The 64,879-nt window shown below is 38.0% G+C and overlaps 6 protein-coding genes and 1 pseudogene across 13 annotated transcripts in view; 5 read left to right on the top strand and 2 right to left on the bottom strand.

Annotated features, from left to right (window-relative positions):
* LOC137974768 (Krueppel-like factor 11) overlaps positions 1-4,354 on the top strand; it is a 6,376-nt gene extending 2,022 nt beyond the window's left edge. For 3 of the 4 annotated variants that reach the window (XM_068821742.1, XM_068821741.1, XM_068821744.1), the window contains 3 exons: positions 1,380-1,598; positions 1,732-2,215; positions 2,903-4,354. In XM_068821742.1, coding sequence (XP_068677843.1) covers positions 1,380-1,598; positions 1,732-2,215; positions 2,903-3,231 — 1,032 coding nt within the window. In that variant the 3' untranslated portion in view covers positions 3,232-4,354. Of the gene's footprint in view, positions 1-1,134; positions 1,294-1,379; positions 1,599-1,731; positions 2,216-2,902 lie in introns of those variants that run through there. The other variant, XM_068821743.1, reaches the window with a different exon arrangement.
* A 5,430-nt stretch (positions 4,355-9,784) lies between these two features.
* Positions 9,785-17,505, top strand: LOC137976796 (ornithine decarboxylase 1-like; annotated as a pseudogene).
* A 3,270-nt stretch (positions 17,506-20,775) lies between these two features.
* On the top strand, positions 20,776-40,206 carry LOC137977653 (tectonic-like complex member MKS1). The gene is made up of 23 exons (XM_068824945.1): positions 20,776-20,872; positions 20,974-21,104; positions 21,947-22,008; positions 22,096-22,178; positions 22,467-22,539; positions 23,065-23,168; positions 23,986-24,123; positions 25,302-25,347; positions 25,840-25,927; positions 26,221-26,266; positions 26,580-26,616; positions 28,023-28,082; positions 28,676-28,718; positions 29,833-29,895; positions 30,679-30,749; positions 32,593-32,662; positions 33,421-33,528; positions 34,345-34,478; positions 35,525-35,607; positions 35,791-35,850; positions 36,664-36,701; positions 38,634-38,845; positions 38,919-40,206. Exons 1-22 carry the CDS (start codon positions 20,799-20,801, stop codon positions 38,696-38,698), a joined length of 1,677 nt encoding a protein of 558 aa, XP_068681046.1. The 5' UTR covers positions 20,776-20,798; the 3' UTR covers positions 38,699-38,845; positions 38,919-40,206.
* LOC137977654 (centromere protein Q-like) lies at positions 38,766-47,401 on the bottom strand. 2 transcript variants are annotated; one of them, XM_068824946.1, is made up of 10 exons: positions 46,999-47,401; positions 45,932-45,998; positions 44,877-45,075; positions 43,461-43,535; positions 43,188-43,260; positions 42,338-42,414; positions 40,909-40,984; positions 40,404-40,520; positions 39,999-40,100; positions 38,766-39,323 (listed from the first exon to the last, which is right to left on the bottom strand). In XM_068824946.1, the coding sequence occupies exons 1-10, from the start codon at positions 47,314-47,316 to the stop codon at positions 39,186-39,188; spliced, it is 1,242 nt and encodes a 413-aa protein (XP_068681047.1). In that variant the 5' UTR covers positions 47,317-47,401; the 3' UTR covers positions 38,766-39,185. The 2 variants fall into 2 exon arrangements, with proteins under 2 accessions (XP_068681047.1, XP_068681049.1); XM_068824948.1 differs by lacking the exon at positions 40,404-40,520 and having other exon boundaries at positions 46,999-47,399.
* Positions 45,084-50,616, top strand: LOC137977652 (uncharacterized). Of its 4 annotated transcripts, XM_068824944.1 has the most exons (3): positions 47,982-48,423; positions 48,620-48,814; positions 48,923-50,616. In XM_068824944.1, the coding sequence occupies exons 2-3, from the start codon at positions 48,640-48,642 to the stop codon at positions 50,365-50,367; spliced, it is 1,620 nt and encodes a 539-aa protein (XP_068681045.1). In that variant the 5' UTR covers positions 47,982-48,423; positions 48,620-48,639; the 3' UTR covers positions 50,368-50,616. The 4 variants fall into 4 exon arrangements, with proteins under 4 accessions (XP_068681044.1, XP_068681042.1, XP_068681045.1 ...); XM_068824943.1 differs by lacking the exon at positions 47,982-48,423 and adding an exon at positions 45,084-45,213 and having other exon boundaries at positions 48,620-50,509; XM_068824941.1 differs by having other exon boundaries at positions 47,963-48,423; positions 48,620-50,616.
* A 4,860-nt stretch (positions 50,617-55,476) lies between these two features.
* LOC137975920 (WD repeat-containing protein 38-like) lies at positions 55,477-60,693 on the top strand. The gene is made up of 5 exons (XM_068823129.1): positions 55,477-56,826; positions 58,692-58,904; positions 59,396-59,597; positions 59,961-60,512; positions 60,553-60,693. Exons 1-5 carry the CDS (start codon positions 56,179-56,181, stop codon positions 60,564-60,566), a joined length of 1,629 nt encoding a protein of 542 aa, XP_068679230.1. The 5' UTR covers positions 55,477-56,178; the 3' UTR covers positions 60,567-60,693.
* Positions 60,694-61,941: 1,248 nt separating this feature from the next.
* On the bottom strand, positions 61,942-63,616 carry LOC137976798 (kelch-like protein 18). The gene is made up of 2 exons (XM_068824137.1): positions 63,388-63,616; positions 61,942-62,213 (listed from the first exon to the last, which is right to left on the bottom strand). Exons 1-2 carry the CDS (start codon positions 63,614-63,616, stop codon positions 61,942-61,944), a joined length of 501 nt encoding a protein of 166 aa, XP_068680238.1.
* Between the last annotated feature and the right edge of the window lie 1,263 nt (positions 63,617-64,879).

The following is a 64,879-nucleotide window of genomic DNA, read 5'->3' on the forward strand; positions in this document are numbered from 1 at the left end:
CTTTTGAACGTTAAAAAACAGACCCAAGAGACAGTGACTTAAGGCCTTTTGTCACTTCTCGTAAAAATTTTCCAAACTTGCGTGCGACCGTTTATATCAACCCAGACAAACATTTAATTTCTTCAATTTGTGTAGTTATGTTATTTACCACCAGTCTAAAACAACATTTTTTTGGCGACCAATGTGATAGAGAGCGCGACGCTTTCAATATTTTTAAGCTAATCCTCATTCTACTTGATCAATATGTGTTTTTTGTGATCTTTAAACATATTCAAACCCATTGTACATGAAGAATACTTTCAAGAGAATTACTCGCGCGATAGAAATGTAAATTCTTTTAAGTCAGATATTCAAACGCAGAGAGAATTCCTATGTTAATCTTATATCTTCAAAACAAGTACTTTTTTAGAGCAATCGTACAAGAATAAGATAACCACGACCTTAAACTGGCCAAGCAGTACCGAAAATGAAAGCTTCTTGGTTAAAGAGCGCAAAACAACATAGATGTAATTCTGATAACGGGGGGTGGCAGAATGTTATTAAGAAACTGAGATTTTCTTGCATGTTAATTCTTGCGAAGGGCAAAGGGTTTGCGCTCCAGTCTTCCAGCAGATGTTTTTTAAAAGTTAAAATTCGGGTGTATTTTATTTCGAATTGACTCAAACTCCCGTAAAAGCGGATGATGTAAGGGAAGGGTTTGGCGAATTTTGGGATGGGCGAAAAATAATCGTACGCCTTCTTTTGCGGGCGATTGAATTATAATCGCAGGCTGGACTTCCCGCAATCACAATCAATCGATCTTTCGTTCGAATTTCTTGAAAATCAGCCGTATAAAATGTGATATTATATTGTGCGTGACTCGGATCAAAAGACAATTGTCGTTCCTTTTATTTCAACACGACTGAGAGTGCACCTGACATCATAAATCACGTGTAATTCGTTTCTGGCCTTGGCCGAACGTAAACAAACGTCGTTCGTTTTCCCGGGACAAAGTTCGTTTTCAACTTCTGACTACACGTGAAAACAGTTTGATTCACGCACCGTTCACATGAAGGTAACGCTATGATTGGTTGATTTTTTCAGCAGTGTTTTGTAATTGGTCCAACCCCCATTTACGCCCTCTACACTGCATGATCATCATTGCTGACCTAAGTTCATCCAGCACGAAACGATAACAAAAATCTCGCAGGCTTAATGTCATGTTCATAGGTTTTGTGTGAACTTTCGTGAGTAATGTACGCTCTTCCTCTGTCTCCTCCTAGAACGCCTTTGTCGTCGTGCAAAGAAATGGATGTAAGTGAAATCGAAGGAAATCCTTAAACGCTAAAGGTCTCCAGTAATTAATTCTTTACCGTGTTTTTTGTGTTTTATTATATTAGGAGGATTCAAATGTTGCTTCGGACTGTGAAAGTTGCTCTGATGGACGGAAAGAAAGCGTTGACTTAGATGCTGTTCAGTCACTTTTGGCGATGAGTCAGTGGTCGCCTCCTCGACATGAAAGGAGTCCCAGCCCTGATTCCGGCGTTTCGTCCATAAGCAGAAATTCATCGAGCGCCTCTTTGAGCAGTACCACTTCCGTTGAGGACGAACTAGAGAAAGTAAGAGAAAACTTTTATGAACAAATTTCCGACAAACGCCAGCGAAATTCTTCCTCGCATTGATTCCTACGATAACGAACGTACTTGTTGCCTTATATAATGTTTTCTGATAATAGTTTTCTTATTTTTGCAGCCCGAAAACAATGGTCTGCGTCCTACACCAGCAGTTTTATTTCCATCACAGCGCGGGGATAACAGCGCTGGACTTTGTCCATCAATTGCGGGATCTTTGGGAGCGAATTCTACAACGACTTCCCAGACAGCTAGTGTGGCTGGTTTGCCTCTAAAAGTTTTTCCTGGTGGGGTAAATATGAATCAAGTTCTGCTAGCGAACAGTGGTGGAAATATACCAGCTGGAGCTGTAGTTGTACTTTGCCCTGTAGCTGCAAGCGGAACTGCTCCTACAACAATAGCCAACATCTCGCAGCTACAGAGAAACTTCGTCGTCACACAGGCAGGGTTCATTCCGCCAATACAAGCCCAAACTCAACAAGAATCTAGCGACAGTGGAAAGAACCAAACGAATCGAAGAAGAAACCACGTTTGTACTTTCGAAAACTGTGGCAAAACATACTTCAAAAGTTCCCATTTGAAGGCACATTTGAGAACACATACAGGTGTGTGAACTTACGTAATATCGGGAGAAAATCGTCATTTTGAGCCAGGAATAGTCGGATTATGATGATTTCTTATTAAAAAGTAAATTTCTCTTGTGATACTTAGTTTCGTTTATTTTCGTGCTGATTCAGCTAATGTCTTTTCAGTTATCGAGGGAATTTTTTTGACGTGTTGGGCAGGCCCGCCTATACGCCTGCATTACACCCACTAATCACGTGAAAACTCGGAACTGAACGTGATGTAATGTTGTAAAATATATTCGCGTTGCGATGTCATCACATTTATCATTTCGGTACTCAGAGAGACAAATTCTGCAGACATTCAAATGTTTTTTTCACAAACGAGAGAAGAGCCACTTTATTTAAAATGTTTTGTCACCTTGGAGTGTGTGTTTTTCATTCCTGTTTGTAACCGTAGACTGTGTTGGTGAATATTTGAATTTCACATTTTTGACATTTTTGTAACTCAATCTTCATGGTCTACCCCCAGAGAGCTCAAAGTACATACATTAAAGATGTATAACATGGGACTCTTGAAAAAAAAGAAAAAAAGACGAAGTTTAATAGACCTTAGCAGTTCATGGCTTTTTATTAAGTATTTAACAGGCACATTATTAGCAGTCAAAACCCAGCAATTTCATAATTTAACTTGAAAAAAAATTGCTCAATCATAATTTTTTTTTTCAGGAGAAAAACCCTTCCCATGCACTTGGGAAAATTGTGACAGGCGCTTTGCAAGGTCGGATGAGCTAGCCAGGCACAAAAGAACGCACACAGGGGAGAAACGATTTGCTTGTCCTCTTTGTGGGCGGCGTTTTATGAGATCAGATCATCTCACCAAGCATGCAAGGAGACACATGACTGCAAAAAAGGTTCCAGGCTGGCAGCTAGAAATGAACAAACTGAACCAGGTTGCCACAAGTATGCAGCCGTCATCAGTAAACTTGCCCAGCATGGTAATGCCAGTGTCTAATGGAGTGACGCTTCCCACAAGTGGCATGCCAGTGAACTCCTAGTACTACAACATCAAAAAGATACTGTGAAAAAGTCTTTGTCAGGCCATATGATAGAATGGGCTTATCATTTGGTACTGTCAACTGGAAATGGGTCCAAGAAAGCGTGTGTGTGTGTGTGTGTTGAACTTGATAACTGTATAAATAATTATTAATGCCACTCGTGCTCCCTGTCTGAAACTGAGTGATCTCTACTTTGGCAATGCTTATGTACCTTTTCAGATATTTCCTTGAACCTCCATTTCTCGTATACAAGTACTTAAGCCATTGTTCAACAAAGCTTAACTCTTAGCAATGCCAAACTGCTAAAGCCATGTCCATGCCATCCTTTACATTGATAATTCTAGAGGTTGCAGGTAAACAGTGTATAATGTTCTTTTTGTCTTGTTTCACACAAGGAAATTGGTTTATTTGCTGTGGCCTAATGTTATTACTATGCCTAAATAGATAATTTTGTTATCAGTTCGCTTCAGTTTTGTTTAAAGTCTAAAATACCTTTAATTCCTTTTAAATGACATACATTCCATATTCAGTTGTACAGTACATCTTACAAAATAATACCCTTTCACTGCTGAGAGACAAATGGCAAATATCATAGAAGCAACCATATTATTTGATCCATACTGATTTGCTGTCAGAATAAAAAAAGAAATTGGCTAAAGGGAAACTCAGTGTAAAAGAAAAAAAAAACAAACTTGCAAGATGATATATATATATATGTATATAAAAAAAACTTTTAAGGCTAAGTATAGTATAAAGTTTAAGTTGGAAAATAGGTAATGAATACTTTCCTGTGAGTAAAGGCACAGAAAGTTAAACTTTGCAGTTGTAACAAAGTTGCTTTGTAAGAATAATAATTGTTATTTTATGTAAAAAATTGTGAAAGAAGTTATGTTATAAAACTAAAGTTTCTTGAATGCTATCTCAACTCTCAGACTTTCATAGAATTAATCAGTCGTCATTTGTGCTAACATGTTGAATATAAAAGCAATGTTTCATACGTTTAAGTTATTCACAAACTGCCCGTCTTCACTGGCCCTTTTGACGGATGCAATTTTTAATTTATAAGTTTTTGAAAGGTTCTTTGTACCTTAGCAATGTTCAAAATTAAAAAGCTTTATCAGAACATGCGTTTGCATTTGGTATCTACTAGTTACCAGTTATCCAATGAGCATTTTAGGGTGGCTGCTGTTCATTGTGAAAGCAATTCTTCAATGGTGCTATAACAAAGACTATTCTCTTGTAATCCAGTAGCTTTTGATAGCAACAGAAATGCAGTCTAATAACACCCCATGCTTCACAATTAAACAATATCTCCAAAAAGAATTTGGTAATCCCCATTTCATCTTGCTGGAATTTGAAGAAGCGTAAAATAAAACTTGCCAAAGTTATAAATATACCCCGGAGCAGGTTCAGAGCTATCTTAACTACTCTAGTTGTCAAGGTAGCTCCAAATTCAAGAATTTATTTTAATTTCTGCTAAGAGTTCCAAAGTACCTTTGGAATCACTTTGCGGCAATTGAAAAATAGTGTTTAGTTTCTTTAGAGTGTTGAAAATTGGATTGAGTCACCTAAAATAGAAGTGAGGTTATCCCATCATTTACAAGGGAGATTCCAGGGCTCCTCTTACTTTTCCTTTGTAAATAGACGAATTCGGCTAACTCAATGTTGTAACCAATTCAAATCTCTCGGAGTTAAGATTCATTGTGTTTTGAATTTGCATGACAATGAAGCATTCACATTTAAATGATATGGAAATTCTCGGAACAAAACGTTTTATTCCCAGAGGATTTGAATTGGGTACAACATTGAGTTAGCCGAATTGGTCTATTGTGTATTTGGCAAGTAATAGTCACAGTATAACCAGAAAATATAGTTATTTCCTTATTCAATGTTAGCATTGAATGGTCACATCTACAAATAATTTTTGTAATACAAAAATACTAAATTAGATCTTTCGTTATTTAAGAAAGGGAAATCTGTATCAGATACGTACATTGATGAATAAAACATTTTTTTTTGTTTTCCTTCATGAGTAATTGATGAGTTGAAATTGTTTTTAAATCGACAAATTTAAAATGGTGAAATCAGATGGCAAACTGAGTCCTCCTAGAAATGCCTCTGCCGTGAAATCTCCATTTTCCCCACTCATCATCCCTTCTGCCTCCTTTTGACTGAGCAGTGAGCCCAGAATCGGGTAATTCATGAGCGTGGAGGGTGGATATTTCCAGCTATTTTGTAGGCTTCTTCTTCTCCGTACCTAAAAAAAAGTGTATTTGCTGTGTTTCTGACCGGTATACTTGCTTGGTGATAACAAAGCATTTCACAACTTATTCTTGCACGGAAAAAAGAATTGCTGAATACCGAAGGAGGGTGGATGCTAAATCAGCTTTCCGCGTTTGTGAAAGTTCTAAATTAACAAAAAAAAAGAAAAACTATAAATTAAAATAAGGGAAATATTCCGTCGTAAATAAGAGGAGGGAAAGGGATTGGTTATCCGTTTCTGCTTGGAAAAGGCAGTGCCAACACCACCGCACACCGGTGCCTCAATAGTCCATTTCCGAGTTGCTGTTTGCCTCCGTTTCAAAGCGAGTCCTGGTGCACAACCATTCAAATGGCAATTAGTTGCGTATTTTCATGCAAATCAAACTATGGTTGAGCACCAAGACTCGTTCTGAACCAGAGGCAAACAGCAACTCGGAAATGGCCTAATGGTTGTACACCGGGGTGCCATGCCGGACCAAAGTTACCTTGCGAAGGCAGGCGTATTTCCGGCGGTCGTTCCGGAAATACGTCTGCGTTCGCAGGCTAGACCAAAGTTAGTGGCTGGACCAACACTCAGGGTCTTTAGGAGAAAGTGCTGACTTTGTAATGACATCCGCAAATTGTTAGACTCACTAGTCTTCTCGGATAAGAACGATAAGCCGTCCCCATCTCACACCCTTCAATAAAAAAAAACTGTCTGCCTTCCGTGGTGTATCATGATTCGGAGGGTAACTGCTCGGAGATACTAGCTACATCAAGCTACTCTAAAATCCGAGGGTAAATAATAATGATATGGTATGATCATATGAGCATAAGGGAGCTTCCATCTATATGTATTAACCTTCCCCTCCTTTATAATAATGAGCTGACCTCTTGCTTAATATTAGGGCTTGAAGAGCGTTAAACTTGAACGTATCTTATTTGTAACGATGTTATCGTGGAAAAATAAGAAACAATGAGAGAAAACGTTGTTAGCGTGAAAAATGATTGGGTGATAAAGAAGGGATACGTTTTTTCGAACGTTGGCTGTAATTTTAATAAGTGCATGAGCAGTTCCCGCTCCTTCTGTGTGCCTATTCCCATTAACAGGAATAAAGATAGCACTTAAAATTACATTGTAATCCATAGATATCTATAAATTAGTTCTGTTATCTTTGTCTCAATTAGTATCCGAGCGTTTTTTTATAAATATGTCGGGAAAGGGAGGAGAATGCGTGACACGAGCGACCTGGACCGTCTGAGAATCAGGCTAGTCTTGATAAAACATGGATCCAGTAGTTTTCTGTTTCCAATGGCGCTGCGCAAAGTTACTGGAGAGTTTTGGTTTCTATTCCCGTTACGTTGCTGGGTTCTTTTCTCATTTCCCATTTCCTTCCGACACACGATAACTAGCTAATCAGAGGTTCACTTACTAGTATCACGTGAACACTCTTTGGTTCTCTTTCTCACCCGAGGGCTGAAGGTATTTTTTGTGTTGGAGGTTTATTCGTTGTTAGTTTTATTTCTCAACCGTTCACATTAACACAGCCACCATTCCGCGTTTAAAAGAGAGAAGAATTGTTCGCTGCGACCCGGCTGTAAAGGTAGGCTGGATTTTACCTTAAAAAGCTAGCTAATCTCACTTTGTGTCAAATATTATACTCTGAAATAATTTCTTTCGCCTTCTACGGTGGCCACACTGCAAACATTTACTCCAACTGCCCAGGGGTTCAACTTTAACGTGGATTCTGATCCAAGCTAGCATTTGCTAAGGGCGTATTTTGGTGACAAAAGTCGTGTGAGCAGCATGAAATGAGAATCGTTTATTATTGACCTATTATTTAGGCGCCCCAAGCTCAGTGTGAGCATGGCCGACAAAAATATAAGGATTTGTATGAGAATCTCGAAAAAAAGCTTAAGAAGATAATTATATGAAAAAAAAAAACTCAATTAAAAAGCCAAACCTTATTGCCATCGTGGATAGCTTCCTTCCTGTGTGGTTATTTTCCAGATCCGACGCGATTTGAGCCATTTCACAATTTCGTGGTTGTCAATGGTTACAATGAAATCCCAAGGCTGGAGACTAAATTCTCAGGTGCCACCAATTTGAGTCAAATATTTCTGGATAAAATATTCACACGGTCACAATTTCACATCAGAATCAATCGACAAAGATTGAACTTTCATTTCAACCCACTATCAACGCAATAGCAGTCCTACGAACAACATCAGGGGGTGAATATTGCAACAAAACAGCATTCAAAGGCTGTGCTTTAGCACAAAAGTGGCTACGGCTTCGACCGTTGATAACAAACTGCCCCTTACTGGGGTCGCAGACCGTAGTTTGTCAACCGCAAAATTTCTTTATTCCCCCGGGTCTACTGGCATGACTGCATTGACTCAGTCGTCCAATCACAGTCACAGATAAAAAATGGAACGACCCATCTTTATTATGTTTTATAGACACTTACAGAAATGGCAACAAGATTTTAGAGGCTTGTTTCTGAAAATGATGTCTGCACACGTCCTATTTAATTGACCTTTTCATGGTTAATGACACCATATTGGTTGGGGGTAAACATGGCTAAAATTACAGGGAGTGGTGCTGGAGCATTGTGACAAAGGCGGCAGGTTTAAAACACAGGTCAAATTCCACAGGTCATTACAGGTCATTCGTTTACGTATACTAAAGCAACGCAAAACCTTGGCCTAATGATGCCTAATGAGGCTTACATTTAGCATAGACCATTTTACAGATATGGCGACCATTTTGAAACCCATTGTTTCAAATAAATATGGGATTCTAAGGGGGCAAATATACTCCCTTAGAATGATAATAGCTATTTGAAACTATGAATTTCAAAATTACAGCCATATATGTAAAGTGGTCTATTAATAAAGGTTTTGTAACAAGTCACCTGTGAAATGTGACCTGTACTTATAACATTGCTATGAAGGGGCGTATTTCCAACATTTGCAACTGATTTCAATGATTTTATTGGCCAGCAAAGGAGGTTTGACATCGGTAAAGTGGAATTACCCTCCTAATTTAGCAGGAATTTGCATAATTTTTTTGGGAGGATTTGTATGAAATCAGTCATCCTGGTCTGAATCTGTTCCTTATACTTCAAGAAAGTAATGTCAGTACAAATGCTTTTTAAAAGAGATTTGAGCTGGCAAAATACACCTTCCATTGCATAGGTTCAAATTCAGCCAAAATCCCACACAATCGCTGTGGTTTGAACCGACATTTGGAAATTGTCCTGTCTTTGTATGATATTATATTTGGGTGCACAAATTTATTACAAGTTACTCAAGCAGTGCATGAAACCTTGTTGCATGAGAAACCACTTTGATAGAAAATCTGATAGATTAGTATAACTATTTCTGGGAGGTTTGTGCAGACAGAATCGTGAAACAGCGTGGCAGGTCAATAGGTGGTTCTGGTATAACGGTTGAGAAAAGATGAGCCCAAGTTTGGCAAGAAGAAGTATTGCAAAGTTTGCTTGACCAGAGAACAGTGCATGGGTCTTTAGTGGCATCTGCCATGAAACCAAGGCATAAAGATACACTTGTCATGTTGGCAGTTGTTTGTTAACTTTGCTGCAAGGTTTTGTTGCTGATGGAGAGCACATGATGACAAATTTCCTTTTTCCCATGGCAGCTTCAAAGGCCAGTCACTTTCTGGCCCATATAAATCGATTAACAAGCAGATGAAAATTGAAATCATTGTCTACTGTTTGATAACTTTTATATGTATAATGTGGTGTTCTTGTAGTTGATACCTGTAATCATGTGTAGTTTCCAATAATAGGGACCTTAAGATCTACGACGGCAACGTCGACGAAAACGTCACCTCAAAATAGAACTTCGCTCTAGTAAAAGTCTTTCACGATTATACCATCACGTTCACTTCGTACAACGTGGGCGAAGTATCCTAAAAATAAATTGGTGCGTGCGGTTTCAGAGTGAAAATAGAGAATGAAAGATTCTCTGTTGCATGCTCACATTGTCGTCAAAACCTAAAATTTAGTGATTTCACGTAGTCGTCACGCAGAGAACCGCAAAAATATGAGCAATAATCCGTGCTGCACGTGCAGCACGATTATTTATGCTCTTTTAACCAATTATATCATTGTTTTGTGGCGTTTTCGTTGACATCGTCGTTGTAGATCTTAAGCTCCCTAATATTGTGACACCAACTACAGGCCTGAAGAGCACATCCCGTTGCTATAACATTAAACACCCTTGTGAGATGTGCTAAGACCCTTATGATTCATTTCTTGCAGTCCCTGTATGAAAACTATTTAAGATGAAGGTTCTTGGCGAGAGTGGCATTACTTTGGACATTGTAAGGGATGACTTGTCCTGTGTGGGACACTATTGAACAAAATACTTGGTGCTGCAGTAAGGGAGGTGGTCACTCTAGTGCTGATAACCAAAATACACGGGAAAAACATAGCCAGTATACACCCCCTTCAGTTATAACTTGTGGATAGTTTGTCTCTTGTTTGGGGAGCAAGGATGGTGTAGTAGTGAGAGCACTTCCCTTCTACCAATGTTGCCTGGGTTCAATTCCCAGACTTGTGGTCAAATATGGGTTGAGTTCTCTACTCTGCCCAGAGAGGTTTTTCTCTGGGTACTCTGTTTTTCCCCCATTACTCAAAAAGCAACATGTATTTTTTTGTTTATATTATTATATTAAATATTTCTGTAGTGTCCCCAAGTAGTACCTCAGTGCTTATTATTATTATTGTTATTTGCAGTTTATTGAATCATCTGTTTGCAAACCTATTAGAAAATTTGGGCACCCAAAAAGCGTAACCAATTCCTGTTAATCCCTAAAAAAAAAATTACAATCCCCTATCGGTATTATATATCCTACATAATAGTATTATTATTATTATTATTATTATTATTATTTTCATTATCATTATCATTATCATTATCATTATCATTATTAACAACTAGCATTGTTGTTGGATACTTTCAGGAAGCAGATGACGCCTTTTACATTGTAGACTTGGCTGATATTCTTCTGAAGCACAAGAAGTGGGTTTCCTTGTTACCAAGAGTAGAACCATTTTATGGTAGGTATTTGAGAGATTGTGCCCCCTTGTCCTGAAAAGGTTTCAAATAATGCTTAAGTTTCTTGAAATGCCATGGTTCTGACAATTCCACTGTGTGGCGGCCATAACAAAATCTCAGATGTTGTTGTGCTTTCTTTCTTGTCTTCAAATGCATTCCTCAAAATGTTTTTGAAGTATGGGTGATAGCAACTTGCAGATGTTTGCAATTGCATAATTTTGTCCCTGTTGCAAACTGTCAGAAAGACTCACATTTTGCCAGTATGCAAGTGTTATGTTTGAGCCCTTTCACAAATGGCCAATCATAGATAATAGGGAATTGACTAGTTTATTAAGGTGATTCCTCAGTATTGCACTGTGCATCCTGTACTGTGCATACAGTGTGTCAATATTTTCAAATTGGTCAAATTTCTAACATTGTAAATATGGCGTAAAAACAGTTCTCAAAACATGTGAGAGAAGTTGTGATTGACCATGGATCTTTGCGAATAAGTGCACGCATTCCGAGAACATAACAATTTTTGTTCTTTCGATCTACGATAATTGAGATAGACAGGTACAATGGTGGTTTACTCATAAACGAGCATGGTGACCTATATTTTTTTATTTCATAAATTTGCTGTACAAATTATCCCTTCCTTTGTATGGGAAGAAAGATAGAGCTAAAAACGTACACAAAGCCCCTTACCCAAGGATGTAAATTATGATCTTGAAAACAACGACTCAAGAGACATTTTTGAGTCGACGTCGTTCTAAGTTGAGTGATTTTTCCATAAACTATGTAAGACAGTGTTCCAAATTCTCTAGACTTTCTACCTATCAGGTTTTTTTTCAAAATGGTACTTTAAAAACTGTCTCGTTTAGCTACCGCAAAATGTACCCTGAGCCGATGAAATAACATGCGTAATTAGTACCAGTACAGGCATCAGTTGGGTAAGAATGGACCATTGTATCTCTTAAGCAAGCACAGTGACTTATCTTTTTTATTGTAGTTTTCAAAACAGGGATTGGTAGGGAACATTCAGGGGAAGTGTCAATAAAATCAACTTTTTTTTCCTTAGGAATCAACTTAAATTATTTATTGTTAGTTGTATTATAAAATTTATTTTGTTTGCTCTGCTTTTCTTCTTATGGTAAATACACTGTATAGTTTGGGAGCAACAGCTGCACTGGTTACATTTTTGTACTCACCTATGACAGTACAGATGTGATCGTACTGCATATTGTTCCTCAGAAATGAAAAGATGATTATTTTTGGGTGTCTGCCTTGAGATCTGGGCATCCTGGGTTCAAGACTCACTCTTTCCAGTTATTGGATTTTTTCCTGGTAGTCCCTTTTTCTATGTCTTGGCTGCACTCACAAATAGCCAGCTAGGATTCTTATAAATAAATAAAAATAAAATAAATAAATAAATGCTTGTTTCCATTTGCTCAGAAACCCCTTAAAACGAATGCAGCCAGGCTGACCACCATGGGGTCTTTAATCCCTAAGTTCTCTTTGTGGACAGTAGTGGATCTTCAACATTGCTCACTCTTTCATGAGCAAGAGCAAACAAGAACAGAAAATATAGCAATTGTTAGACTTAATGACAAAGGCATGCATATTTCTCTATTTTTTATTGTGGTTGGAGTTTAAATTTAAAACCTTGTGGATATTAGTCTGGTGGTCTTTCAACAGCCACTGGTCAGTACCACCTTCTCTGCCCGCTGTATGTGAGAAGTCTCTGACTCAACATTATCGAAAGACATCAATGTCATCATCTAGCTTTGCCATCAACAATGCCAGCTTTTGGTAGGTTGTGATGCCTTCATCTATTTTCCCTTTAAGGTTTCATGTTGGCAGTGGATATTATGATGCAAGAGCATTTGGTACAGCTGTCTTAGCAGCGCACAGTTTGCTTCATCTTGCAGTACAGTAAGTGAAGTTATTGTTTTAAAATTATTCTTTAATTTATTGTATAAATTATTTGTAAAAAGGTTTCAAGCTTTTGCCTGCCCTAAAAGGTGTGGAATTGCAGCTCTACCACATATTTTAATCTGTATTATTCAGGCTCAATTTGGCTTGAAATTCACCGTATTTGATATTGGAGGAGGATTTCCTGGAACTCCGGATGCAGTTATCACATTTGAAGAGGTTAGCAAAGTTTTATACTGTGGTGTGTGCATAAAGTAGCATCAGGGCACCCCTGTTAATCAGCGGTTGTTTTCCAAATGCACCCTGACTACTTATGTTCTTGAGTTAAAGAGTATATTTGTCGCATTAAGGGTGGAAAGGGAGCCATTTTACAGAGCTTTTTTGCATATATGTGTCCAGAAAGACACAAGATAAAAAGCTTACTGATTTTTTATGAGCATCCTGCAATGTCCCTTTACATGAGCTCACTTGTTTCTACAAGTAAAATGAGTAGCATGATCATCGTACCCATTCCTGTAACATACCAGTACCTAAAAATTGTGAAATTGTCTTTATTGGGCTGAAAATCACATATTTTGACCTATTTCACACCCAGACTTTCATATCTTTCTAATTGTTGGGAAAATATTTAAGTTTAGTCTGAATTTTTATTTACCCATGATCCCTTGCAGGCATGGTCTTTTACACAGATACAGTCAATTTTGAGGTAAATAAAAAATTGAAGACTTGTTTCGAACAATAATCTAGCGAGCGCCGTAATTCCAGAGCACAAAATTTTGAATCTTTTTAATGTGTTTTAATAAACTTGAACTGTTGAAATTTGGCTCAAATGTAGTTTACTGTGTGTTATCCGTGGTTATTGTCCATTAATCCATGTAAGTTTTCTCCCTTATGAAAAATGGTTTTGAAGACTTTTATTTGAAAATTTTGTTACATGTTACACTCAACATTTTCCTATTTTTCTATCCTTTTCCTTCTGTTTTCTCAAGATAAGAAAGTAGTTTAATACCTTTCTTACACCTCATGCGCTAATCAAGAAGGACAACTTTACCATTCAGCAAAAATATAGCTTTATTGAAGATGTTAAACTGAATAAAGCAGGGAATGTTTCTGAGTCACCTCCAATTGGATGTGGTGATTGTGCTACTCATCTAAGGAATAAAGTATGTCATCAGTGTGTCTCTCTAACTTTGCTCTTGGAGTAAATAGACAGGTGAAGAGATTTTCTCCCCTCCCCTCCCCTTCCCTTTCTGTTCCCCTTTCCCTTTAACTTTTCATAGGAGTTGTCAGTTTAAGAGGTCCCTGTCATCATTGTTTTTTGAAGGTGCTGAGTTGGCTGCTTTTGGCGGTTTAATTCTGCTGGGAACCTACCCCTCCCTAAGCATTGTAGTTTTTTAAGTAAAAGACTAAGGAAGTCAGGTTTCCACTATAAGATCTTGTCTCTCTTTTAGCTCTGTGCCATCCTGAACCCATTGCTGGAAGAACAGTTTCCAGCCATCTCAGGTGTGCATATCATAGCTGAACCAGGCCGCTTCTGCCTTCACTCTTGCTGTCAATGTAGTTGCCTGTGCCACACTGTAAAGGGAAGCCAGATAATAGAAGGTGACAAATCTTTGGAAGCTGCCGGATTGAAAGCCTCATGTGAACTGGTGAGTGAGGTCCAAGAATATGGAGAGTGGCTGAAATTGTACTGATTAGGGAAGACCTGTGAAGGTGAAAATGATGGAATTATAGGAAAGTATACTTGTACTGGAAATTTTGAGTTAAAATTCCCTTTGCATGGGACATTTTTTAATTACCGTATGTAGAAAAAGTTAAGCAAAAAAGTGCAGCTTACACCAGTCTTTACAGTAAATCATTATTTGGTTAGTTGGAGGTATAGAGCAATCCATAAAAGGCATCAATGAAGTTTAAAAAAGTGTTATGAATTATTATTATTAATTTAAGAAATGTTGTAAATCCTAAGCAGAGTCAAAATTATATTACTGCCAAATTTTGAAAGAAAGTTGTATGCCTTGTTAGTTAATTGAAGGATCACCCCTCCTGGCTGCTATTAGTTTTATTTTCATGAAAATCCTTGATCTGAAGTAAATTTTCTCGGCTGTTTTCAGGGCTTTATTTATCATTTGAATGATGATGGTTATGGTTCGTCCAACTGCCCGGTATTTGATCATGCAGCAGTGCATCATGAAGTCCTTGGTGTGAAAGACAAGCATGCTGTCAAATTCCGTTCTAGCATTTGGGGGTACTACTTGTGATTCCCTTGACTGCATTACCAAGAGTGTTGTGTTACCAAAAGTATGATATAGCTTTGATCATCAAAGCTGCTTTTTAAAACTTATATGGGTGTTGGCTGGAAAGCTTTCTACAGGTGTGCATTGAAACGACTGGCAAGTCATGAAAACATACCAGCGACTGCTGATAGTGCCAGCCATCTTCATGTTTTTGTGACCATTGCTGGCTACAGTTTGCAGGAAAAAAAATAGGAAATTGTTACCTTGTTTACATTCTTCTTTCCATAAAAAGTTCTAAAAGTTATTGGAAAATGCTTCATTTACAATAATTTTGTTTGTTTTGTCTGTCTCATCCCAGGTTATTAGTTTATTGTGCATTTGTTCATTCTTTGTCCATGTTCTATCAAGCATCAGTATTACAACAGATTGTTTACCAACTGCAACTATTGACGTTTAAGGTGTAATGCATCTTTTGGAAGGATGGGAAATTTGTTGCTAGGCGACAGGACAACAGAAAAACGAGTCCCAGACAGGATTCCGTGACATGTGTTAGATGCTCTTCCTATCGAGCTACTTGAACTCCTGAGTAGCTTGGTCGTTTATGTTGGTCCTGAATGGACAAATTTGTCCTGCTTGCCTGCAGCCTCTACAAAGTCATGCGCCTACAAATTTTATTTATCAACTGGTTCATTTTAAATGCTGTGTCAGTTGTTTCTGACAAATTCCTTTGGCTTGTTTTTTTTTTTTTTGTAGATTGATGGTGGTGAGTGGCTGTATTTTTCGAAATATGCAGGCATACACTTGCTCAGCAGCTTCCACTTTCAATGGCTTTAAAAAGCCACCAAAGTTTTACACCATATCTCAAAGTTGCAGGTACATTGAAACTTGATCACACCCAACTAAAAGTGTTCTCTGGTGCTAATATAAATCTCCTGACCAAAAGCAATATTATCTTGCTCCTTTCCTCAAAATATACTGTTAAGGGGTAACCCTTTAATATTCCTGATAACATCATTATGCTCAAAATTAACCACCAAGCCGGGCTTGCACAAAATTATTCACATCATTTGGACATGCAATACTATTCGCAGGTGGGATTTCTTTACAAGTTTGCTCCTTTGGGATTTAGCTCATACTAAAATTTACAAGTTTGATTTTCGACTTTGAGGCTTGGTGATGACATTCGCTAGTCAGACGTCTTCATGAGTAAGGGCTATTGGTTAGTAGCATTCCTGCTATGGGGGTGTGGCCATACTCTTAGTCACTCAATGCTACAAAAATTGGGATAAGCCTCAGCTGTCCAAGCCCTGTGGCTTTTGTGACTCTCCTCTGCCTTTGGATGTTTTTAATTTTTAGTAAACCCAAGCAAAGTCAGCACTTGTTGAATCCATGACCACCCTAATGGAGGCATAGGTGTTTTGACAAGCAGCCTCTCAGCACCGAAATTTTGAATGGAAAGCAGTGTATTATGAAGTCATTTTTTTTCTCTTTTCAGGCCAACATTAGGCAAGATATTGAACATGTTTGGTTTGGATGTCATCATACCCCACCATTCAGCAGTGGATCACAGAGCTCCTGTCTTCAGTGCAGGCCCGATTTGGTGGAAATTATGTCTGTTGTACCATAGTAACATACTGAAAGGAGTGTTTCTTTCAGGACCACAGTTCTTTTTTGAAATGTTTTTTTTTTTTTTACTTATAGACCACTTATACACTATATTTATATCCATCGCGATTCATTGAAATTCAAATTTAACTTACCGGTACTTGGCAAGAGTGGAAATTGCCAAGTAAGTTAAATTTGAATTTCAATGAATCGCGATGGATATAAATATAGTGTAAATGTAATTTCGTTAGAAAACCCCCGAAGAGTGAGGGAACTTGTGTTACGAAACAGAACTGTAGAGTTTAAATAAACCGAACGGAGGACCAACCGTTTACCGTGATATGTATGGGTTATTGACCAAGCGTGAGGTCAAGATGACTGGATATTGGCCAAGTTCTTTTTTTGCGTGGTTATGGACCGAGACGAAGTCGAGGTCCATAAACATGCTAAAAAAGAACGAGGCCAATATCCAGTCATCTTGACCGAACAATCTTGGTCAATAAAGGATTTATAATATGACTTAAAACACCAAAAAATGATCTTTGATCTTGCGGGACCAAGCGAGAAATCCCGAGCGGGCAGTATCGCTCCATCTTGTCCGCTCGGGTAGCCAATCAGAGCGCGCGATTTGGTTCATCTTGCCCGCTCACGGAGCTAGTCATATGATAAATATATATATAGAGAGGATATTACATGGCCGTGCGGGGATACGATTTTTATCTTCGAGTGCTGCAAGTATCTCTCGCGAGTGAGCAAAGCAGTTTTGAAATGATGAAAAAGTCGTAACCAACCGCTAAAACACGCAGGTTGTGTAACATAAAACAAGATATGGAAGTTATGAAAAACAAATCATGTCAAATTTTGCAATAAAAATGTTAATGTATCTTACAATAAAGAGAAAGCTCGCGTTTTATTTATCGTGTTGGTTACCATGACAACACCTATATCCTCACATGTGAAAGAAAAATGATGTGTTCACTGCGCGGTGTGAAGATATGATTTTTTAGTACAAGGAGAAATCCTGGTATCTCATCAATATCTATATAATAAATATACGTATGTATAATAATTATAGTGAATTTTTATATTTTCATCGGCTATTAAATTGCTCAATAGATGTATATACAGCTTTGTTTTTCTAATCTTATTTATCTTTTTTCTTTCTTTTGAGGGCAGTAAGTTAGAAGACTAATAGGTTATTGCGCTTCCGTCTTAAAATAAAGAAAAAAAAAACAAAACAAAAACAAAGATCGAGGGGCAAAGGGTTTGCATGGATGTCTTTTCCCCATTCGTGGAGTGCGTCAGGACAATGACAAACTGTTTGAAAAAGTATATAAATTCGGAGGTTTTTTTTTTCCCAAAACGCTCCCTTTTTTACAAACCGGTCAAAGGTACTGGTACCATAGTTTTTCGGATACAAGGCGCTATCGTTTGTAAAACGCGCCCTCAACTTTCAAACGTCACAAACTGAAAATCCCATCAAAATACTGGGTTACAATTACACATCAAATAGAGGAATTTGGTTCAACTCATTGATAGTTATGCTGTCTCAACTAGAATTAAGAGAAAAGACTTTAAATCCTGCTAGTACTTTCTTGCGGGTATTTTGGTTGTACACTGAACGTTAAAAATTGAAGGCCATCACGAACGTTGATGTGAGGTCATCATTTTGGAATCGCAGTAAGGGGAAGACGGGGACGAATTTAACATACAAGATGGCGGCAAAGGGTCGTCCCTATACGAATTTTGTTGCAAGAAGATACTCGGCTTTTAGATGGACCTTGATTTTACATCACATTTGGAGCCAAAAAGTAATTTCTTTGAGAAAAAATGCTGCGTCTTATCACTGAAAAACTACGGTAATTGTAAAAGGGGGCTTAATTAATCTGCAGCTGTTTCTCTTTACTAGCTAGAGGGCCGGAGTTTTGCGTGCACTTTGCGAGGTAAATAAAAATATAATAATCAGCTCTGATTGGCTACTCAAACTCCGAATATCAACTCACGCAGGATTTGCGCCCGAAAATATTGTAAACGTTGCAAGAATAAATTAATAAAAATCATCTTTTTGTGTTATATTATCTCAATGTTTAGTGTATACCAAAACAACTGTTCACCTCAGTGTCGGTGGCCAGTGGTGGATATTTACCGAGTCACCACCACTAGCGAGGCCCTCCAAGGGGTTTTGGGGAAGAAGAGAACATGGCTAATTTGAACTGGGGAACAATGTCAAAATATTTTAGGGAACAAGGGAACAAAAATAATTGAAAACAATTTTAGGGATCAAAAAGTTGGGAACAAGTTTGAAAGTAATTTGGGGAACAAGGGAACACAAGCAAATATTTAAAGGGAACAAGGACCTCACTAGCCACCTCCACTTCGGTGAATAGTTGTTAAGTACTCCCAGATGTGAGTGATGTTGAAGTTAGGGACAAAAGCATGAGGAAACTTTGTTACCTTATTAAAATTGTCATGCCTCTTATTACCTGCACTTCTGGCCATATCTGCCCGTTCCCCAATTAATTGACAAAGACACAAAGATTGGCTGCGTGCAAATGCCCCTCTGAGGCTGCAGCCATTTAATTATTGTAATTTGATATCTTAGGTTACTATCATAAATTATTTCAAAATTAGTAGATTTACCTGTAAAAAAAAAGGCTTTGAGGATCTTTTCAATAGAAATGTTCTTTATTGTGTCCTCAAAACCTTTTCCTATGAAGTTATTGGTGCACAAGATGTCACATAATAATTCATAATAACAAGCATCAAACGAAATAGTTTAAGTATAAGAAAGGCTTTGAGGATCTTCTCAATAGAATATCCTTTATTTTGTCCTTAAAGCCTTTCCCTAAGAAGTTGTTGGTGTACAACATGTCACAATGATATTTTACAATAAGGCAATAATATAGTATGTTACCAGATTTCTAAGTTAGTTCCAGAAGTACTTTCACCAGTCCAACTAGATGATTCCAGTTACTCTTGGACTTACTATGCATCCTAAACCGAAACTTAAACTCTTCTTAATTTGCATGCCCTAAAACCAATCTTTTGCCTGGAAAAAATGGTGAAAAGTGGCATACCTTACTAATACTGCATTACTGGTAATAGAAACTTGTAATTCAATTAACTCTGAAGTATGAACAGCAACCAGATGAACTGGTCACACTCAGAATTCAAAGCCAAGTTAATTTCAGCTCAGAAGGCAACAAACTCTATCATGTGATTAAAACTTAGCGATGCTCTACCACTGAGAACTACATAGATTGTGAGATCAGACTCTGACTTTTAGTTTTATCCATTGTCATCAAAGTAAATGAGAGACAACTTGCAAGGCTACTGATCAAAACACTGCTTACTTAGAATGGCTTAACACCTTAAATCTACAAACAGCCATGTTCTAAGTGCAACATGACTCCACGTCATAAAGCAACTGAGCAGTCAGTCGGCTGTCATTGTGTGACAGACGTGTACTGACTGAATCTTACAGTACATTTTAGTACCTTTAAGGTACTTATAAATTTTGTATTCTTTTCTGTGACGGATGCTTAGCTGGAGAGCGTGTTCCAAGAATTCTTAGTGTGACATTCTAGTATTTCTTTAGTCAGCTGTGACTACTTCAACTGCTCCGGTTTTTTCAGCTAGTTGACTGTCAAGATACTGTATAAATTGAAAATAAGCAATCGTTCACAACAAAAACCTGAACAATGAGCAAAGTAATCAGTGGCACAGGATTTCTATAAAGAGTCCTACCAAAAATGCATGTCAATGTCCTCAATTCTTTTATAGTTGCAAGAGTATCCTTCCATAAATATTAGGTAATTCCAAGGAGCTGAGATGAATTGATTTTTGTCATTTTCCACCTCTCTCCATTTCTCTCAACCTTTCTACCCTCACATCACAACCATTGGCCCCCACAACTCTCTTTTACAAAAAAGTATTGTATCAATTTCCTTTGCTCACCTTCACCGAAAAAATTGACAGAGCTATAAAAAATCTGAAACAAATTTTAAAATTAGACTGTCTAGGTTTTACAAATCTGGCGTTGATTCAAATGCGATGAAAGTTCCATTAAACTTACATCGATAGGTACTTTTGTTTTCTTTAAAAGTAACAACTTGTAATCTTACCACGAAATTTCTTTTCCAGCCATCGACTTGTGGTCAGTGGATGTCGAAGTCAACAAATAATTCCTTTCCAAATTAAAGCGGCGTAAGCTTTTGAACACTTAAGAAACGCCTCCGAAAACACTCTGTTTGCAGTTTTGAGGATGAAAACCAGCTTCGTGTATTAGGAAAGTAGAGTTAAAACGACGCTTGGAGCGAGAAATATTAGAAGAAGATATAAACGACATTCATTTACCGCCTCCTGTTTGGTTGCCGACGAAACGGGTTCCCGCGCTTTTTTCCCGCTCTTTGACACACGGGACATCTGCCTCGAAACTAAGTAAACCGAAGGTGATAGGCCTGGGTACTGGTGTTAACAATCAAAATGGCGGATTTTCTGGAAGATGTTGGAGTTGGTTATTATCGATCGCTTGATCCACCAAAAAACTTCGCGGTAAAGTAAGCAAGCCTTTTAAGTTTGACATTAGGCTTCTTCCACATTTTCGGATCCTATATATGGAGATTTCGATATGTAGATCCTTCCTATTTTCTTACTTCAGGGTAAAACTTTGGCGAGTGACAACGGCGAGTTATCTTCCTGAGTTTAAAATTGGCTCACAGCAAAACGTCAATGAGCAAGAGGGTGTTGAAGTTGCTGGAGACGCATTGGAAATGGCGAACTTGGGACGAGGTGATAAGATAAGCTTGGCTTAAATGGCTGAGAGCTATCAATGTTTTTCAAATACAGACCGTAGACTGTAGATCTTAGCACCCACATCCCGGAAAAGGAGATTTTCGGTGATGGTATCGAAAAGTTCTGCACTTGTTGGCTTTTGCCTCATTCTTAAATTTTCAAAAACAAATTCTTCATAACCACATTTAGACAGGCAAAATGATTCCTCTCTTTGTTTCCTTGGCTTGTAACAAAATTAGTGTAGTAGCCAGGCTAGGAAAAGTGGCATTGTGTCTTCATGTTGTTGTGTCAACGGAGGAAGTTGAGCACTGACTGCAAAGGTTGATGGAACAAACCCTTTGGTGTTCATCATGCCAGAGGTTCATGATCGGATGACTTGAGTGAGGTGGTTTTCAGAGGAATATTGTGATAGATGGAAAGTCTTTTCCCTTTGAAATGAGGGCATCTCAATGCTAAATTCTTCTGGTGGGTTGACACACTATTTTATCGCTCATGTTATTTCCATGTCAAGCAAATGGACTTTCCAGTTTACTAATAATATTATTTTGCTGTTATGTGGTTATCAAACAACGTGTTCCTGCCGCTTTCAAATGTAAAATAAGCACGCATAGTTCACTATTATAAAGAATTCCCTATTCCAGCCAGCCCCTCAAGGAGCCCACTAAGGTCGAAGTGGTCTGCAGTCAAAAGTCTGTAGACTGGAGATTGTAGTCTGCATTTGGCACACACTGGTTCCAAGTGCCTGGTGCCTCTCTCAAAATTGAAAAACATAAAAATCTTTCACATGACCACTCAAGTCATTTAACAATGACATATAATTGAATTTTGTTTAAATGTAGGAAATCAGGATTCGGAAACTGAGGAGTTTGTCTTTTATTGGCAGCAAAAAATGTTCTCAAAGGTAAAATTTTGCAATAAAGTCTAATATTTTACTCTGCTGATGCTTTTCTGATTACTGATAATTTTTGTTTTCTTCTTCCCAAATAAGATGGAGATGGAATTGTATGAGGACTTAAATAATTGCCTTGGACCACTGGAGCAGAAGTACCATGCTGAAATAATGAAACTAAGGTGTCTTCTTTTATGTAAAATTCAAAGCCCAACTGTGATGTAACTATTTGAATTCAATAGAAAACAATAATATTATCATTAAAAATTGATTTGAGACTCCAGGGAATGATATAGAAAGATATCCGGTATCCTGGAGGCGGTCCCTGGAGGCAAGTCCTTTTGTCATTTAAAACTACTTAAAATGGCACTCCTCTATTATAATTATTGGTTTGCTTACTATTCAGATGTATTTTGCATTTGTTTTTGTTTTCTTTGCAAAAAAGAATAAATGTTGTTGTCTTTTCTCAGGAAAAAAGATGGAAGACCAAACAAAAGACTTTTTTCCTATGTTGACTCTGACAGTTATGTCAATGTAGATGAGGTAGGTAAAAATATTCTTACAACTTACGTGTTCAAGTGAAGCTATGATCCTCGCAGTTATTTATAAATGCAATTTTAGCAATTGCATAGAGAAGCCTGAAAAATTCAGGACTTCAACGAGGTGTGAACCCATGACCTCGCAATGCCGGTGCAACACTCAGACTACCCAACCGAGCTATGAAGCCACTGATGTTGAGAGCTGGTCATTTGAGGATTCAAATGTTCCTGTGATGAATGAATCAACAAATGAAATGATATAAGAAATAAATCAAAATTATATTGAACTGAGGATATGAAATCAATTGTTCAAAGCTATGATCCACATGCACAGTTACTGATGAACGCAATTTTAGTAATTGCCTAGAGAAGCCTGAAAAGTTCTGGACTTCAACAGGGTTTGAACCCATGACCTCGCGATACAGGTGAAACGATTGTTTTCAGTAGCCGGTAAACAGTAAAATTATGTGTCAGTTTACACCGAGGAAAGCACTTAAGTTGAAATGGTGATTATTGTTATTAATGACAGGAATCAAGGTCTCTTACAACTTCCCCTTTAGAAGTTCCAACATACCTGGCACAAAACATGTCAAGTGTCAGGAGAAGAAACATTGGCAGCAAGACAGAAAGAAGGTTGGTAATATAACAAAGTGTAAGCAAGTTTATTTATTAATGAGGGTATGCTTAAAATAACAGGGATATTGTGAAATAATTATACATGTATTGTTCTTCTGCCTAAAATCAATCCAAACTATAAAGGGTTATTTTCAAAATTACTGGCTGGTTTCTTGATCAAGGCTTGAAACTGCTACCAATACAGTTGCATTTATGACTGAATTTTCTCCCTTTGTGACTAAAATATCTGGAGAAGTTGCAAATTTGCAACTTGTTTTCACCTTCCCTCTTTCCAAACAAAAGGGTTAGCAGTTAAAGTAAATAAATAAATGGCAAAATTATTTTGTTTCTTGCTGTGAATTTTCTTTCAATCTGCAGATAGTGTACTTGTAGCATAATTTAGCTGTGATGTTATGCAAAAGCTAGGAGATAAACACAGCTAAAACCGTTGACGCGGATAATAACTCAAAACCGTTTCCTAAAAATACTCTATTTTACTATAATTAGACCTCATTTACAATTTTATCTCCTAGCTTTTTTCACACTTTGTTTGTATTCTATTTCTAAATTTTTTTGCACTCCCTTTCGTACATATTTCCATCTGCATGCTAACTTTTTTTTTTCATCAAAGGCTGTAGACTGATAGCTGAAAGCTTATGTTTTTAACCTTTTTAACCAGAGAACAATTTTACTTCAAGAATACCATTAATGAACATTTCTTTTGATTTTCATCATGAACTTTTCAAAAGTGAAATAAGATCTAAATTCCTACCGCCTGGTGCTGCTAAACCTATCAGTCAATAAACAAGCCTTATTTTATTTGTTTGTTTCATAGAAAACTTCCTGGAGGCTTTGCTCCTCATGTCAATCCTGTCGTCACTTATGAAACAAAAACAAGCAAGACAGCTGCACATGTTGTAAACATTCCTTACAAGACGATGCATGTGATGGCAGATCTTGGTCCTGATGCAAAGTAAATATTTACTCAAGTCGCATGTCTGTGTTCTTAATCAGATTCATAAGTGCTTTGTAATCTCAGCTCATTTACATTTTCTGATAAAAAATGTCTATTATCCAGACCAGTCAAGAGGCACAAAAACTCCACGTAATATAGAGTCTGGATGATAGCTGTAATAAAAATTATGAACATTAATGAAGGAGTCAATGAACAAAAAGATTTGTCTGATTTAGGTTTATGTTGTTTAGCAACAGGTGCCCATTTTCTCGAAAATGTCAAAAACGTTTCAGGCCCAAAAAGCCATTGTTTATGAAACTGCCTTCCACTTGTTTTGATTAGCTGGCCTTTAGACATGTAACTTTCAAGATAGCAAAAAGCAAATGATTGTGAAGGTTGATGACTTAATCTCTTTCCATTCCCAACACTCGGAAAAGGCCTGAGGAGTTTCATGACTTTTTAGAAATGGGTTCCTGGATTCAGTATTGGAGAAGACAATAACATTTAGTATGGTCCGATGGTTTGGGTTCCTGCTTTGCATGTGGATGCTTCAGGTTCAAATGCCATTGTTTTGTCTGTGGGGATCCCTAATTCATCTCCCTCTCTCTTAGCCAACCGGTTGCTGCCTGATATACAAATTGAATATTGTTGCAAAATGCATTTGAGTTCATCTACACAGAAAATGCAGAGTATAAAACGTGAAACATTTCCCTTCTAAGAGTGACACTTAAAGATTTTACACTTAATGGAGGCCAGTTCTGGGGTAAAAGGACTAATGTATTATGATTCATACATGTAAATGGTATCAGCCTCATCCCTTGATCTTGATTATTTAGGATATATTTACAACGTCACCCAATTATTGGTAGCTATAATTATAATAATAATAACCATGGTATGCTGGCTGTTCGTTAAGATTAAAATGTTTGAGACCTTGCTAATATATTTGGAATTTCCAAATGTATTAGCAAGTGATCGATGGTAATGAGTTTTGTTGTGTTTTCAAGGCTAAGGGAAATACCAGGTTGTTCAGGTTACCAATAGATGTTAACATTTTTACTAACTAGTACAATCTATGCAAAGCAATAAATTACTTATTATGAGAATTAATTATGTTATGGTTATTTTATCAAAGATACTAATATTAATTTTTTAAAAAGGAAAAGTCATTCCAAAACTATTCATTTTTTTGCCAGGACAACAATCGACCAGGAGGATGAGTATGTTCTATTCTCTGTCAAGGTATCATTAAGAGCCATCAAGTCATTGATTATCTTTTTATTTTTTAATTTTTGTTTTGTTTTGCCACTCTTTGTCATTAGATTTATTTGAAGTCATGATAATTAAATACCTGTAGGCCTGGAAAAAAGTTAAAATCCCAACTTGCCTAGTTAGTAAGCAAGCAAACTTGACTGTCATTTTCCCTCGAGGAGTTCTTCCACTGGCTTGGGTTTATTAATAATTTTTGGTAGGCAAGTGGTCAGAGAATCAGAAAGTTGCTTACCCAAGTGTGTAATCTCTTTGTCGTGGAAGGCCAGACCAGGTTTTATTTTTTTTTTATCCCTGTACCCTCTGATGTATGTGACAACAACATAAGAACACACAAGTGCCTGTTCATTAACAGGTTTCTAACTGCTGATGATAAAGAATTTCTAGAGCACTTTTCAAATTTTTGTCTTCACTATAGGTATCAGAGAGTTTAACAACAGTATATACCTTTAATATTTATATTAGATTGATGCTTATGGACAAATATTTGTCAAACCTGACTTCAATGGGGATAATCCACCTTACCGTCTTGAGACTTGTAATGAGCTAAGAGGTACAGTTACACTAAAGTTTTTGGATACTGTAGACCACTTTCGTATCATTAATGGCGACCACCCTTACATGATTTTGTTTTTATGTTTATTAGACCTACTGCCCTCATTTTGAAACAAATATTCCTTTGAAATTTGCTTGTCATAACGAGGCTAGAAAGGCTTATTAGCATTAAAAGAGAATAATGTTATTTTTATTTTGTCACCATCAGTGGAAGGAAGTACTTACATGTGTATGCTGTCAGCACTTTAGCTTGATGGTTCTGAGTGTGTTTTTCCTATTTTCTATTTTCAGAGGTTTATGAATACACAGTTGAACACTGTTCCCTACAAATGACAAGGTAGGGAGCGTAAAAAGTCAGGGATTTGCCTAATTTATTTTGCTGTGCTAGTCACCCTCCATGCAGACTGTGTACTGGTCCATTGCGTGCCCCCCTCTCCCCTCCCCCCATTAATAAATTTTCCTTGGAAATGTTCATACCATTGTGAAGTAAGAAACTGCACTCAACAAAGTCTTCTCTCAGAAAAAAGAACAGAGTCAGAACCTGATGCCTTGGATCACAAAATCTGGTGTCTGTGACGACAGATTGCAGTCTTATTAATTTAATAGTGTGCTCTTTGTCTTTTTATGATTCCATGCACTATCATTCTCAGTGATCAGCGAGAACAGGAATTTAAAAGTTTCAATGAGGTGGGTGTATCTGGAGGTATAGCCTGTGTAGGATGGCAGGATATTTAATTGCAGCATTATTCAAACATGTACAAGTACATGTTAATTAATGGTTGCTCTGGACATTGTATTTTGGCCACAAGTGAGTCGCAGCCTTTTGCACTCGCTAACAAAACACAACAGAACAACCATTGATTTGCTCGCATAATTACACTGTATGTTGAAATAAATGTTAAGGCTACTCTGCAGGCAAAAGTAATTATCTGTTTGATTTTTGTCCCAAAATGACTTACTGCGATTTTCATAATTCTTTGGAATCTCACCTTCCCGCACTAAACGCCAAATTGCATTTTGGCTTCCATCAATCAAATTTTCAAACATAGCCGGGAAAATCAACTCTGCCTCTGGAATGTGATAGGATTAGGATACACTGTGATACAGCGTGCACCTATGAAGATCTCGCAAACTTAATGGACGACAGAGATAGATGGAAAGAACTTATCAATGAGAGCCGAGCTAGCTCGACCTGACTGATTGATTGATTGATTGTATCTTTTCGGCAGCTCTTCAGTGAAAGATTTGTAGAGATACCATCACTTTCCACCAGCTTCAAGTGCGAATGTACAAATGTACTGTGGGAGCCAAAGATTCTGATTGTTAGGTTATGTCATGAATTTTGGCATCCATGGTTTTGGGTCATCTCTCGGCTTGGCAGCGGAAGATGGAAAGCCGATACGCAGTTTGGCCATTAGCATTTGAAGATGACACAGTCTAGAAATGTGCATAGTTAGATGCACTCCCAGTTTTGACATCCAACATAAAGTGTCCCTTCAAGTCTTAGCCTTTGCTACCTATTTCTAAGGTTAGGGGAGAGGTTGCCGGGGTAGTGTTATTTTTAGGTGCAGGGAAATGCCAGAGGTACTTAAGGAGCAGCATTTGGGGAGACTTTGTGATGTGAATTGTTTGTATTCTGAGACAAAAGTGATGTTGAAGTTGTGGAAAATAGCAAGGGGACACTTCTTGACACTCGAAATCTGCGTGCCTCTAGATTTGTAACTGCCTGCATTTCTGAACATATCTCGAAAATGAGGAGAGCAGGGGAGGGGTGAGACAGTGGTGAGACCACTCACCTCCCACCAATGTGGCCAAGGTTTGATTCCCAGTCCCAGCGCCATGCAGTGTATGTGGGTTGAGTTTGACGTTGGTTTCCTCCTTGAAACGAGAGGTTTTTCTCCAGGTCCTCTGGTTTTTCCCTCTCCAGAAAAACCATCACTGTCAAATTCCAATTTGATCTGGAAATTGTGTGGACACATGTTAAACAAGCTCCTGAGCACTCTTAAGGTGTTCCGTGAGTAAACAAAACAAAAAAATATTACATGTGCATTATTTTACATTTGATCAATTTATTTTTAAATTCATTCCAACAGCTGTACAACAGGCATGCTTTGTATCTTGCTTCACAAGTTGGTTCTGGTTTTGACCCTGAGGTGAGTGCAATATTATTTAGGGTGGTAGGCATTACTGGCATAAAGTGACTTTTCCATTTGGATATTTTGTGAAATCAAGACCAATCCTGGAGCCACAGATTCCTCTTACTAACTGATATAGTTTATTTTCTGCCTCTTTTTCTGCCTCTTTTTCCATCATACTTATGCACAAGGGCCATAAAATGGAAAAACAAGTAGCTGTAACTTACATGTATAGTATACTGCCTGCTAAAACAAGGCTAGTAAAGTACTGAGAGCTGTTTTATTGTTTACCTTACAAGATCTTTGAATCAAGCAACAACTTTTTAAATTCTAGAAAAAGGCAATGTTTGCTAAAGGTATATTATGTACTGTCCAGTATCAATCTCTCTCAAATATTGTAGGTAAGCTATTCTCAGTTTGATTGGCCAATTTAATGGGCAGCATTGTTATGCTCATAGTGTGCAATTTGCTATCTGGGAGATATGATTACCGGTGTACAGTTCCTATTTCCTGCAAACAACTGAGCTGGATACCTCATCTGCCAAAATGTAAGGGCCTTTCCCTTGTTATGTTCCACAACTTTATCTTCTGCTCTGCAATCTAATTTTCAGCCAGAGCCTGGCATATTAAGAATGAATATATTTGGGGAAATAGGTAGGTTTGTGAGAATTATTGCCATAAACTTGAATAATTTATAAAGATACACATTTTCGGGGAAATTTTATTTGGTATTTATCACTATCATAATGTTTATTTTATTTTTGTGTCTTAAATGAAGTTGGCTCTTTGTAAATCTCTCTGCCATTTTTCAATCCTTTTCAATGTGTGTTTGTACCTCAGGTTTTTTTATCAGAAGCCAGTAATAATCCCTATTTTTCATTTTTCCCTTTTTTTCCAAATGAATTTAAATATTTCAGAGTCCACAGCCTTTATATAATCTTTTGGAATGTCAAGAATCGAAATCGGGTGTACAAGCTGCGAAATAGCTAAGCTTTTTGTCATGAGACATCTTCCGAACAGTGTAAGATTTCAAGACTGCCAGATATCATGAACAGTTTCAATTTTTTTGCAGTTTTTCCTTGAAATGATAATTGTCATTTTTTGTATGTCATATGAGACGAAAATCACCAAGGCTCTAATCGGACTTTCTGGCCATTTGAAACCAAAAGGTGTTTCTTTAGAATACCTCCAGGGTCTTAGCCACAATGCTTTGGTTTTGGATGGATAAGGCCGCAAGCCCGATAGATTGCAAAATTCATTCAACAGTTCAGTAGCTCTCCTAACAGAGCCCTTATCCCACAAAAAAGAGTGGTGTCATCAGCGAATTGGCCTATTTTGAAAGAGTGTTATACCGTGTAATCCCTTATCTTGCCTAAGTTTACAAGCCAGAAGCTCAACCGTGAGAATGAATAAGTAAGGTGACAGGAGACAGCCCTGTTGCACCCCTCTTGATAATTGAAAATAGTTGGTACAAAAGCCTTTGTTTAAAACTGCGGTTGCAGAGTTGGTATAGAACGTGGAAAGCCAATGTTTGATGTCATCACCAAAATTGAAGAAAGATATTGTCTTCTGAATAAAATTCCATACAATTGTGTCAAACACTTTCCGAAAATCGAGTTGCAGAAGTATCCCTGGTATATTTGTTTGCTCTAGGATATCGTTAATCCATCTAACATTTTGGACAATGTAGCTCCCTTTAATGAAATTAATAACACGGGAGCTCCACTTTTAGGCTTGGCTGAATCCACATATTATTTTCTTTCTACAGTATCTGCAAAGGGGTTTGAATATGATGGTCTTTATGTGCACTTTTTTTTGGATCTGCCCACAAGTAAGTGTTCAAGTGTGTAAAATGTGATAATGTCAGTGTGTGATGCAGGGAATAACTTAGAGACATTCCTCTTACAGATATTATTTTCAAGGGCAGTCAAACAAAGCTTGTTCGTTTTCATCATTGTATACTACTATCTACAGAGAATGTGATGCCGTAAACAAGTCAGTGCTGCCAGAAACATGCATGTACTCTCTAATCTCCTTGCCAGTGTCTTTGCAAAATGGTTAGAAAAGGGCTTTTTATCAGATAGAAAAAAGTGGCAAAGAACAGCCACTAATATTGGACTTATTGTTTTAGAACAGACATCCTTCCCCATCCTTCCATCCCCATTGACGATTTTACTTGTCTGGCATAAGACAGAGTAAAATCTGAAGTCTCACTCCCAGGGTTCATTGGGCCAAAGGGGAGGGCATTTGAGGTTGTTAACAGACTGAGTTAACTATGCCAACTAGTGTGTGGCAAACCATGTAGTGGTTTACTAGTGCCAAAAATGAGCTGAACCAGGGATTACTTTGAGCATCTAGTGTTCAGAGCTTTTACTTGAACCTAAGATTTTTCTACATAATGCTGCCTCTGGAAAGAGGAAAAATGACAAAGAAAAAAAAAAAAAGAGAGAGAAATGATGTGTTTTCAGCCACTGTAAAATGTTTATGTGGGACATCTGGATTGACCCCTGAAGTGATTGATATTGTTCTTGTTCAGATGCCTTAACCAAGGGGGTGTTTTTTTAGACAAGTCCCATAACACATGTTAAACAAATCATTGTACATGTCATTGCAGAGTGGAGACCTGCTGATGACCCTGTGTTGTCAGGAGTCACACAGACTTGTGTAACCAAATTGGAAGGAGAGGTATCGTAATTAGTCAAGGACTAGAATAATAAAGAGCAGACTCTTCAATAGTGTGGGTTGGGTTTAGTGGTTCTCCTCACTGCTCCAAGTGTAGGTTTTTGAAAAAATAGCAATATTTGATTTGATTTCAGTTCAGTTGTGTCCCTACTTGTAGTGCTACATTTGTGAACCAGGGGAAACAAATGGCACTTAAGGTGGCTTACTATGCAGTTTTCTGAAAAAACAAAAAAAATCAAGATTTTGAAATCTGTGAAATTAAGCAATACAATGTCTCCTCTGAAGTGTTCGTCACTGCAATTGATGTGAAATGTAATTTTACCTAACAAATAAATGCAAATGAGGGGAAAATGCTAAATATAGTGACTGAGCTCCTGGAGGGGGGACTGGAAACTAGTCACTTCAAAGGCCTTTTTCTCAAAACCTAGCCGTATGACCGGGCTTAAAATTTTGGGAATTAGTAAACAATATAAAGACAAAACTGTCAACATCAAAAATACATCTATCTATCAGACATTTTCAGTTATTATCAAACTAGACGAAAATCAACATTTTTGCCATTTTCCTGTCTGACAGATTTAACTATTAGATCCTTGATGATGTTTTCTTTAAGATGGGGTTTTCTGGCTAGTTTTTCAAAAAAAAAGGCCTCTGAAATGTCTAGTTTCCAGTCCCTCCTCCATGGGCTTGATCCCTATTTAGCATTTTCCCACGATTTGCATTTATTTGTTGGGTAAATTTACATTTTACAAAAATTGCTTTGACTAACACTTCAGAAGACTAATCCTGTTGCTTCAATTTCACAGGTTTCAAAATCTTGATCTTTTTCTTTGGAAAACTATTATAGTAAGCCACCTTAATTAACCCATTGCAACCCAAACCGGCCTGGATTGGCCTCATTGACTGTTACGTCCCACTCCCGGGTGTCAATGAGTTAAATAACACTTACGACGAGGCGACTATGGCAACAACAATAATCATAGCCTCCTTCATGGTACTAACAATCATCATTGGCATCAACTCGTACCGGTAATTATCATTATGATAATTATTTCACCACAATTCTGGTCATGGTTGTCACCTTCATTATTCTCATCAAGGCATTGGACTGTTAAACTTGACAGTTCAATATGCCAAGAGTGGACGAGTGGTAATGTGTTTCAAGCAATATTTGCAATTGTCGTTACTTTTACTTAAATTAATAATATCAATTTAACCCATGCACTCCTCACATGCCCTTCACTTCCAGGGATCAGTGGGTTAATGGAGGGGATGTAGTAGCCATTGACTCCTCAGGTTCCCTGGCACATCCCCAGTTGACAAGAAAAATCGTCTTGCTCGCAGGGGTGAAAGCCCAGGGGGAGGACTCCCATATGAAACAGACGGGGATGCTCGTCAGAAATTTTGAATTTAACCCCTAAAGGAGACCAATCGAGGCATGGCTTAAGCAAATTTTGACCCCTAAAAGAGACCGTTTAAAAACACAAAAATACGACACGCAAATGAGTTTTAATGATAAAAAGGCATAATCATCGAATGCTTTTATCTAAAAAGAAAATTTAAAAGGAAATTTGACTTCTGTTTCTCTTCGCGTAATTCTGTGTTACTTCGCGGAACCCTAAACGAGACCTTGGTGGCATAAAATATTGGCGCTTAGCCCGGAACACCCTAAGCGAGACCAAAATCCAAAATTTACACCCCTAAGCGAGACGACGAGCAACCCCGTCTGTTTCATATGGGAGTCCGTCCCCCTGGGGGTGAAAGGGTTATTAAGGCTGATGATGCTTTAACTATCATGAATGTTCATGATACAAGTAAGAGAGGGTTTTTAAAATTATTATTTCAGGATTATATTGCACACTTCAGTTATCCTTTTGATTTTTCATTGGTCTACCAAGAAGATGAAGACTCTGCTGGTATGCATTAATTTATTGACCATTGAAAAGTATTTATTACATTGCAGAGGGAGATGGGAGGGAAGCCACAGATTCTCCTCCTCACCAATGGCAAACTTGAGAGCTCTCCTCTCAGTTTTTTCTGCAGATGAAAATAATTATCTCTTGCACTAATAAGGGTAGGAGGGAAATCCATTAATATGTTCATGTTGAGCAAAAATAGGGGCTTAATGTTATTTTGGTTTACAATCACATGGTTGAGATATTTCCCAGAATATCGTGCATTACTAAACTACGAAACACCCAAATACCATGTATTCATGACCCAGCATACATTGAATACTAACCAACAGAGGTTGGAGTTGAGATTAAATATCGTTTCAGGAATTAGGCCTAAAACGTTATTGTACCTAATCTCAATCTTAATCTGAATCCTAATCTTAATCTCAATGAATAATTATTAGGAAGAAATAATATGATGATTTAATCTCATTGTATTGTGGGGTCATATGCTGTGTTTCAGGGTTTCATTTCCCTGTTTCGTGGTTAAGTAATATCCCACAATATCTACGGTATTTTTATTTTCGTCAACCACACAAAATGTCTTTTTCACAAAATATCAGAGTTTGAGGAAATATTATGTTGCATTTGGTATTTGTATTTCAGCGTTCAGGTCAACAGGTTGTGAAAAATTTTGAGACTTCAGTCAAGAGCAAGACTGAAATTGAAACTTGTATGTGGTTACAATATTGATAATTTATGGTCTTTTATTGTTTTAGATGACTTTATTCATTGGCCCACTCTGTTCATTGAAGTATTATCTCTGGACAGCTGGGAGCGATTTCGAACGGAAGGATACTCATATCTCACTATACCAAGCAAAGCTGGTGAGCCTTGCAGAGAGTTAAATTCTCTGGGCTATATTTCCAAGCATAGGAACCCCCCCCCCCCCCCCCCCCCCCCCCCCCAACTCAGTATCTCACTATTCCAACAAAGGTAGAGAGTGTTTCTACCCGCACCTGTGTACTGTGACTGGACAAGTTTATTGCTTATGGTGTATTAAGTACTGCATTTTAAGTAAGTTAAAACTCACAAAATGTGTCACTCACTTCTCTGAAAGTTTACTAGAAAATCAAAGGAGGCTTTAACTTTGTGTCAAAGGCAGGGATAACATTAAACCAAAGGTTCATACTCTAAAAATCAATCAAGGAAAGGAACTTTATTGAACTATCAATTCTTCTAGCCCTGAGTTGCTAATTGGGGAAACTGTAAATTCAAATTAACTCAAATCAAATCCAATGTTGCTTTTCGAGGAGAGGGGAAAACTGGAGTACTCGGGTAAAAAGCTCTTATCATATGAAGCAGAGTAGAGAACCAACGAACTCAACCCACATATGACACTGAGTCTGGGAATTTGATTCGGAGCACATTGGTGGGAGGTGAATGCTCTCACCACTGCACCACCCCTGCTTTCTTGACAATACCTACTGAGAGAACAATAGTTACTCGATTGTGTTTGGTGCATAAAGTGGACCCAAGAGGAGATATCTCAGAGGTCAGGGTGGGTGTTCAAATATGCATTACTAAGGAACCCACTCTCTATGAAGTCCTAATACTTATTATATTCCTGTTTTTGTTATTTACAGTTCCTGTATACTCCTTGTCAGTTATTAAATGGTTGACTCTTTCTTGCATTTGTACAGGCAGTTACACGTTTGAAGTTGACACATGGAGACCGGTTGGAAATGGTCCCATTCCTGAAATGAGGAGGTTCTTTATTGGGGGCTCACCAGAGCTTGAAGATCCAACATATCCTCAGATACCAGCCATGGCAGATGTTAGTAGTCTACCATCAATCATTTTATCATTGTCTCACTCTTTTTTGGATAATAATTGGGACAATCTCTAAAACATTCAAATCTTGGCTAACTCAAGTTAGCGAGAAAATTCATTTCGGAACGCTACAAAAAGCTTGCCTCCTTGGAAATTCAAGAATTCTGCAATACGTCCTAAACATCTAAGGCTACGCATGTAGCTTGATGCTTAAGGAAAATCCCCAGTTGAAACAACTCCCAATAGACTGTGCTAATTGTCAATAATAATAATAATAATAATAATAATAATAATAATAATAATAATAATAATAATGTCCCCTTTTAACCCATTGGCTGCTAGGAGTGAGACTAACACTGTAGCAGATTTTATTCTAATTGCAGATGATTTTACTTGTCATTTGGGGGCAGTTTAGGGGTCAATAGATTAAAAGATACTGTCCAAGTTATTTTCCTTTGAGCTTCATTCTGGTCCAGTTCAGCCCTTGTGATGTTATACCATGTGATTTTTTTAAGTACCTAATGACAAATAAAACTATTATTGTCAAATGGAAATGACAGAATAAATAATTTGTGGGAAGTGTGAAGTAGTCAGAGGAGTGTAGCCTTTGAGCTCTGTGGCACGTTTTGCTCTAAAATGAGCCTTGCTGGGCTTATGTGTCCCACAACAAGAGAATTATAAAACAGAAGCAGCCAAGGGTAAGGTCACTTTCTTTGGCTAATTGATCAGGTCATACACCTGTATTCTATTAATTGACCAGTGTGCAAATTTTGGCTTACCGGTTATTACTGAGAGAGTCAATCATCAATAATAACTGCTGCAAACCTCATTTTCTTTGTCCATACTCTTACATGTACATACGCATGTAGCTTGTAATAGCCAAATTATTGTTTTTTCCTACTTCGTTTTAATTACATACAAATTGAAGCAAAAAATGCAGGCAGTAAAACTTGCAGTATAGACCAAGAACGCAAGGGTTTTTAGATGTGCAGATTTAACCAGGGGTGTTGGTTTAATTCTTATAGTATTCTTTTGACTTTTTGGTGCCAGGAAAAAGTCTTGAGCAAATACTTCTTCAGAACTGCTGCCTCTGGCAGTGTCACAGTGAGATTTCACATCATGCAGCAGTGCCAGTAAGTTTCATCAATTTAAGATGGGTATTTCTGATCCTTTTATTGATCTTGGTTCTTGTGTAAAGTTTGGCTGGAATCTCGTGCTACCCTAAAAGGGGCTATCTTTATTTGTTCTAAATAGGTTTGATTTATGAACTTTTAACAAGAATTGTAATAAAATTCTCTTCACTTCAAATATCTAAGGTCTTTTGTGGAGGTCACAAAGAAACCACGTCGGACAAGAACAATATTAGACCGACTTGGGTAAGCCACGGTTTTTATGGTTCTAATGTCTCTTATTATTTGTACAAGATAAGTTTTAAAAACATACCGGTAAAAAGTCTTTGGTATTTAAAAGCTTGAAGGTTGATGGTCAGGACCTGCATTGGCTAAGAAACAATAATATTCAATTGTATGTATCAATGTTCAGAAACCTTAATTTCAGAAATTAAAGAGCATTAATATTACTTAATATCAACCTTGATTAAGATTAATGGTTTAGTAATGATTATCCAGTTGGTGGCAGGAGCTGGGTTGCCACTCCTTAATGTCCAATCATATTCCTTAAATAGTTGGCTCTCAAGATGTGACTGCGAAAGTTTGGGATTTCAAGCGCTAAATAGATATGTCAAACAAGTTTGTTGTGCCCACATTGTGGTTGACCATTTGAGACTTGTATGTTTTCCCCTCTGGTTAGATTGATGGGTAGATAATCTTTATTTATTCATGGACAATATAATTCATCAGCTAACATAAGAACAATGTAATGTAATGAAAATATGAGATACTAGATTAAAACTACCCCCAAGCAATACACCCGTTTGTTGGGAAAGAGCTTTTATAGTCTACGCTAGAGCAGGATTTCCAAGCAACTGCATGCAAATCCAAAACCCTCTCCACTGGGCTGTGATGTCTATGATCTACCCGTGGCTTCAACGAAATTCACTGTTATTACGGAGGGCCTGTACTGTCATTCATTCTTAGATTTGCGGGAGCTGACGCTAGTGCAGACAGTGGCCTGTTGTAAAGAAGGATCAGAGTTTCTGAGAAGACTGACTGCTTTTTATTTATTTTCAGAGGAATGAAAGCTTTGGATTCCTTGTCACAAGTCTTGGGTAAGGGACAAGGGAATAATAAAATAATAAATATAATTTATTTTCTTTAAATTGAAGAACCAGGAGTACAATGACATAACCTTGACAGTATCCTTGAGCTGCTCTTCTATGCTCTTCTATGAAGCCCTGTCTTTTAAGAGCAGGTCAATTTAGTGGGCTCACATATTTCTTTGTCAACATTTTAGATCCTAGCAGTATGGTGGGACAATAGCTATTATTACAGTTGAGCCCACGTTTCAGTGGTGTTCATTTCAGAGCGCAGTGAAGCAGGGCTTTCGGCTCAACATTTGATCAGATATAGAGCAGCACAAGAGATTTACCGTACGAAATGCGATAAAAAGTTCCTATCCAGAATTCATGTTTTTACTCAGAAGAGAATCAACAGTTGTCGAACATTTGTTCGCACATTTGGGGTTGTTACTTCGATTAACCCATCCATATGCTTTACAGGGCCTTGCCATACTTTCCATGATAAAATTAGGCCAGACAAATCTCAAGCGAAGGAGACATTCAAGAATCAAGAAATCAAACAGTCGTTTGATAAGAAATTCTTGGTTTGCCCCGAAAGGCATAGCCGAGATGTGAGCTCAACTGTTGTAATAATGTTCAGCTATTATTAAAAACTGAACTACAGATGTCAGATTTCCAGCATTTTCATTGGCTTGCCAGACACAGGCTATCAGTTCATATACCTGCAGTACCTAATATCATCAAGGAATGCGTGAACAATAAAGCATGTTAAGACGATTGTCACTTGTCGCAGCATTGAATGAGCATCCCTCAATAATTTTGCCCTATATGTGATAAACATGTAATCGCAATGTGCCCTTGTGCAATTAAGGATTAGTTTCACTTGTATTTTCAAAGTTTTCCAAATTGCCTTTGGGCTCATGCCATTACATTACATATACTTATTAATGCTCTACCACTGAGCAACACAAGACTGGTAGGTGCCACAATCATCCAATATACTGCAGGAGCTGTAACATGGTGCCCCATTTGCAATAATGATCAACACCCAATAAATGAACCAAATTAATTTAAGAATTTTTTCCATTTTATTTGTGGTCATGCAGTAGTTCTTGTGAGGTCTAAAATCAACAACAAACTTAAGGTGATTCCCGGGTAAAAGAACCCGTCATAGATTTCCGATGAAACTTGGTATGATGACATTACAGTACAAGGAGATGTTAAAAAGGTAATAAAAAGAGGGGGTCACCGTGCTTGTTTTCATGCCACGATGCTGACAAATATGGTTATTTAGGTGACTTTTGGTTATCTCAGTGCACAACAAACAAGATCGATTATTTTTCAATGCGGCGTGCTATATCACACAGAGTTCGACTTTCTTTGATTGCTTATTCATCTACGTCCCAGAAAAAATGGCTTCAAATACCCTGCATTATTAATTGATATTTTTATCCTTTAAAGGAAACATAATTTGGACTTGCTCTGCTGGGCCCGTTACGTCTCTATCTGTAGCATTTATTTCATTTGTCAAAAAAGTAGCTATAGATTTCTGCCAAATTTTTTCTCAGTTATTGCGGATATTGTTCTCATTGAATTTATAAAATAAAAAGTGGGGGTCACCGTGCTCGTTTAAGAGAAAAGGAGCTTTTATCTCGCTATCGAGCTTAGTTTGAGGGAAATCCCTTATGTTTTGTACGCGCGCGCGCTCATGTGCGCGTGCTGATGACGCAAAAATCGTGCGCAGTAGGAATGCGCAATGCAAAACCAGGGAATCACCTTAAAGCAATAGAAGCTGTTACAATACCATGAAAATGGCCAGCTTACAAGAACTGGCTAGCTCTTTTCTGATACCTGCCTAAATATTTGAACTGTTTTTTCCTGCAACTCCTACGAATCTCAGTGAAATGTGTTTGAGTTTTGTCATCACTTATGAACACTACAAAAACTTTGTTTCTTTTCAAGATGCCTTTCAAAGAGCAAAACGAAGGATGTTGGATGCAAAAGAGGGACTTCCTTCTGTCAAATAACAAAATTTCCAGTAATGAGGACAGAAACTTGTGTAATACTACATTAAGCTAGCACATAAACAGCAGCAATTTTTTTAAAAGTTTTATTTCTGTGAAAAAAGGGTACTATTTACAGAATTTAATCTTTTTATTGCTGTGACAACTCAAGTGTTCTACACACCTGCCTCCTACTATTTAACTATAACGTGTAAATTTTGAAAGTATTTAAAATCAAACCAAGCTTCATACATAAGTTAAGTTATGGCTTTATGTACAGGGTTGTATATTATTGTACAAAAACAGTGAACAGGTGTATATATATGGCCTTATTTTGTGATATTGAAATATCAAGTTTCAATTTGTAAATGAATTATTCAGACATGAAATAGAGGCTTGTAACAACCACTCAAAAGAGGAGAAACAATGCATGGCTCATGGCTAGTATCTAAGCATAATTTTATTTGGGAAGAGTGGAGAAATTGTCATCTGCACTGGCAGGCCTGAAATGTCATCCACTAAGCAATGCATTTCTTGTCATTGAAACACCTTCTAACCAGTTGGTGAAGCCAACTTGTTCAGCTTGATCATTCATTCTTGCCAATGACGCTGCTAATCTCCTTCCATTGTTCTCTAATGATACAGGAATCTGGGGGTCAAAGATAAAAATTAATAATAAGGTCCTCTCAACACAAGGATTCTTTTCCAATTCATTTGATTCAAATGGAAAAGGAATGGGCTGTAACTTGGTCCTTGGACTCAGTTTGTGAGAGGTTTGTTTTTTTGTGTAACTTGTGGTACGAGTGTAGGAAATTAGAAAATCTAGTGGAAATAAAAGTTATTTGCAAATGATGGGAACAAGGGATGTTTAGTTAATTCTCAATGCTTAGCCAGTTTGAGAACTCTTGAAACACAACATGTATATATTAATTCCTTTGAAGTGTACTGTACCAGGAGATCGCAGAATTGTCTTTGTTTCAAAAGTACTCCGTAAAATCAGTTCTCAAGATTTATATCAGGCTTAAAAATTGCGTTCACCCACATATACGAAAATAATTTACTTTATTGAACTCCTCTTGTCCAATCAGAATAAAAGTTTTTTTTCTTGAGTGTGTTATAAATTGTAAAGCAAGGTATTAACTTACAAGAGTCAAACTTTGGATACAACTGAAACAGCTTTGACTTAATAAATGACACTTCAACCATTAAGTTAAAATATTACTGGTACTGGAACAGAAGTAAAGACAAGGTATCAAGTAACTGGTTCTCACAGTGTATTCAAACAAAATAATAATAATGATAATAATTGTTTGTAATAACTTACCTGAGAGACCAATGGCTTTTTCCGTGCATCATCATCATCATCATCAGACAAGCTGCGTAGATTTAAATTGTTCACAGGTTCTTTTTGCAGCAAAGGGTGAAGCTGTTATTATAAAACAAGATAAGCAAGCAGTGCACTTCTTCAAATTATAAGCTATTTCTGTGCATAAATTTAAAAAGACCATTAAAAATTTTATGCCCCAGCTTCTCTCATTCTGTGGCTCTCAGTTTTCGATATTGCTATGACTTGTGACAGTTCATCACCGTGTACGTAAGTGAAGTGAACACAATGCTGTTCATCGAACTTGTGAAAAATTTCATTCATTCTTGAAATGGATCAAGTGACCATCACAGTGTTTTCAATGCAGGGTGCAGGGATGGTGCAGTGACCAGTGAGAGCACTTGCCTCCCACCAATGTGGCCTGGGTTCGATTCCCAGACTCTGTGTCATATGCGGGTTGAGTTTGTTGGTTCTCGACTCTCCACCGAGAGGTTTTCTCTGGGTTTTTCGATTTCCCTGCTCCTGTAAAACCAACATTTGACTTGATGTGCGTTAATTGTTAACTTCAGTTTACAGTGTCCCCAATTAGTGCTCCAGTGCTAGAACAACTAGACACTTACTTAAAGTTCCTTTCCTTTCCTTTCCATTGCTTGGAAAATATCAAGTTGTTCTTGCCCCTTTATGCTTCCCACGGAATTCTACTTTAAGGGAGCTAAGACCAGCTATTTCTTTCTTTGGTCTCATAAACGTCACTATGGAAATACAGCAAGTCGTAGCAGATTGTGGTAGGCTTAGCTTATGCCATCCTGACACCCTCTAACCTTTAAATTATGTTTCATCCTCTGGTTCCTTTCTAGCATTATTATGGTGCTGAGTTAGTGACATAAGGGACATGAGTTTTTTTAGTTACCTGTTTCTTCTGTGTTTGTTTTTCCATTGCCTGCTCACTATGGCTGTCTAGCATTTGCTCATCTTCCTCTAACAACCTGAGTAGAATTTATTGCACCAATTTAATTATATAAGTGGAACAAGAAAAACAGTGCATTGGTATGGAAAGCCATAACTTTAGGTATTCTTTATTCTTTTGGTCTTGAAGTTTTGTCATTATGTGACAAGGTTTGATGGTTACGTGTTGAGGTCTTCCTTTGAGTGTGTTTACACCCTTTTGTGATTATAAAAACAGCACATCCAAAGAAGACCTCAACACATCATGATGGAAACGTAACAGGTAACCAGCAAATCTCGTCACATAATGACAAATACTCCCACAGTACACCATGACAAAACTACAAAACATCAAGACACTACTTCAAGACCAAAGGAATAAAGATTATATAAGAAAGTTATGTCTTTCCATACATTGGAACCTCGAAAAAAGATTTTGTAATCAATTCCATCCAGGAAGTGAAGAGAAGATTGGGGGGGGCTCAACACCTTTTTTCTCAAGGTCTTATCATACATGTAGGTTGAAGGTGTCAGTTTTTTAAAACGTTCCTATTTCACCAGTATTTATGTCCTATGAGAATGAAATAAACATTGTTTTAACGCTCCTTGAATGTAGTTTTTACGTGTAATCCAAACAAGTATTTTTTGTGAACGCTACTTTTTCTATGTTGGGTTCTCAAGGCAAAAACGGGTAGTGTTATTATAGAGGCTTAAGCTACAAAGGATTTTAAATTTTCTTGAGCAATCAATTTTTGGATAAGTTTTCAGTTAATGGAATTGGCGATTTTTTGATATATTGCATTTTGCATTTTTCATCGTCCATAGAAGTTGGAAATAGTGTGTTTACTGGGAATTTAGACAAAATGTGGTGTAAAATCAAAACACGTCAAAAAATTGAAAAATGCTGACACTGTTTTGTACGTCAAACTGTAGTTAAATAGTACTGAAAATGTGAACTGACTCGGACAAAAACTTTTTGAGTTGTAACTCTGTTAAAGGGCAATCCTTAGGCAACATTATAAAGCCGAGAAAACTCCAATCAAAGTTCTGATGGTCAAGTCATGATTTTGCCGTGACACTATAAATGTACTTTTTCAGGGATTTTACAAAATTGGATGGTAAATCCTTTACAAATCAATGCTCTAAGTAATTACGTTTATATTTTTAACGATTTTCAGAAAATTAATTTCATGTTTATCAAACTTATGACAAGACGTTAACTGACCAGCTTAGTGCTAACCATTGGCTAAGCCATGGAAAAATGTCGAGGTTGTCATGGCAAGGGAGTAGAGTTGTGGGACAGTTCTGACACTTACCTGTAATAATTGATAACCCTGAATGAAACAGTTCCATATTTTGGCATTATGCATAAATTTAATTTTATTTACCGGTACCTGGTTTGTTCATCCAATTCTTTTTCCAAAACTTTAATTTGTTGATTGCATGAGATAACAGCATTCTCCAATCCACCCTGCAAAAGAATGACCTTGGGTATCGGTACTATTTAATAAATGACTGTATACACACATTTTTTAGCAATAACGAGAAACTCAAAGTTCTAGCCTGGAAAAAAATCTAGTGGAAATAAAAGTTACTTGCAAATGATGGGGACAAGGGATGTTTATTTGCCTAAACAAATATTTAGAGAGACTGACAGCTGATTTCTTTATTTTGTTGTTTTCATCATGGGTGTCGATTTTCTGGCATACTAGGTAGTCATGTAAGTCATCCTACAAAATTTAAATTCTCTATCTCTTAACGTTTTGACTCACTTTTGTTGATTAGCATTTTTACTCAGCCACTAAACAATCATTGGATGAGGTTGAGCATGATATCATGAATTATCAAAACCAAGGTCTGTGTTATCTGTGGAAGCCGAAGGCTAAGGCAGATAACACAGACACGAGGTTTTGATAATTCATGATATCATGCGAAAACCGAATTCAATAATTGTTTTATTATACATTTTTCACATAATTCATCCTCAGAAACAGAAGCCAAGCGTTCAGCCATTTTGTTTCTGAGGAGAACACTCCAAGGGGCTTAGTAACCAGGCAGACGTTGAACTTGACATGATAAATGTAATATCTGCAGCAGATATTACATTTATCATGTCAAGTTCACAAGCTACTGTGAATTGATTGAATGCTCTCGACCAATCAGATTTTTCATAGTGAGTCTGATGTATAATATGCATTATGTGCATGCAATCTTCAAATATGAAATGAATGACATGTGACATACAGTTTCAGACTCCATTGTGCCATAGTCCTCTTTGTGTGGGGGTCCTTTGAGACTGTCAAGCCTTGTAACAATCCTTGAAATAAATTTCAACATTTCAAATACAGTTATGTAGGGTTTGTGTAGACCTAACTTTGATACCCTCACTGTGCTGACTGCACCTTTAGCGAAGTTCATCTTTCAACCACAGGTTTTGGTTTTTACTGCTGCCAATCATGTTTAAACCTAGAACTGGCTGACAATTAGAAACACACAGTGAATCATCCCAATCATTACCTTTCAGATAACTTCTTCAATTGAACTTGGACCTCTTTCTTTTTGGACTCCCTGCCAACACTGTTGAGGACACCTCTGCAAGATGAATAACGTCATCGTTATATTGCTTCATGCAAACCAAATTGTTATTGATTAACATGGCCTTAGAATCTATCAGGCTAAACTAGGAATAAGACTGCATCATATTTGCAGAAGGCATAACTATCATTACATTCTTAGTAGTGAAATTCAGAAAAAGCAATGTGACAATAATCATGATGATGATGATAGATGAGGGTACAAATACACACCTGGTCCCCCTTATTTGAAGGGTGGATAGCACTGTCCACTGGATGACTCAATTGGTTTTTAATGGTGTTTATCCCCTGTATAATGATTTACCCGTTGGATAGCGTTATCCACCTTTTGAATAACCAAGGCCTGGTGGGTTAAGTGCCAAGCTATCTACCAGGCCTCGGTTGTTCAAAAGGTGTGTAACGCTATCCACCGGATAAATCGCTATCCAGCAGATAAACACTAGCAAAACCAATTGAGTTATCCAATGAATAGTGATTTATCCAATGCATAGCACTATCCACCCTTTGAACAACTGGGGCCAGGATTATTATTACCACCATCATTATACATAATATTATCATTACTCCGAATACCTGAAAGGTATCAGAGTTATTATAATCTCTGTGGACTTTGTTGGGTGCAGCAAAAGATATCTCATATGAAGAAAGAAACAAGTCCATCAAGCTGCAATCACTTTGCCAGCGAAGAGAATTTCTTGGTCAAGTTCAACTGTTTAAATTTATTAAAGGAAACTTTGTTTCAAATATCGATGATTATAATTATGTCCTTCAGTAACAGCAGAAGAACAGGAAATAGTCATAATTATAAACTTTTTAAGCCTTATTGTCAAACAGACATCTTTAAAAATTCATTTTGGAATCGATATATAGATAAGTGCAATTATTTATTAGCAACATTTGCAGATCTTGAATCTGTTAACAGCTCTCAAAAATGCCTTAAAGATGATTTTATTTAGAAAATAATTCAAGAGAATACTTCTACATGTATATTTAATCTGGATTTTAGATTTTAGAATTCTTTTTTTTGTTTTTGTGTTTGCAATTTTTTTTTTGGTGATGGGGATTTAGTTCCCCTCTACCATAACCCATTTAATTAATGGACAGTCTTTGTCATGGTTTTTATTATTTAATGAAGTTCTTATATATATTTACATCAACTTGTATCATCCAACCATTTTTCAAACTTCTTTGTCATAGAATAATTATCATTACTATTATTATTAAATTTATTATTATTATTATTATTATTATTATTATTATTATTATTATTATTACCACAGCTTAAAATTTAAAACCTATACAGATCTCTTCCTCTGATTACCGGTAATTCATCACTTACAGAATTGTGCTCTCCAGAACCTGTTTAGCATAAATATTTGTTTCAGGGTTGAGTGGCCTCCATTTAGCATACGTCGTCTTTGAAATAGTCATGTCTTTAATATTCTTGGGTGCTTCATTGTCTTCCTTCCCTCTTTTTTTCCTTTCGTGACCCTCTTTCTTGGAAGCAGTACTTAATTTGTCTTTAATTTCAGAACCAGCTATTACACAAAGAGAAAATGCTTTAACCAGGTCTATCAAGCTGCTTGTTTGTCTTAGAAGGACCAAGAGCTTCTAAGGCCAAAATTTTTTCTTTAGAGGCAGGCTACCCACAGGAAATCTGAACAACCCAAGCTGGGGTTAGTACAAGTGGGTCTCAATACACTTACCTAGCCAGGTGATCTGGTGACGTAATTCGGCGGACTGGGGAGAATAAAATTAACGCTGTATCCCACAACCACACACAGCCTTATTTTCGAATTCGACATGGCAGAGGCGAGGTTAGATCTCGTCGGGTCTACTTGAATGTTCATTCAGTAACAGGAAATGTGGTAGACACAGATTGATCTGTTGAGTTTTGGCGATGGAAATACTGCAGGGAGTTTGGAAACAACACCTAAGGCTGTGCGCGGTTGTGGTAGACGGCGTTAAAATTATTCTTCCCAGTCCTCCAAATTACGTCACCAGATCACCTGGAAGTGTATCCGCTCATTCTTCTTTTTCTTTGCATTTCAAGAAGTGTCATACGTTAACTAAACACTAAGTGACCCAATTTTAGAAAGACACCTGTTTATTTTAACTGGAATTTCCTATTTAATGGTCTGCCATTATTAACTTTAAATAAAATCTTGAGAGAGCTGGATCAAGGAGAAAGTGACGTCAAAGACTTCGCTAGTTTTGGACTTTCAAACTTTTAAACTCCTGTATTGCATAAATTCACTCACTGAAATTTTAAGCTAGTGAGTAAATGACATCACTTCCCCTAGATCCAACCCTCTCAATCACTGGTTCTTCTACAGCTGAGTAAACCATCAATATCAGTGTTTAAATAACATTTATCTTTGTTTTTGTCATTACCTTGTTTAGATGATGATGGTTTGTTGGTTACTTTTTCTTCAGTAGAAGAACTGCTTTCCTTTTTCTTCTGCAAAATAGTTTACAAGAGTTATCCTTTCTTAAAAATTGAGTGGTGGTCCCAAAAACAAAGACCTGAAATTCTCACCAAGTCTTATTTGGTGGGGGACCTAAGTCTTAATTTTCTAGATTTCGTGTGGGTCTTAGATCTTAGGTCTTTGGTTTTGAGACACTCAAATGAAACAGAAATAATTGCTTAGCAAGATGCATTCATTTGTGTTACCATGGCAACAAACAAGCCATCTAAAAGTGTCCTATACTTTGTTTTTAAACGTTCATATCTAAAAAACAAGCCTAGTGACTCCCATTTTTTATTGCTGGAAAGTGATTAAGCAGGCTAAGATGAAACCCTCAGGCTCTGCAAATTAAGTTTAGAAAATTCTCTGTAATAGATTCAGAACCACCTTAAAATTTTCCAATTGTTAAGGTGGCTACGAATAACCTGCTTAACACTTTCCAGTAATAAAAATTGGCGAAAGGTACATGTAACAGTGATCCTTGCACTTCAAATATATATACATTTATTTCATTCAATCAAACTATGGGGTTTTTACATGGCTGTTTTGTTACCATGGTTGTTACATCACATCGACGAGTGCATCTTGCTCCTTGATATGGTATCATAACATTGCTGTTACTGGAAAAAGTTGGGTTGATTCAATCCTTCCAAATAGTACAGTTTATTGAAAGTATTGAAAAAGTTTAAATTAGCCTCCTTAACCAATTCTATTCTTTGAACAAAAACCATGGCTCTCTACCGAATCCAAAGACAAATTAGTATATGGAGCAGCTGTTGTAACCTGCTATATTGTTTGGCATTGTAAACAGATTCTATTCTTTAAGTTTACGTCATTGTTTCAATTGTTTAGTCTTTTGCTTTTAGGTGTGGGTAGCGATCCAATCACATTATACGTTACGAGCGCTGCTACATAAAAGCCCCATAACAATATTGCCATTCCCATTCAATTTCCTTGAATATATACATATTTTACACATGATGTAAAATCTACCTTTTCTTGGAGAATGGCCGTCACACTATCTCTTGTACGCCTTTTGTTTCTCCGTGGCGATTCCTTCACCTCTTGTTCATTGGATGAAGACAAAAGATAAGCTTTTACAGCTGCGCTGCTACTTCCAATTGTGCTGGCCTTCCCTCTGCCTTTCGGGTTGTAAGCGATTCTGCTCCTTCGCTTTGACTTTGACTTAACCGGATTTTTTTCTTCCTTCTTTTGCACATTGGAAGACGACGTCGATGCATTTCTGTCATACGTGTTACTCTTGCGACGCGAGTTTGGAGCGTAAGTAATTCTGGTCCTTCTCTTTGCCATCTTTGCAATTCAAAAGATCGCCATCTTTGACTCATTCCCAGTGTTTTCCAGTTATTGGTGTCACGCAATCTGTCACGCGTTCTCAAACAGACGACAAAAAAAGGCTACAAGGCTGCCAACTTAGTACAAGGGAATTTATTCAAACGCTGGACTTGAAAAACTGCCTTAAGAATCTGTTGTATATTCGCGGGAATATGCAACCTTAAAATTGCCGAAATTTTACGAAAAAGTATTTTACGGGCCCAGCCCTAGCTAAATTACTTTAAAAGGTACGTTTCGAATATGCGCTATCAGACCCCTGGCCATCTGAATATCGGAAAAAATTGTTTTTGAAAATTTGAAACTTAGCGCTCGAAGTGCGCAAGTTTCGTTCCTTATTTGTTTAATTTTATTTCGGTCTTTAACATACCATTTGACGCGCCCACCACTGAAGAAGACCATGTCTAATTTTTTGGCGCAAATCAGCGAAACGAACCTTACAGGTCCAATTCCCGATTTACTGTGCTACACAATTTCCTTGTCATGAGTTTGCGTGACATCGTTGTCGTTACGGATGGAACCTAGCCTCCTTTGCAGCCGTCTTTTGTGTCGGTCTCATTCTCCCTCCCCTTTCTTCTCCTTTGTGTGGAGGGAGAATGAGACCGACAAAAAAACAGCTGAAAAGGAAGCGTCTGAAAGTGAAAGTTGTGGCATCGGCAGCGCCTCAACTTGGGACAAGGAGGCGAAAGGCTAAGTTATTATATCTGTCCCATTTGAGTGTCCCATTTGTCCCATTTGAATTTTAGGATCTTTAATACAGCCCATACTTTCAATCACGCGAGAGGAATCTGTCTCGGATTCATACTTCGGTCCTTTGAAGAAGGACATCAAGATAGACCAAATCAATCTGGACTTGTTTAGCCTTTCTTGCCGTCTAAACAAGCCGCAGACAAGGGCTTTAGAACCACCAGAACAGCTGAAGCGAGCACAAGCTCTCTCGTAGTAGTTCACTGAGGTCACTATCTCGTTTACAGTTCCCAGCAGAGGGGATCGCGGTTGGTTTTCAGAAAGTTTTTAACAAGTTCAATTCTTTCTTTTCTTCCTTGATCTTTGAAAAGCAATATTAAGGTATGAATTGCTTGAACTTGTGGTAGCTCTCATTGTTTACTGACTAATGGACATTTTACTTGTAAAAAAGTGGTTAAGAGTAGTGGTTGTACTCATCAGACTACATAACATAAGGTTGCGCGGAATTTTAATACGTAAATTTGGTCTTTAGGTTTAAACGTAAGACCTTGAAATAATGTTTCTCATGTTGTTTTAGATCGGAAAGTTGAGGGTGGCATGGCTTCATCAACAGATGTTAGGGACCATCCAAGTATGAACTGCCCTGACCGGCTAGACGTGTTCATAAAGGAACTCGCCGATACAAAAGCAAAGTTCCCAGATGGTCAAAACGCACACATTATCCGTGAAGAGCTACATCATATTATACAAGGTCTCCTTATGGACCTTTCCAGTAAGTATCGACTGTTTCAAAATGCACTTGTTCATCAAGGGGGAAGTATGGTGGAAGGTACTAAGATTGGACAAGCCGATGAGTTTGACTACGTTTTTGTTTTACCAGCGTTGCAACAGCAGTTGTTGTGGAAAGATTGCAAGCCCTTTTTTGCAGAAGATTACGACATTAATATTCAATCGACGAAGCTCGTTCTGACGATGAAGGAACTTCTTTTCATGGATGACATTTTATTCCCTGATTGGTGTGATCAAGAGGAAAACGAGCGATGGAGACGTGATCTGATGATTTTTAAAGATCAAAAAAATCCTTTCAGGGATGAAATCGCTGGCATGGTGTCAGAGGCGATTCATCGATCTCTGAAATCTCTTGTTGACAATTTCCCAAAGTGGAAATATGTCTCCCGACTGAAATACCCTTCTGGCAGAACTTACCTCCAAATTCTCAAGTTTACTGACACTGGTGGATCGGAAACTTTTGTGTCTGTTGATATTTGCTTGGCTGTCCAGATTCCCTACCGTTCCACGGACTCAGAAACTTTACAACTCCTTTTTGACTTCTGGTCAATCAACGTCATCTCATGTTCAAGGAGGTCGGAATCCCTTTGGGAAATATCAACATTCTCATCTCTGCCGCTTCACTCAAACGAGGTACGATGCTATCGTGTTCTTAAGTATCTTATCCAAACCTTCCTGGAATCATATTTCGACATGTACACAATGGAATATAAAGCAGTTATAGGAACTTACACCCTAAAAACCCTGATCCTGAAAGCCATAACGGAAAGTGAGAATAAATGGGAGTTGCACCATCTTGGCCAAAGGGTGTTAGAGATCCTTGATTTGATTAGGCAGGATCTTGTCACAGTGAGAAATGAAGAATCGAGCTCACAACCACTGAAGTGGCATCCTCTAAAGGTTTCTATGGATTACTCTTTGCATCCAGTATCCGCAGAGCCAGCTCTGTTTCCAAGATCCACATTGTATGACTCGCGTAAGGCTTCGAAAGAAACGATTTTCCAACACCCTGAAGCCATCGAAAATCAAGTTTCAACCCTAATTGAATTGCTTCTCGAGGTAAGAGGTACTGACCAGGGACGAGAACACATGCTGTCACAAATTGAAGCAATCGAGAGTCTAAAAGTTTCTCTAAAGAATGGTGCCCACCAAATGCCCGTAATGGAGACACTAAAAGATCGGAAGAAAAGCGATAAAAGTGGTGTCTACAACAAGTTTTTGTTAACCTGGCATGTTATCGACAGAGAAGATTTCAAAGCCTTCATGCGAATGAGCAAGTTTAGCATTCCAGTCCAACCTGAAGGGAAAGATGATGATTGTGTAGTTCTTCCTAAGACGTTTCGTGTATCGACGTTTCTTAACTGCTGCCTGTTCAAGAAAGAGACGTATGAAGACGACAGCGTTGAACTAATGGAGATGGATGTCTTTGATCACGGCGACTGGCAACAAGTTGTTTGTTGGAATGTTAATGAATCCGTGAACTTGCGTTCCGTTCTACCAGTGGAACTTTGTTCGTTCTGTGCTTCACATAACTGAATTGTGGTCAGGCAGACAGTCATCTTTATTTTTTGCTCATTTCAGTGTTTTTTTTTGTTTGTTTTTGCGAGCATTATAAGTTGGCGAACGAAATGAATAATAACAAACAAACTGCGGTTATAACGCAATGAATCATATTGAACAGCGGATAAGAAATCGAGTAAATTAAAAGTATGATCCTCGCAATTATGAACGCAATTTTAGCAATTGCAATTGTACTAACTAAATACAAAACGCGCATTCAGGGCGTACAAAGTCTTCCTTTTTGTTTATTGGACCTATTGTTTTGAGGGGTTTCAGTTTACAATCAATTAAAATTCGCTAATTCCCTGCCCAATCCCCCTCCCAACCTCCAAAGAGGACATACCGGTGCATCCATGGCATTCTGACATGGAGTACATACGAAAATATCTCGTTCCCAGGGCCTTCTCAGCGTTATGTTAAGACTTCAGATGAAACCAGCGTTTTCAAAATGAGCTGGTTTTCCTCTATAATTTCACGCACTTTTACGGGAACAGTATCCCAGCTTCCAGGCGTTTCGCATGTTTTTGGAAGAATATTCCCTGTTTTTCAGCAGCCATGTCGTTATGTGAGATACGGTATGGAATATCAACCAAACAATCTTCAGAGGAAGAGGAAGCATGGATTCTTAGCAAGGTTGAGGACAAGAGCTGGGAGAAAGATTTTGGAAAGACGTAAGAAGAAAGGGAGGAAGTTTTTGTCCCATTGATGCAAGTTTCCCTGCTAAAAGGACTATTAGAGATATCCTTTTGCGAGATGGAACAGCCGACAAGAATTGAATGGAGGAAGTTCGATGTCTGAGAGGGTGTAACGTATGTTTGAGGAATTGGAACAACAACTGGAGAACATAAAGGGGAAGTGTATTTTAAAAGACCATTCCTAACGTCAGAGTGTACTCGTGTTTGGTTGACATCGTGTTTATCATAGTGATTATACATAGTTAATATGTATAATTTAATAGTCTGACGACCTTACACAAGCCATTAGGGACAGCGTGTCACCCACGACTTGTTTCCTCAAAACTTCATGACAATTACATGACGGGTGGCTTACATCACACTTAAGAAAAATGAAGAAAAACAAACATTTTATAAAAGCTAACCATTCTTGAACAAGTGCTTAGGCTTAAACAGTGTATATCAGTGCTACAAACCCACAAATGGTTAACTTTGCGTGCATTGGAACCTTTTGCTCCGTTGATTTTGGCTTGGGTGACAGGGGTGGATTTAGGGGGGGGGTGGGGGCCCCCGAGGCGGCCGCAGCCCCCCCCTTTCAGTTCGTCGGAGATTTTTTTTTTCAAAATATACAATAATTTTATCATTTTGTAAGCAGTCTGTTGGAGCTTTTGATTTTTTTAGCTAAAGCGTGATTTTTCGCTAATAGTATGACCAAAGTTGTGCAAATAAACTTTCAACTTACAGGCGTTAATATTATCCTTTCGAAATGAGGAAGAAGACTGGATGCGAAATACTTGTCTACAGTCAACCTATCTTACAGAGACTGTAACAACGTAAAATCTTAATGCCTATATATATAATTATATATATTTTGTGACTTTGGAGCGAAGAGTAAAAAATCATGCATCATTATAACCATAACTTATAATTTTATTCAATATGGAATCCTGATACTTTACGTTCCAGATTGCACCAGAGTGCAAGTAAGAGTACCCAAATTTTCAAAATTTTCCGGGGGGGCATGCCCCCAGACCCCCCTAGAAAGTAGCGCCTAAGGCGCTACTGAGGCATGCTAACGCGCGCTTATTAGTATTCTTGTTGGGCCCCCACTTTTAAAAAAATAATGCTGGATCCGCCCCTGGGTGATGCGCTGTTTCTAACAAAATTCCAACCTTACATCGCCCTCCCCCATATGACAAAGACATCCACTAGGTATGCAAATTCAAGCTGCATTGAACACAGCAATGTACTTGAATGATTACCGCTAGTTTCAAATGGGAGTTGGATGGCAAAAGATCTAAAGTTTTGCCCCAAACTCATTCTTTCCAATTATAGAATCTATTCTACGTGGTATTTATTAAATAGCTTGATCAATTTTAAGACAATGTGTATTGGTGAACAGTTCAAGCAAATTAATTATGTTGTTAAGAATAAGACTATTGGCAAAATACCAACAGGAATAATAACATCACCAACCAGACACCTGTGAGAGTATGTAGTGGTGACATTGAAGTAAGGAGAGGGTTCTTGGAAGCATCAACCTTGTACTTTTCAAAATCATAGTGACTTAACCTTTCACTCAAACTTTGAATCTTTCTGCATTGTGACAAAGAAAACATGTAGTTGCTTTGAAAAGAAAAATACTTGAATTTTGTGCAAGCATTCAGTCATGTATTACCGGTACTTAACATTACATTAAGAACAAGCTTCTTTAGTGCATAAATTTCATTCTGCTGTCAATAACATCTACTTCCACGCAACAACTACCGGTATGTCTTCTTTAAGGTGTAATCTGGGATTGTATGGACCTCTTTCATAATGGTGGCCAAATAAAATATTCTCCTGTTTTGATGCTAGTAAGCCTTTCTAGCCTCGTTACAACAAGTAAATTTCAAAAGAATATTTGTTTCAAAACGAGGGTAGTAGGTCTAATTAAACATAATATAAAATGATGGGAGGGTGGTTGCCATTTAACGAAAGTGGTCTATGGGTTGACCAAAAATCAAATCAGGTAGTGAATTATTATTCGTCAAGCTTTGTCAAGAGAAGCAAAATGATTATTTCCTCAATGTCAGCATCCTTCCTTTGAAGAAAGACATTCCAGCTGTGAAACTTCATGAAGCTCTGGAAAAATGCCAAGGAGAAACAAGCTCAGTGCAAAGATAACTTTTATATTGAAAAACAAAGACAATGGAGCAAAAAACGTCTTGAATTTCATACTTTTGTAACTTATGGATAATGGGGGTTATTTAATGGAGGGTACATACTTTTTGACTGCTTAATCCATTGACTCCTCTGGTTCCCCGGTAGGACCCCAGTTGACAAGTAAAATCTGTTAACCCTTTGACGTCCAAACCGACCAGATGATTTTACTCGTCAATGGGGAACCCCTGGGAGTCAATGGGTTAAGTCTCACTCCCCTAGAATTAATAATGGCTTAGTTAAGTCTAATTGTGCAGAAGTGAGGCAGACATTAAACTATGGGACTTCTAAATCTTAATCAAATAATGTTTGTATATGCTTACAAGAATTCTTGTTCACAATATTTTTGTCCAGTGAGCATACACCCATTTTATGTACTCAATGAGTCAAGAAGTCAACATTGCATAATTAGCGATCTTTTTTTCTGAAAAAGCTTGATATACCAGATCATCCCTCAAAAATGTAGCTCAATTCAAAATTTAGAATTTTACTATACAGTTCATTTATGACTACTTGCTACCCAATAATTTATCAGTTTTTGTTGCCCAATATTTAATTGAATGTTTTAACCAAAAACTAAGATAACAAGTGTAAAGTTTTTCAAACTTTGAAATGAATTTGTGTATACTGTAATGTCTACTATATACATGTGTGAATGAAACAAGAAGGTGAACAATAACTTTCCCAAAGTTTCCCCATAGCTTTTAATCAACTTTTCAAAAAGTCCAAAGAAAACTACTTAAACATACTTGGAGAACTTAAAATAGAACCCTGTGGTGAAATCTTTCTAACAAGATTTTTTTTTTGAGCAGCTGTGCATCACATTTTGGCAGATGAAAGTTGCATAAAATATTACAGCACCATTTCTATCATATAACAACTTTGATTCTAACTTACCTCAAGGAAATTAATATTTTTATCAGAGTTCTAATCTAAGTAACATCATTACAGAAGAGCACCTTTAGCAACAACCTTCCTTTTTTTAAAATATACAGTTGCCCAGGAGAGATTTTCTCTTGAATAAAAACAAAAAAATGACTTCTAAATACTTTTGAACTAGTTTTCATGCAGTAAGAGTAGCGAGAAAAATACAGAAATATTCACAAGAATGTGTCAACACCATGGTGGTACGTGTTTCCCTAAAAGGAACTGTGAACAAAACTGAAGTCCAACCAATTGAGTATTGAAGCTTCAGCCCCCCCCCCCCCCCCCCCGGGAAAAACCCCGGGCATTTGACTCCTTTTCCTGCCCGGGGCAGGGAATTTGATCATCTTAGTCTTCCCGGGGGCGGGGCATTTGATCATCACTCAGAGGGTGAGGAATGTAATTCACTAGCCTCGATTTCATGTTACCTTTCCACGTGGGTTGATAAATCATGGCGGAGACAAACTTAGATGCATTGAAAGGTAAGGATTCCGCATTCGTGGCCGATTGGTTGAAAAGCAAAGGCCTACACAAAGTTTATTCCGTATTTGAAGGTATTAAGAACCAATTTATGTTATCTTTTAATATATAAATATATTAAATTGTATTTACAATATAAACAATAATACAACACAATACCGACGTCGCCGGATGCGATTTATAGAGGTCAATTGCTTTGACCGACCGGCCGGTGTATTTATGAATATTTTAATACATTATGTAGGTGTATAAATAATGGCATGAATGTATGGAATGTATTTAAGTGTCGTTGCATGAAACTTTGTAAAACCAATGCATTCAGTTTATGAAAATCTGGTAATTTTCCCGAGGTGGGGCATTTGATCACCTGAAATGGACATATGATGAGGCATTTGAACAGCTTTTTGGCCCGGGGAGGGGGGCATTTGAACAAAAAATTTGCAAAAATTCAAATGCTCGGGGGGTTGCTCGGGGGGGGGGGGGGAATGCTGAAGCTTCACTTTGACTGGTACATACAACAAAGTGATTGCAATGCTATGAAAACCTATCGAAACCGATTTCTAATCGGAATCCTCTTGCGTCTGAATTTTATTAATTTGCAAATATTCTTTTATTTCATGAGAGCAATAGATCGTCACTCCCAGAGCTTGATGTAACAGTCAAGAGTCTGTAAGCCACCACTTGGTCTAGAGCTCGAAAGTCGAATTATTAAACCTCTTGAAGCTCTGTAGTAATTCCCAGTTGTTTTGGTTTTTTTCACACCATTTCACGATATAAATGATCTCGTTTGATTGGATAGGTTAAATTTGGATTATTTTAAGTTTTAAGAGATATAGACGCTATTTGATCCCTAATCTCGCTTAGAATTCGTCCTTTCGCCCGTTTATAGATTGTTACGTTCACAGGGAACAAATTTATAATCGCCGAATTCGCGTGCATCTGTTGCCTTGACAATCTCTTTACGAAACCTTGGCACATAATTAGAAGCACGTCATCCAAAGCATTTAATATCATTCAGTGCCTAAGCGCCTTCAGTTAATTCGTGGAAATTTCTAGTTTCCCTTTTCAATGTTTTTCCTCAAACTGAGAGTTAGTTTGCGTGTTTCGAAGCTAGTCACGTGACGATAGCGACAGTCAATTTTCGCGTCTGTAATTTAGCAGCCTCAAGGGAATATCTTTAGTACGGTCGTGAGAAAAATTTTCAGTTCTTTCGAAGTTTTATTCTTTTGGGTGGCTTATCACATAATCTATTTAGAAACCAGAGAACAATCGAGTAAAGTCTCCTACCCGCTGAAAGTTCATCGCATCTCACCTCAGCACTTCAAGTTTGCGATATGTCAAACTCAAAGTAAACAAAGAAGAAGAAATATTTGCCGCCGACGGGCTTGAAGGTTCCTCATAGACAATGAAAGCTGCTTAAGAAATTAGAGGGTTACGTCCGGGTTAAACAGTATCACTTATCTTCAACGTGAGGTTTCTAAACCTTGTTTTTGTTCTTGTATTTCAAATGAGTGTAACGGCAGAGGAGCAGACACATTTGAGCGGACACAAGTGGCATATTTCTCGGCTAGAATTCTGTTCCGGAGGCCTGCATCTCGCTTCAGCAAGCTGGGATAAAACAGTACGAATATGGGATCTTAGTACATTGGAGTCAGCGTTCGTTCTGCGACACCATCGAAACCCTGTAACGTGCCTATCTTGGCAGCCGCGACACGGGGCCGTGGGTTCGCTTGGCTTGCTTGCTTCTGGTTCGGCCGATTGCACCGTCGCTTTGTGGAACGGAGAGACCGGAGAATTGCTTCAGTCTTTTTCGCATCACAAGGGATGGGTGTTAGGAACTTCGTTTTCAAGCGACGGAAGTCTGTTAGCATCCGCTAGCTGGGATAAAAATGTGTGTCTTGTGGATGCACGAACTGGACAACTGGTTCAAAAATTCGTTGGTCATACTACGGGGGTATGGACTTGTTCGTTTCAAACAGGTGGCAATGCAACGAATCTGCTGTGTTCTGGTGCAGACGATGGGTCTTTAAAGATATGGGATACAAGAACGGCTAATTCGGTGATGTCTTTGGTGGGAGCTCACGATGACAGTGTAAAATCTTGTGCATGGTCGCCGGACGATGGGTATATCGCATCTGGAGCGGCAGATAACAAGGTGAGATGAAATTGAAACCCTTGACACGAAACGGAACGGGTCAATTTGCAAAAATATTGAAACATTTTAAACCTGCATATCGGGGAATCAAAACGGGCTTTGAGATAAAATAAGAAGTAAGTACATTTCGAGAATATTTGAGTCAAGTCTTACTGGTAACGCAAGGTCAGTAAAACAAAGTTACCCAAACTTTTGGCATTTTTGGGGAAATCGTTCAAACTCTGAATATGAATATCAACGCGACATCGAATGATCGATACTGTTGGTCCAGAAACTTTAATACCGTGTGTTTGGCAACGACTTTATTCACCAATATGCAGCTACTTGAAGAATTATCATTGAAAGATTTCGTTGGGTTTCTACTAATTTGTACCTCTACTTTCCATGATTAGCGATGTCATAAAACATGCATTTAAGCGGCAAAAAATACTAAAACCGCGGCGTAAATTAGCAATTTAGTTTGCCTTCGGGTATCTGTCTTTTCAAGTTTGGATTTTGCGACTATTCTTATTCTGATTTTAAACATTTTAGTCCGCATCTTCTCTTGCGCTTGTCTGTTTCGTAGTTAGGTTAAATGGCTAAATGTTTTTGTTGTTTTCAAAAGATCTCAACCCTTTCAATATCCAGCAGTAGCCATATGATCTTCTGAAACCACGGTATGGAAATGACATTCTTTTGTCACAGAACAAAAAGCTGTGGTTGACAAAAATCGAACTTTGAATAACCGAAACAAATAGCGGTGCCTTTGAAACATCCTGCGTCCTGCAAAATTTAACCTTTTAGAACGGTTGTTACATTATTAATACCAATTATTTTAACATTTGCATTTCGTCCAAAGTTATTTTTTGCAAGTTATTATGAATTGTAATAATATAACTTTTAACATAATGGCCCAAAATTGCCTTTTTTGGTGTGGTCTGCGGACATTATATCCTAAATTATTAATAGTTCAAAAACATTGCTTTTGGCAAGCAGAAATGACAATAAATTGAAAGGAAAAAATAATAAACATCTACTCGGGGCAGCCATTTATGAGATCCAAGGGTTTTGGTCCAAGCATAGGGAGGGGTGGGTGATGTCCCTCCCCTGAGTTTGTCACTGTCAAACATAGACATTTGTCTGCCAATACTGGGGTCAATTCAATAAAGAGTTACACCTGTAGTTTTTACTAATGTAAATTACATGTGCAAAGTCCAACTTGTAAATTCATGAATTCCATAAAAGATTTTTCTACACTGGAATTCACATGTGTAGCCCTGGCTACAATACAATCGTAATGTACAACTGTACACTTTCTATTGTAACTTAATTTGAATATGCTTGTAGACTACATGTGTAAGTTCCAGTTGCACAAGGTTTATTTGTTGGCCCACTGGTGCAAAGAAATACTCTAATGCTTTGACAGAGGAAAATTTCTCCCGAAATTCACGTGGAATTTCAATGTCAAGCAACTGTCTTTCCTCAAAATTTCAAGCAGCCAAATAACTCAGTGTGTCAATAGTTCTTCAAGTTCTTCTTCACTCAACGGGAACATGTCAAAATTTCGAAAGATGCTTCCTACAAGTCCTACGTTAAGCTTACAAGTAACTTATGACTTGTAGTTTGCACTTGTAATATTAACAAGTTGGACATTTGTAAAGACACAAGTAGGACTCCTGTAAAATGCTTATTGTGCAGGTACCAAATTTTACAGGTGTAGCGCTACACCTGTAATTGCAAGTCGGAGTCTTGTAAAAACGACTTCTAACAAAGTTTATTGAACTCATTTTTGTGTGCACACGTAAAAACAAGGGTTCAACTTGTGAACTACACATGTAACTTTTACATTGGATTGACCCCTGAAGGGATCTTTATTCATTCGTTAGATTGCTTTGTGGGAGCCACGCAGTGGCACACTTCTTATCAGAATCCGTGGACATGAGGATGCTGTCAATGAGGTGAAATTTTATCCAATAGTCAGCAGCAAGTCAGTTCCTGTAATCTTCTCTGTTGGTGATGACACCTGTCGTGTGTGGCATCCATTGAGGAAGCACAGCAAACAGCTTCAGACAATCAAACAACATAAACTTGGCTCAGAGGTATGTGATAGAAATGGCAGATTTTGTACATTTGAAATACTAGGCTTGTAGTAAGTATGAGGCAAGGAAAAATAAAAAATGTAATAGTATTTTAGTTGTATGTATCTGTAACTTGCAGGGGTATTATTGTTAATTATCATAAAGAGAACCCACCCACATAATTTGACATCAGTTTTTTTGTGAAACTGAAGTAGTAATGCTGTATAACTTTTTTTACTATGATTATTGCGGAGCCCATATCAGCAACACTCTGTTGGCTACTTTCAAATATCCAGATACAGGTCCCCTATCACAGAATCACAATACATCATTTCAGGTCCCCTTACTCTTTGTAAAAAGTAATTTCCAGCAAATCTTGTAGAAGGGGACTTGCAGCTGTCATGAAGGCCTCAGCGTCTATTAAGTGATTTTAAGACCATAAGCATTGGTTGTTAAATAAATGTGAGATGTCATTGTAAAACTGAAGTGTTTGGTCTTGCTTTTCTGGCCAGGTCGAGGCTCTTGCCTTATCCCCTGATGGGACACTATTGGCTACAGGGGCACGGGATAGAGACATAATTTTGTCATCTCTTGATGTGTCGCTGACAGAAGTTGATGCCCTTCCCATTGAAGATCAAAATGAAGCAGCTATCGACTATGGAGCTACACTTTGGAGGAAATACACCAAGAAAGTTATGCAAAAGATTATTACCAGTAAGCAAAATCTGTCAACTTGCCAGTTTACAGTAAAGGATTTGTGATACTGTGCAGTGTTTTGTGCTATCATACTTGCGATGCAATACCATTTCGATACAACACTTGGCCTCACTCGAGACTGAACATTGGAAAGGTGTCTGTGGCCCTAACCTGAATAACTGGCGGTATTGTTGGTGTGAGAGGCATAAGCCGCGTGGAGAATGGAAATCAAAGCGCCGTTGCCCATTTTCTGCGTGGCTTTGCCGCTCATTAATTTGCATCTCGTGGCAACAATACTGCCGGCTACGCAGGCTACTATGGCCCTTTTCTTTTCCCCAGGAAAACTGCAATAATGAGGATTTTCACTCTTTCCTGTCACAGGGACACCCTCTTTAGGGGATGATCAGGACACTGCCCAGAGCAACCCAAAGGACACAGCATCACTGGTTGGTCATGCTGTGCATAGAGCAGAAAACAAGACAAAAGGAAAGGACATACTGAGAGGGACTCCTGTATCTTCAGCTGATGTCAATGAAAACAGCCAATCAGATGTGATTCTCAAGGAACAAAGGGCTCGATTGCGTAAGAGTTCACGAACTGATGCTGGCGTTCCAAATGGATTGGACAGTGATGCTCTTTCTCAGGGAAATCTAAAGGATCAGAGAGCACAATTGCACAAAAGTTACCCAAATGGCATGAACATCACTGCAAATAATTATGAAGGAAATGAGTACGAGCTAGGCCATCAGCACCTGAGGCCTGCAGATGGTCAGCTGTCTGACAGTCACACCAGTGGACATAATATCATGGATATTAATGGCAACCATTCTTGGGTAGTTGTTGAAAATGGTGAGGTTCGTCTTAGGAAAAATGGATATCAAAGCCACGGCAAGAGTTCTAGTGCAACTAGCAGCAATTACTATGCTGATATAGACGTGTGGTGAAGGATATGTACCACTATGAAGATGCCAGACTCTAGATAAATGAATTCTTGGAATTGACTTTAATTCTCAGACTGCGCTTAAAATACCTTTATTCAACATAGTATTTTTACTGTAGCTTGTCAACATTTTTCAACAGGACCGTGTTGCTGGAAGATTGGTTAGTGCTAACCATTGGTTAAGTAGTAACAAAAGGTTGCTTTTGTATTTAAGACATGTTAGCACTTAACAGTGCTTTAGGCGACCAGTGCAATGTTTTGTATTACGGTAGGCTTGGAAGCCAGGGGCCGTGGCAGGTAACCACCTCCGCAACATTTTTTGACATATTTTTTGGTCATTTGAATGTCTCCAGGCCAATTAACACAACTTGTCCAACTATACTGGATTGACGTTGTTTCAATTTTCTTTATTCCATTGCAGGAGCCTTAAAATGTGATTGGATTGAACAGTTAAAACACAACACAATTCACACCCATATAATATTGTCTATACCATTAATAGAAAAAATAACTACTGATTTGCAACCAGATAGATAACTTGAAGATAACTTGTACATTTTAAGCTAAGGCTCCCCTGAAAATAACTTTATCCCAGATGCTGAGAGGAAAGATTTGTTAAAGACAAACTCCCAAAAACTCTAGCCTGTCATGTTAAGGAGCAAGGTGTGTGGCCTTGGTGCAAGAGGTCCCAAGTTCGATCCCCGGATCTCAAATCCTTGTTTTGACTTCTTTCCTTTCAGTGTAGCTTAAAGTAGCTTTAAATACCCTTAAAACAGAGCATGGATGGAAAGAGGGGGTAAAATGAGGGCACTCTCGCCTTCCTGGGAGAATACCCTCGCTCTAGAGGGTAAAGAAATTACGAACGTTAAAGAAGGTGTACCTTTACCTATACATTTCCTGCCCACTTGGGTAAACATGAGCACCAATTTTGTAGTGCATTTGTGTACAGTGTTTTCGAATGTATTCATTGGTGCATGAATGATTATTCACTTACTGGAACCGTATCAGATAGACACTGTGCGTGGAACAAGCATTCCTGTGTGAACAATGATCTTCATTGAAGAGGTTTTTCCACATTCTGGATGTGCAAAGCTCAGCCTTCAAACAGCCAAAATGTGCAAACATTTCTCAAAAGATCTTGCTATGCAGGCTCGGAAAAGCAATCAGAGCATTACAGTATGTCAAGATGCACAATAATCTAGTGCTCCCTTAAATAAAGTGTAATTGTGGGTTCAGTGTAGTGCTTTTTCCATAGTTTGAGTTCCATAAAGGTAACTGTAACAAAGTTGATGATGTTGTTGTAGGTCAAGTGAAAAATTAGTTAAGCACAAGCTTTTCTTGGGAGGGAGAACATTTACTAATAAGTACAGAGTACAAATGTAGGTCTCCAGTATGAAAATGGCCCTTTTCCGTCACTTACTTCTACCAACAATGTGGAACTGGTAATGCCAAACACGCAAAATGATGCCTATTGACATAAACCTGTTCCAGGACATTCCATTTATCACCTTCTTCATTGTACCACTCGACACTATATTCATTGGAACCACCAGCAACATAAATAACACCATTTACAACAGCAGTGCCAAGATGCTGGCGAGGATGGACAAGAGATGCAACAGAAGACCAAGTGTCACTCTCCGGGTTGTAAACTTCAACTGTATCCAAGCGGCAGTCTTTGCCCGTGTCGTAACCTGTTAAAAATAGTTTATGTGTGAGATCAGTTGCCTCCTGCCAATGTGTCTCGGGTACGTAGATTCCCAGACTCGGCATAATATGGGTTGAGGTTGTTGGTCCTGTAATCACTACTTTAGCAGTTGTGAAGAAGCCATTGGGGTGTGAATGGGGCCCAAACCCATCACCATATGATATCACTGCTCACTACTTGATAGCTCACGGGTAGAACGATTGCATGGTCAAAGGGCTGAGTCCCATTCACGCCTGAGTTTTTTCAAGCTTCCGGTAGCCTCGCAGCTCCTACAAGGTCTCACCTGATTGGAGACCACCCTTGAGGTTTAACAAAAGAACAAATAACAGAAACAATGGACCCTAGAGGATAGAGTTGCAGCCCTTTTGTTTTAGGCCTAGGGTCCATTGTTTCTGTTATTTGTTGTTAAGGGTTAGGGTGGTCTCCAATCAGGTGAGACCTTGTAAGAGCTGCCAGGTGACCCCAAGCTTCTGGGCAACTGCTACAGTTGTACCATAAACACTTCACTTGAAAAATTGTTCAATGCCATGCTAACATTCTATACGAATAGGAAATTGTATGAACACAAGCACATTTTTTGTGATTATTATGGACATGAGTGATATTTTGAAGAACTTTCACAACATCACGAGTGACCATAAATCACAAAATGCACAAGCAAGTTCACACGATTTTTCATTTATTATATACTCAGCAAATATCACTCCATCGCTTTGTTTCCATAGCAACTTCCACATTGCACTATATGATCTATTTATGCATTTGTCATTGACCAATCAAACGTTATATTTTGTTGATTTAAATAATAAATTCATATATTCTTATTTCGTTCATTCACCTCAAGTGGGATACAACTTGAACCCTCAATAAAAATTTTGACTGGCATAATAGTAGGGGTTTGAATAAACTTATGTCATACATGTAGATGGCTGGGCGGTCACTCTGTCTTTTACAAGGGTTTAACAGAAAATCAAGGCAGAGAAGCCAGCGGTGAGAGGCAAATTTCTGACAACATAGACAGCAATATACCACCAGTGACTGACAGGCTTCTAACTCCTGGATATCCCAGTTGATAGAGCAAGTGCAGGGCAATCACCACAGTCATGGGTTTGAATCCTGTTCAAGACTGGATTTTTTTAGGCAATCTTTGGGTTTCTTACCTCCAGCTACATAGATCTTGCCATTCATAACAGTGCCACCAGCACCCCATCTAGCTGTTGGCAATGGTGACAGAGTTTCCCAAGTTTTGTTCACTGTGTCTAGTCTTTCAACATGATGGATAGCTTGCTGATAGTTCTTGTCACAGCCCCCTATCACATAGACTTTGTCAATCAAGCTGCAAACAACAGGCCAGTAATGCTGGTACTTGGAAGTGGCAACTCTTGCCATACATTAAAACAGTGTGAAATTCCTGCAACTGTCCACGCCAATAATGTACATGCTCTGCTGACAAGCACAGCTTGAACATGCAAATTGATACGTCCAGTCTAAGCTGTCAGTTAAACCAACATGAGCCCTGGGACTATTAAACAAAAAGACTCCTTGATTTCTTCACATTCCAGTGATCCATGTTGATTCTTGAGACCTGACCTTGATTGGTCACACTAGCATAGTAAATAAAATGGCCAAAAACTTCAGTGTAGCATGAGTGAATCTGAACTTTTGAACGTTTCAAGAAAACTTCTCCCCACTCACAGTCTAAATATTCCACATGATAAACAGGGGAGCTGTTGTGTCGAGAATTTTATTTGCATCCACCAATGATGTAAAGGGCATCAATCTTTCTTTTTCTCGGGCATACTTCTGAATCTAGACCTCCACTCTGTAGCACTTGCAAAACAAAAGCTTTGCAGTCAGAATTTTGTTGGGTGAAATCTTCAGTTAGTAATCTCTCCGTAAGATATGAGCTAGATATCAATTCAAATCTCACTTTTTCAAAGACGTTTGGTATAAACTGCTTCCTGTAAGAAGAATCGTGTCCTATCCATCTGAGAGCAGCTTCAAATACCATCTCCTCTGATTTAAACTCGTAACCAATCGTTGTTCGAGCAACTCGCAGACACTGTCTGCCGGGAGTGAAAGAAATCGTCCTCTTTGCAAACTGCCATAAAGTTATCTAGGACAAAATCTTTCCACCTCTTCTTGAATTGAAGAGGAAAATGTTCGATATTTTTTAAGCAATGACTGCAGACTTAAACAGTTTGAGACATGGATTCTTCGTTGTATGAAATCTTCAATTGAATCCGAAAGGAAGGGCACGTCCCACATATCCGCCAAGATGACTGACATTCTCCAGGTTTGAGCATGCGCAATTGAACTTCCCCCGTGTAAAAGTAATTCCAAAACTTCAGCTAACCTGCCTCGCTTGTCCACGTTTTTCAACGCAAACCTCCTGAATTCGAGGCTGTCAATGAAACACGACCGAGGCGAGAACATCGCTCACGGAAAATAACTGTACAACTAGGCGGCCAAAAACTACTCGGTGAACAGGGCAAACGCCAGTCCACCTCTCACACGATAAGTGCACAGTCACAGTGCTCGCCTGTGCTTCTCAGTTTCGGAGTTGTAGATAAGAGAAGGACAATCTCACAGCAAATTCGCTGAATCTTTGTACTGGTCCTTTTCCGCCAGATTTCTCCTCATTTTTTGGGC

The sequence above is a fragment of the Montipora foliosa genome, chromosome 11 (assembly GCF_036669935.1).
Source record: "Montipora foliosa isolate CH-2021 chromosome 11, ASM3666993v2, whole genome shotgun sequence".
Taxonomy (NCBI): Eukaryota; Metazoa; Cnidaria; class Anthozoa; order Scleractinia; family Acroporidae; genus Montipora; species Montipora foliosa.

What these genes read in the sequence shown, in the direction of transcription:
- LOC137977653 (XM_068824945.1), top strand. Translation starts at nt 20,799, where the DNA reads ATGGCGGATTTTCTGGAAGATGTTGGAGTTGGTTATTATCGATCGCTT. An exon ending in GGCAGCAAGACAGAAAGAAG is followed by an intron (nt 23,169 to 23,985) that starts GTTGGTAATATA and finishes TTTGTTTCATAG; the next exon opens with AAAACTTCCTGGAGGCTTTG. An exon ending in AGAAGATGAAGACTCTGCTG is followed by an intron (nt 32,663 to 33,420) that starts GTATGCATTAAT and finishes TTATTGTTTTAG; the next exon opens with ATGACTTTATTCATTGGCCC.
- LOC137977654 (XM_068824946.1), bottom strand. Translation starts at nt 47,316, where the DNA reads ATGGCAAAGAGAAGGACCAGAATTACTTACGCTCCAAACTCGCGTCGC. An exon ending in CGGCCATTCTCCAAGAAAAG is followed by an intron (nt 45,999 to 46,998) that starts GTAGATTTTACA and finishes ACTATTTTGCAG; the next exon opens with AAGAAAAAGGAAAGCAGTTC. An exon ending in AAAAGCCATTGGTCTCTCAG is followed by an intron (nt 39,324 to 39,998) that starts GTAAGTTATTAC and finishes TTTGACCCCCAG; the next exon opens with ATTCCTGTATCATTAGAGAA.
- LOC137977652 (XM_068824943.1), top strand. Translation starts at nt 48,640, where the DNA reads ATGGCTTCATCAACAGATGTTAGGGACCATCCAAGTATGAACTGCCCT.
- LOC137975920 (XM_068823129.1), top strand. Translation starts at nt 56,179, where the DNA reads ATGAGTGTAACGGCAGAGGAGCAGACACATTTGAGCGGACACAAGTGG. An exon ending in CTGGAGCGGCAGATAACAAG is followed by an intron (nt 56,827 to 58,691) that starts GTGAGATGAAAT and finishes TTCATTCGTTAG; the next exon opens with ATTGCTTTGTGGGAGCCACG. An exon ending in TATGCAAAAGATTATTACCA is followed by an intron (nt 59,598 to 59,960) that starts GTAAGCAAAATC and finishes TTCCTGTCACAG; the next exon opens with GGACACCCTCTTTAGGGGAT.
- LOC137976798 (XM_068824137.1), bottom strand. Translation starts at nt 63,616, where the DNA reads ATGGCAAGAGTTGCCACTTCCAAGTACCAGCATTACTGGCCTGTTGTT. An exon ending in CAAGATCTATGTAGCTGGAG is followed by an intron (nt 62,214 to 63,387) that starts GTAAGAAACCCA and finishes TATTTTTAACAG; the next exon opens with GTTACGACACGGGCAAAGAC.